General features: G+C 38.3%; 4 protein-coding genes and 1 pseudogene across 5 annotated transcripts; 4 read left to right on the top strand and 1 right to left on the bottom strand.

Moving 5' to 3' along the window:
• The first annotated feature begins 22,581 nt into the window (after window positions 1–22,581).
• Window positions 22,582–23,166, top strand: LOC309840314 (olfactory receptor 51Q1-like; annotated as a pseudogene). Its single transcript has one exon. The product of its transcript is annotated as an olfactory receptor 51Q1-like (transcript).
• A 9,777-nt stretch (window positions 23,167–32,943) lies between these two features.
• OR51B6 (olfactory receptor family 51 subfamily B member 6) lies at window positions 32,944–33,882 on the bottom strand (the record flags this gene model as incomplete). Its single annotated transcript, XM_082682271.1, has 1 exon — window positions 32,944–33,882. The coding sequence occupies one exon, from the start codon at window positions 33,880–33,882 to the stop codon at window positions 32,944–32,946; it is 939 nt and encodes a 312-aa protein (XP_082538397.1).
• A 14,152-nt stretch (window positions 33,883–48,034) lies between these two features.
• LOC309840192 (olfactory receptor 51B5-like) lies at window positions 48,035–48,973 on the top strand (the record flags this gene model as incomplete). The annotated part of the gene is made up of 1 exon (XM_082682265.1): window positions 48,035–48,973. The coding sequence occupies one exon, from the start codon at window positions 48,035–48,037 to the stop codon at window positions 48,971–48,973; it is 939 nt and encodes a 312-aa protein (XP_082538391.1).
• An 8,330-nt stretch (window positions 48,974–57,303) lies between these two features.
• LOC309840209 (olfactory receptor 51B2-like) lies at window positions 57,304–58,236 on the top strand (the record flags this gene model as incomplete). Its single annotated transcript, XM_082682282.1, has 1 exon — window positions 57,304–58,236. The coding sequence occupies one exon, from the start codon at window positions 57,304–57,306 to the stop codon at window positions 58,234–58,236; it is 933 nt and encodes a 310-aa protein (XP_082538408.1).
• A 10,058-nt stretch (window positions 58,237–68,294) lies between these two features.
• LOC309840199 (olfactory receptor 51B2) lies at window positions 68,295–69,273 on the top strand (the record flags this gene model as incomplete). The annotated part of the gene is made up of 1 exon (XM_082682272.1): window positions 68,295–69,273. One exon carries the CDS (start codon window positions 68,295–68,297, stop codon window positions 69,231–69,233), a length of 939 nt encoding a protein of 312 aa, XP_082538398.1. The 3' UTR covers window positions 69,234–69,273.
• Window positions 69,274–72,089: the final 2,816 nt, after the last annotated feature.

The following is a 72,089-nucleotide window of genomic DNA, read 5'->3' as shown; positions in this document are numbered from 1 at the left end:
AATGTAAAGAATAGCTCGGAGGACATTAGGAGAAGGAAGGGAAAAATGAAGGGGACGATATTGGAGGGGGAGGAGAACCATGAGAGACTATGGACTCCAAGAAGCAAACTGAGGGTTTTAGAGGGGCGGGGGTGGGGGATGGGTTAGCCCAGTGATGGGTATTAAAGAGGGCACAGATTGCTTGGAACATTGAGTGTTAATATGCAAGCAACGATTCATGGAACACTACATCAAAAACTAATGATGTATTGTATGGTGACTAACATAACATAATAAAAAAAGTTGAGATTAAGACTTTTATTTCTGGGGGCGCCTGGGTGGCTCAGTGGATTAAGCCACTGCCTTCGGCTCAGGTCATGATCTCAGTGTCCTGGGATTGAGCCCCGCATCGGGCTCTTTGCTCAGCGGGAGCCTGCTTCCTCCTCTCTCTCTGCCTGACTCTCCGCCTACTTGTGATCTTTCTCTCTGTCAAATAAATTAATAAAATCTTTAAAAAAAAAAAAGACTTTTATTTCTGTTTTTCTATTAAATTCATTAAAACAATTGAATATTCAAGTGAAAATAATTATAAAATATTTTAGAATTATTATATAAGCAGAAGTAAAATATATCTGAATTGCATTACAAAGAATACATTGGGTTATAAGTGAAAGGAAAGTATGGTAGACAAAAAGGAAACATATCAACACACTGGGTCAAGACATTTCTGATTCCAAGTCAGATTGACATTTGTGAGTAAACAGAATTACTGCCCTATAGTGTCCATCCATGAACACATTTTTGTTTGTTAAAAGTAAATATTTTTCCTAAAATAAAAATTATTTTAGGAAATAATGGTAAATTGCTCCAGTAACAATAAAAAAAGAATAAGACCTCAGCACCATTCATTTGGAGGTTTGGGGAAAACAATAACAAAATCTTAGCATTTTTTGATAGAATTTCATAGGTTGTATTACTTTTTTTTTTTACAGAAATGCAAAAGAACTAATGTAACTAACCACCTTGAAAATAAAGAACAGTCTTTTAGAGCTCATATACTATTTAATTTCAAAACTTACTATAAATCTTCAGTAAAATGATAGTGTTAAATAACCATAATGAGAGACAAACACATCCAACTAAAGAGAAAAGAGAGTCCAGGAAGAGATTTTCACATAGATAAATTATTGACATCAAAAAAAGTCACCAACTATTTTTGTAAGAAAGAATATCTTTTCAATAAATGGTGCTGGTACAACTGTGTGTGTGTGTGTGTGTGTGTGTGTGTGTGTGTGTGTGTATATATATATATATATATATATATATATATATATACATCTATCTATCTATCTATAAAATTAACTTTGATCCCATCTTTAGGGTTTAAAGTTAATTTAAACACAATTAAACACAAATTAAGCACAGCAAAGACCTATATATACATAATAAAAATATACCAAAACTGTAAAGCATCTAGAAGAAAACAGGAAAAAATCTTTGTGATCTTTTTTAAGAAAGAAAAGTTAATTGATAAATTCTACTTCATTAAAAGTAACAAAGTCGGGTTTTGAGTCAAGATGGTGGAGAAGTAGCAGGCAGAGACTACATCAAGTATCAGGAGATCAGTTAGATAGCTTATCAAACCAGTGCAAACACCTACAAATCTAAAGGAGATTGAAGAGAAGAAGAGCAGCAATTCTAGAAACAGAAAATTAAACACTTCATGAAAGGTAGGACCGTAGGAGAAGTGAATCCAAAGTGACAGGAGGATAGACTGCAGGGGGAGGGGCCGGCTTCCAGAATGAAGCACTAAATAAGGACTTTTAAAAGTCTGCTCCAGGGGCTCCTGGGTGGCTCAGTGGGTTAAGCTGCTGCCTTCGGCTCAGGTCATGATCTCAGGGTCCTGGGATCGAGTCCCGCATCGGGCTCTCTGCTCAGCAGGGAGCCTGCTTCCTTCTCTCTCTCTCTGCCTGCCTCTCAGTGTACTTGTAATTTCTCTCTGTCAAATAAATAAATAAAATCTTAAAAAAAAAAAAAAAAAGTCTGCTCCACTGAGGAACATCACTCCAGAGGCTAAACTGGGGTGAAGCCCACGTGGGGTCAGCGTGGCCCCAGGTCCCACAGGGTCATAGAAGGATCTGGGGTGTCTGAGTGTCACAGACCTCACAGGTATTAGAGTGGGGAAGCCAGCTATAGAGACAGAACCAAGGAGTGAGCTTTCAGCTCCAGGTTACCTTGAACCGGTTACAGCCTGGGTGAGCTTGGAGTGCAGCTGGAAGCCAGGGAGACTGGAGTGATTGAGCACTTTTCTCTGAGGGTGTACTGAGGAGTAAGGCTCTGAACTCTTGGCTCCTCTGGCTGGAGATTGGCCACCATTTTCATTTCTGTCCTCTGGAACTCTAAGGAAAGCATTCAGGGAACAAAATCTCCTGAAAGTGAACCCAAGCGGATTACTTAGCCTGGCCCCTGGTCAGGGTGGTGCAATTCCGCCTTGGGCAAAGACACTTGAGAATCACTACAACAGGACCCTCCACCAGAAGATCAACAAGAAATCCAGCTAAGACCAAGTCCACTTAATAAGGAGAACAGCAGAATTCCAGAGGAAAAAGCAAAGCATGGAACTCATGGATTTTTCCCCATGATTCTTTACTCTTGCAGTTAATTTAACTTTTTTTTTTAATTTTATTTTTTTCTTCTGCTGAATTTTTTTTAAAACTTTTCCCCTTTCTGTTTTTAACGTTTTTTAACTAGTTCACCTTAAAATAAAAAAAAATAATAATCTACTTTGAACCTTCATTATTATAGTCATATTTTATCCTTCATTGCATCTGACTTTATTTTTTGTATACACATAGGGTTTTTTATTCTAAAAAATTTGGGGTACAACTTCTTCTAATAGATCAAAATATACCCTAAATCTAGCTCTGGGCTTTTTCTAGTCTCCAGCCCAAGCAAATTCTCTCCACTTTCTTTTACTTTATTCTCCCAACCAACTTACTGTATCAACTCATTTTTTAGAAATTAAAAAAAAATTTTTTTCATCTTTATACACATATTCCATCCCTTCATTATGTTTACCCTTATATATGTTTTTCATTCTTAAAAATTTGGGGAGGTAGTTTCTAAGAGACCAAAATACTCCCCAAATTAAGTGGGTAGCCCTGTTCTAGTCACCAGTCTAATATATATATATATATATTTTTTTTTTCTTTTTATATTTTTTATTTATTTGTTTTCTTTTTCAATTTTTTTTTCTGAACTTCTTTTTATCCCCTCTCTCCCCAGCACGATTTGGGGTCTCTTCTGATGTGGTTAAAGCACATTTTCCTGGGGTCTTTGCTACCCTTTTAGTATTTTATTTGCTCCTTCATATATTCTAATCTGGACAGAATTAAAAGGTGGAAAAACTCACCACAAAACAAAACAAAAAAACACACAAGAGGCAGTACTGAAGGCTAGGGACCTAATCAATATGAACGTTGGTAATATATCAGATCTAGAGTTCAGAATGATGATTCTCAAGGTTCTAGCCTGACTCGAAAAAGGCATGGACGATATTAGAGAAATCCCCCCTGGAGATATAAAAGCCCTTTCTGGAGAAACAAAAGGACTAAAATCTAACCAAGTTGAAATAAAAAAAAGCTATTAATGAGGTGCAATAAAAAATTGAGGCTCTTACTGCTAGGATAAATGAGGCAGAAGAAAGAATTAGTGATATAGAAGACCAAATGACAAAGAATAAAGAAGTTGAGTAAAAGAGAGACAAACAGCTACTGGATCACGAGGGGAGAATTTGAGAGATAAGTGACACCATAAGATGAAACAGCATTAGAATAATTGAAACTCCAGAAGAAGAAGAAAGAGAGAGGGGAGCAGAAGGTATACTGGAGAGAATTATTGGAGAGAATTTCCCTAATATAAAAAAGGGAACAAGCATCAAAATCCAGGAGGTGCAGAAAACCCCCCTCAAAATCAATAAGAATAGGTCCACTCTGTCACCTAACAATGAAATTTACAAGTCTTAGCAACAAAGAAAAAAATCTGAAAGCAGCCTGGGACAAGAAGTCTGTAACAAACAGTGGTAAAAATATTAGATTGCAATTGACTTATCCACAGAGACCTGGCAGGCCAGAAAGAACTGGCATGATATATTCAGAGCACTAAATAGAAAAACATGCAGCCAAGAATACTATATCCAGCTAGGCTATCATTGAAAATAGAAGGAGAGATAAAAAGCTTCCAGGACAAACAAAAACTGAAAGAATTTGCAAACACCAAACCAGCTCTACAGGAAATATTGAAAGGGGTCCTCTAAGCAAAGAGAGACCTGAAAAGTAGTAGATCAGAAAAGAACAGAGATAATATACAGTAACAGTCACCTTACAGGCAATACAATGGCACTAAATTCATATCTCTCAATAGTTACCCTGAATGTTAACGGGCTAGATGCCCCAATCAAAAGACACAGGATATCAGAATGGATAAAAAAACAAAACCCATCAATATGCTGCCTACAGGAAACTCATTTTAGACCCAAAGACACCTCCAGATTTAACATGAGGGGTGGAAAACAATTTGCCATGTTAATGGACATCAGAAGCAAGCTGAGGTGGCAATCCTTAGATCAGCTAGATTTTAAGCCAAAGACTATAATAAGAGATGAGGAAGGACACTATATCATACTCAAAGGCTCTGTCAAACAAGAAGATCTAACAATTTTAAATATCTATGCTTCTAATGTGGGAGCAACCACCTACATAAACCAATTAATAACAAAATCAAAGAAACACATCAATAATAATACAATAATAGTAGGGGACTTTAGCACTCCCCTCACTGAAATGGACAGATCATCCAAGCAAAAGATCAACAAGGAAATAAAGGCCTTAAATGAAACAATGGACCAGATGGATATCACAGATATATTCAGAACATTTCATCCCAAAGCAACAGAATACACATTCTTCTCTAGTGCACATGGAACATTCTCCAGAATAGATCACATCCTGGGTCATAAATCAGTTCTCAACCATTATCTAAAGATTGGGAAAATTCCTTGCATATTTTCAGACCAAAATGCTCTGAAGCTAGAACTCAATCAGAAGATGAAATTTGGAAAGAGCCCAAATACATGGAGACTAAACAGCATCCTTCTAAAGAATGAATGGGTCAACCAGGAAATTAAAGAAGAATTAAAAAAAATCATGGAAACAAATGATAATGAAAATACAATGGTTCAAAATCTGTGGGACACAGCAAAGGCAGTCCTGAGAGGAAAATATATAGCAGTACAATCCTTTCTCAAGAAACAAGAAAGGTCTCAGCTATACAACCTAACCCTACACCTAAAGGAGCTAGAGAAAGAACAAGAAAGCCTAAACCCAGCAGGAGAAGAGAAATCATAAAGATCAGAGCAGAAATCAATGAAATAGAAACCAAAAAAACAATAGAACAAATCAATGAAACTAGGAGCTGGTTCTTTGAAAGAATTAATAAGATTGGGGCACCTGGGTGGCTCAGTGGGTTAAGCCTTTGCCTTTGGCTCAGGTCATGGTCCTTGGATCAAGCCTCACATCAGGCTCTCAGCTCAGTGGGGAGCCTGTTTCCACCCCACTCTCTGTCTGTCTCTCTGCCTGTTTGTGATCTCTTTCTTTCTCTCTCTCTCTCTGTGTCAAATAAATAAATAAAATCTTTAAAAAAAATAAATAAGTAAAAGATTTAATAAGATTGATAAACCCCTATCCAGACTTATCAAAAAGAAAAGAGAGAGGACCCAAATAAATTAAATCATGAATGAAAGAGGAGAGATCACGACCAACACCAAAGAAATACAAACAATTTTATGAACATACTATGAGCAACTCTACACCAACAATTTTGACAATCTGGAAGAAATGGATGCATTCCTAGAAACATATAAACTACCACAAGTGAGCCAGGAAGGAATAGAAAACTTGAACATACCCATAACCAGTAAGGAGATTGGTGCAGTCATCAAAAATCTCCAAACAAGCAAAAGTCCAGGGCCAGATGGCTTCCCTGAGGAATTCTACCAATCATTTAAAGAAGAATTAATTCCTATTCTCCTGAAACTGTTCCAAAAAATAGAAATGGAAGGAAAACTTCCAAACTCATTTTATGAAGCCAGCATCACCTAGATCCCAAAACCAGACAAGGATCCCATCAAAAAAGAGAATTACAGACCAGTATCCTTGATGAACACAGATGCGAAAATTCTCACCAAAATACTAGCCAGCAGTATCCAACATTACATTAAAAGGATTATTCACCACGACCAAGTGGGATTTATTCCAGGGCTGCAAGGTTGATTCAACATGGGCAAATCAATCTATGTGATTCAATACATTAATAAAAGAAAGAACAAGAACAATATGATACTCTCAATTGATTCTGAAAAAGCACTTGACAAAGTATCACATCCCTTCCTGATCAAAACTCTTCAAAGTGTAGGGATGGAGGGCACATACCTCAGTATTATCAAAGCCATCTATGAAAAACCCACCACAGATATCATTCTCAATAGAGAAAAACTAAAAGCTTTTCCACTAAGATCAGGAGCATGGCAAGGATGGTCACTGCTATTCAACATAGTACTAGAAGTCCTAGCCTCCACAATCAGACAGCAAAAAGAAATTAATGGCATCCAAATCGGCAAAGAAGAAGTCAAACTATTACTCTTAGTAGATGATATGATGCTATATGTGGAAAACCCAAAAGGTTCCACTCCAAAACTGCTAGAACTTGTACAAGAATTCAGTAAAGTGTCAGGATATAAAATCAATGCACAAAAATCAGTTGCATTTCTCTACACCAACAACAAGACAGAAGAAAGAGAAATTAAGGAGTCAATCCCATTTACAATTGCACCCAAAACCATAAGATACCTAGGAATAAACCTAACCAAAGAGGCAAAGAACCTATACTCAGGGGGCGCCTGGGTGGCTCAGTAGGTTAAGCCGCTGCCTTCGGCTCAGGTCATGATCTCGGGGTCCTGGGATCGAGTCCAGCATTGGGCTCTCTGCTCGGTGGGGAGCCTGCTTCCCTCTCTCTCTCTCTCTGCCTGCCTCTCCGACTACTTGTGATTTCTCTCTGTCAAGTAAATAAAAAAAATCTTTAAAAAAAAAGAATCTATACTCAGAAAACTGTAAAGTACTCATGAAAGAAATTGAGGAAGACACAAAGAAATAGAAAAATGTTTCATGCTCCTGGATTGGAAGCACAAATATTGTGAACATGTCTATGCTATCTAAAGCAATCTACACATTTAATGCAATCCCTAACAAAATCGCACCCATTTTTTTCAAAGAAATGGAACAAATAATCCTAAAATTTATATGGAACCAGAAAAGACCTCCAATAGCAAGAGGAATATTTAAAAAGAAAGCCAAAATTGGTGGCATCACAATTCTGGACTTCAAGCTCTATTAAAAAGCTGTCATCATTGAGACAGTATGTTACTACTGCAAGAACAGACACATAGATCAATGGAACAGAATAGAGAGCCCAGAAATAGACCCTCAACTCTATGGTCAACTAATCTTTGACAAAGCAGGAAAGAATGTCCAATGGAAAAAAGACAGCCTCTTCAATAAATGGTGTTGGGAAAATTGGACAGCCACATGCAGAAAAATGAAATTGGACCATTTCCTCACACCACACACGAAAATAGACTCAAAATGGATGAAGAACCTTAATGTGAGAAAGGAATCTATCAGAATCCTTGAGGAGAACACAGGCAGCAACCTCTTTGACCTCAGCCGCAGCAACATCTTCCTAGGAACATCGCCAAAGGCAAGGGTAGCAAGGGCAAAAATGAACTATTGGGATTTTATCAAGATCAAAAGCTTTGAACAGCAAAGGAAACAGTTAACAAAATCAAAAGACAACTGACAGAATGGGAGAAGATATTTGCAAACAACATATCAGATAAAAGGCTAGTGTCCAAAATCTATAAACAACTTAGCAAACTCAACACCCAAAGAACAAATAATCCAATCAAGAAATGGGCAGAGGACATGGACAGACATTTCTGCAAAGAAGACATGCAGATGGCCAACAGACACATGAAAAAGTGCTCCATATCACTCGGCATCAGGGAAATACAAATCAAAAGCACAATGAGATATCACCTCACACCAGTCAGAATGGCTAAAATCAACAAGTCAGGAAATGATAGATGCTGGAGAGGATGCGGAGAAAGGGGAACCCTCCTACACTGTTGGTGGGAATGTAAGCTGGTGCAACCACTCTGGAAAACAGCATGGAGGTTCCTCAAAATGTTGAAAATAGAACTACCCTATGACCCAGCAATTGCACTACTGGGTATTTACCCTAAAGATACAAACGTAGTGATTCGAAGGGGCACGTGCACCCGAATGTTTATAGCACCAATGTCCACAATAGCCAAACTATGGAAAGAACCTAGATGTCCATCAACAGATGAATGGATAAAGAAGAGGTGGTATATATACACAATGGAATACTATGCAGCCATCAAAAGAAATGAAATCTTGCCATTTGCGACAATGTGGATGGAACTAAAGCATATCATGTTTAGCAAAATAAGTCAAGCAGAGAAAGACAACTATCATATGATCTCCCTGATATGAGGAAGTGGTGATGCAACATGGGGGCTTAAGTGGGTAGGAGAAGAATCAATGAAACAAGATGGGATTGGGAGGGAGACAAACCATAAGTGACTCTTAATCTCACAAAACAAACTGAGGGTTGCTGGGGGGAGGGGGGTTGGGAGAAGGGGGGTGGGGTTATGGACATTGGGGAAGGTATGTGCTTTGGTGAGTGCTGTGAAGTGTGTAAACCTGGCGATTCACAGACCTGTACCCCTGGGGATAAAAATATATTATATGTTTATAAAAAATAAAAAATTAAAAATTAAAAAAAAAGAGGTATCACCTCTTTTGAGTCAGAATGGCTCAAATTAACAAGTCAGGAAATGACAGATGCTGGTGAGGATGCGGAGAATGGGAAACCCTCCTACACTGTTGGTGGGAATGCATGCTGGTGCAACCACGCTGGAAAAAAAGCAGTGAGGTTCCTCAAGAAGTTGAAAATAGAGCTACCCTATGTCCCAGCAATTACACTACTGGGTATTTACCCTAAAGTTACAAATGTAGTGATCTGAAGGGGCACATGCACCCAAATGTTTATAGCAGCAATGTCCACGATAGCCAAACTATGGAAAGAACCTAGATGTCTATCAAGAGATGAATGGATAAAGAAGAAGTGGTATATCTATACTATGGAATACTAGGTAGCCATCAAAAGAAATGAAATCTTGCCATTTGTGACAATGTGGATGGAACTAGATGGTATTATGCTTAGCAAAATAAGTCAATCAGAGAAAGACAACTATCATATGATCGCCCTGATATGAGGAAGTAGAGATGCAATGTGGTGGTTTGGGGAGTAGGGAAAGAATAAATGAAACAAGATGGGATCAGGAGAGAGACAAACCATAAGTGACTCTTAATCTCACAAAACAAACTGAAGTTTTTTGGGGGGAAGGGTGTTGGGAGAGGGGGGTGGGGTTTTGGACATTGGGGAAGGTATGTGCTATGGTGAGTGCTTTGAAGTGTGTAAACCTGGCGTTTCACAGACCTGTACCACTGGGGATAAAAATACATTACATGTGTATAAAAAAAAATTTAAAAAAAATTGGTTTTAAGCAATGTCCACAATAGCCAAACTATGGAAAGAGCCTAGATGTCTTATCAACATGAATGGATAAAGAAGATGTGATGTGTGTGTGTATATATATATGATATCTATATCTATATCTATATCTATATCTATATCTATCTATCTATATATATATAATGGAATACTATGCAGCCATCAAAAGAAATGAAATCTTGCCATTTGCAACAATGTGGATGGAACTAGAGGGTATTATGTTAATTGAAAAAAGTCAATCAGAGAAAGACAATTATCGTACGATTTCCCTGATTTGAGGAATTTGAGAGGCAACATGGGGGACTTGGTATGGAAGGCAAAAATGAAAGAAGATGGGATTGGGAGGGAGACAAACCATAAGAGACTCTTAATCTCACAAAACAAACTGAAGGTTACTGGAAGGAGGGGAGTATGGAGAAGGTGGTTGGGTTATGGATATTGGGGAGGGTATGTGATAAGGTGAGTGGTGTGAAGTGTGTAAGCCTGACGATTCATAGACCTGTACCCCTGGAGCAAATAATACATTATATGATAATAAAAATAATAAATTTTTTAAAAAAGTAACAAAGTCTGTTCTTCAAAAGACTCTGTTAAGGAAAGAAAGCCAATCCAGAGATTGAAAAAATATATATATATTTATATGTACATTTGAAAAACCACTTGTATGCAGAAAAAGAACTCTTACAACTCAATAATCAGAAGGCAATCTAATAAAAGAAGGCAAACTTAATCTAAATATTTTCACAGAAGATATATTAATGGCTAAGAAGCATATGAAAAGTTGATCAAATAATTAGTTATGAAGGAAATGCAAATTGAGGAGGAGGGAAAAAAAAGTAAAAAATAAAATAAAAAGGAAATGCAAATTTAAATAACCATGAAATGACTTAGAGACACCAGAATAACTACAGTTAAAACCACAGACAGTACCATATGCTGTTATGGTTGTAAAGTGCTTGGAACGCCCATATGTGGCTTGTGGAAGAGTAAAATTATCCAACAGTTGTGGGAAATACTTGAGAGTTGCAATATTGAAGCACAGTGTGTTTCACTAAATAGCTCAAGGTTGCATAGCTGGTAGAGATATTGTGGAAAATCTGAAGTGACCGAGGAAACTCAAGCAGCACATGGGAAATCAGGGAAAACTTAGCTTTATTATTGCAGGCGGTCCCAGCGGGATCACTCCCAAAATCTGAGCACTCAACAGGGTAGGAGTGAGGTGTTTTTTTATTGTTGTTGTTGTTTTTAAAAGATTTTACTTATTTATTTGACAGAGAGAGTGAGAGAGATCACAAGTAGGCAGAGAGACAGGCAGAGAGGGGGAAGCAGGCTCCCTGCTGAGCAGAAAGCCAGATGTGGGGCTTAATCCCAGGACCCTGAGATCATGACCTGAGCTGAAGGCAGAGACTTAACCCACTGAGCCATCCAGGTGTCCCTAGGAGTGAGTTTTTATGGTTACAGGTGATGGGGGATGGTAACAGGACATTTTCGCAGTCTCTCAAGGCCAAATGGCCCTTTCATGTGGAAGTATAATCTATGTGGAGGTGTCTTAGGAGAGTGCTATATCACGTGGGGTGGGGGGGGACACTTGTTTCTTCTTCTTTTCTTAATCAAACAGGATGGGCATTTGGTCTTATCTTCTGCCCCAGCAGGAGCAATGGGGAGCAGGGGACAGGAAGGGGCTGGAGCCCCAGTGTCTCTATCAGCCTCAGAGGACACAGTCATAATTTGAATTAAGAGGTCTAGAGTCAGAGCTCAATGCTTTACCAAAATGCAAGTCAATGGCATACTAATCAAAGTCTGTATTTTTCATTCTTTAATATTAGTTGCTGGGAGAGTATATACTTTGAAATAATACTATGGATTTGAAATATTACTAGATCTCCTCCTCCTCTGTTCCCTCTACCTAAATGTAGCTGAAAACATTTCCTTTGGGTTCCTCCTTAAGTCTTACTTATTTGCCTGCTCTTTCTAAGCAAAGATGTATCATTTTTGTTTATGCATTACCAAGATATAACACTGTCTCTGGCATTAAAAGGTTAAGTAATATAGGTTTGCTGAAATTTCTGAGAACAAACATGAGGGTCCCCAAACTATTTTTAAGTGTTAATGAGAACATTCTTAATAATTTAATTTTCTTATCAAAGATTCTGATACAATGCCTACAGATTAGGAAAAAATATTGAAAAATATTGAAAAAAATAAATAAAATAACTGTATCTTGGAAAGTTTGGATAATAATGATAATGAAAATAACAATAATAGAAAATAATAATAACAATGAGTATCATAACAGTATAGTTAGTACAATTAGCATTTAGAGCTAACAATTATTTAGACTTTGATATGTCTCAGAAAGTGTCTTCAACACTTTCCAAATACGATTTTTATCTTTGACATATTGAAAATAAAATTAAAGCAAAGAAGGTTTAAATCAACAACCCAAAGTCATGCAATTAGTGATTATTCAAATTAGATTTTGAATCCAAATTAGTTTAATTCACAGTCACTTAAGTTAGGAAAATGCAATATTTGTTCTTTGAAAAGAAAAAGAATTACTGAACATAAAAGGGAAAAGGATATAAAAATTTTGAAAACAATTCTGTTTTATAAATAAAAATACTAATTTTGTCCTAGTATAGAATAAGCTAAGAATTACCACATCCTTAAGTCCATCTTCTATCATTATACTTTCCTGACTCTTGTATTTATTTTTACTATTAGTGGTTAAACAAACAGACAAACACAGTGTGTAATAGAGAAGAGTGCTGGAAAGTCCCAGGTCCAGCATGTCATATAATGTCTTCATAAAAGGAATTTTCTCTTTGGAAATTGTTCTTCTGTCCAAAGAGTTCCAGAAATTCTCAGACAAAAACATCTCTCGAGAGGTATGCTTTGGTGGCTCAATCAGTTAAGTGTCAGGACTCTTGATCTTGGCTCAGGTCATGATCTCAGTGTTGTGAGTTCAAGCCTGGCTTTGGGCTCCTTGTTGGGTGTGGAGCCTACTTAAAGTAAAAACAAACAAGCAGGGGGGACAAGATGGCGGGGAAGTAGGAGGAGGCGCCTTTTCAACCTGTACCCCAAAGTGAGCTGATTACCTACCAAAGAACTCCGATCACCCATGAAATCAGCGTGAGATCAGAATTATACATGTCTGGATCTCTACAGGGGCAGAAGATGCCAGTGGGCATGTAAAGCGGAATGGGAACTGCGGAATGATATCAAGATAAACAAAAGGGGGAGGGAGCCACCAGAGGCGACCAGTTGGAAAGTAATATCCCAATACGAACGAGAGTGCCCTGGACCAGCATTAACTTGGAGACTGGTTGAAAGCACTCCAAAAGAGCAAAGGATCGTGGGGGGGGGGGGGTTGTGGGAATCGGGGCTGCTAGGGACAGGGGCTTAAGTCCCGGGTCCCAGGACAGCCTGCTCTGACGCTGAGGCAGAGAGAGTGCGGCAGAGAAACCAGGCCTTGGTCCCTAAGCCGCCCGAGAACGCTTGGGGTCCATTTCCTGTGAGGGGATGGGAGCCACTGCAGAACGCGGGAGCCCTGCTATAGAGCCTGAGATACTCCCCTGAGAGAGGTACAAAGGCCCAGCCGGCGCCCTTTGATACGAGCCATTGTTTCAGAGCAGGTGTCGTAGGACACCTGCACAAACTCTCCCCCAAGAAAGGTGCGCGGAAGCCCAGCCTGGTGCTTTCGGACCTGTGCTCTGTTCTCAGAGCCTGAGACCCCCGCGCAACCCACAGCCTTCACTGAAATTGGTGCGTGCAAGCCAGGCGCTGTTAGACCCAGAAAGACCAGGCACTCCCAACCCGGACCAGCGGAAAAATCTCAGTGTGCGATTGCTGCTTGGAAACTCTTCGGCGGTCTGAAGCTGCCCAGACAGCCACCACTGCCTTGGTTTTGGGTACAAGCAAAATATCCTACGTCCCCAGGGACCGCGACTTGGAACCTGCTCTGCCAGCGGCCAAGGGGGAACTTATTTAGGCTCTGCAGCCAGACTGAGGTTTCTCTCTCAGAGGGACATCAGGGTGCGGTTTGTTTTCCCCTAAAACTACAAAAACCATAAAAAGCGGTCAAAGTGAGAGAAAAAAAAGTGAACAAACATAAAAACCGCCAGAGAACAAAAGCCTGAAAAAAAAAAGTTTCCTCAGAGCTCACCCCCTTGAGGGGGGCGGGAGGACTTAACTCAGGGAACATCATTGACTGAAAACCCACGTGGCAGGTCCCTCCCCAAGAAAACAAACCAAGGAAGAAAAAAAAGTACTACAAGAGAACAACCACTACTTCATAGGAAAACTTCTTTTTTCACTCGTTCCCACTACTCTGGTTCATTTTTTTTTTTTATATAGGTAATTTTTTTAACCTATTTACCATCACAGCGAGCTGTCCAGTACATCAAATTCCATAATAACCTTTTAACCTGAACTTTTTGATACATACATCTATGTTTTTCTTTTGCATTTCTATTTTTTGAATTCCTTTTTTTAAAATTTTAGTTTAGTTTAGTCTAGTTTATTCCTTTTTATTTTTAGCTTCTAATATTCATATAGAGTTAAACTTCAAAGTAACCCCCTTTCCCCAATCAAAACTACCCCTATAGGTAAACCAATTTTTAATCCCCCTTTATCTTAGGAAAGTTGAGTCCTTTAACAAAGATATCAAGATACATCCAGGAAGAATCAAAACAACCTTCCTCGCCCACATTAAGAATTTATAACCACTCTCCCATCTTTTTCTTCCACCAGTGTTTCTGTGTTTTTGTGTTTGTCCTGATAGTATATAAATCTTACACTTGGGGTTCTTTTTGACGAGGTTCTTCCTTTATTTGCATATATATTTTTTTCTCTTGTCATATACTTTTATCAGTCTTTTTGTTTTTCTGTTTTTGTTTGTCTACTTCATAAATCTTACCTTGGGGCCCATTTGGGCTGAACCTTCTCTTTCATCTTCCCTTTCTTTCATGTCTCTCTCTCTTTCTCTCTCTTTTTTTCTTTTTCTTTTCTTTTGTCTCTCATTTGGGTGGGGAATCCTAATTGCTCAGAAGTGTTCCAGGGTGCACCTTGACTGCACCACGGTTGATACATCCAGCTACATCTGTTCAGTCATCTCCCACCAAAATGACTAGGAGGAGGAATGCCCAACAGAAGAAAAATACAGAGGATGGACCTTCTGCAACAGAGCTAATGGCTATCGACATAGACAATATGTCGGAAAGAGAATTCAGGCTAACAATTATCCAGGCAATAGCTAGGTTGGAGAAAGCCATGGATGACCAAACCAAATTGATTAGGGCCGAACTGAAAGCGATGAGAGATGATGTTCACAATGTTAGGGCAGAGCTTAAAGCTACCAGGGAGGAGGTTCACAATGCTCTCAATGAGTTGCAATCTAATCTAAACTCTCTCAAAGCTAGGGTAACTGAGACAGAAGATAGAATTAGTGATCTGGAAGACAAACAGATAGAAAGCATCAGGAGGAAGCCTGGAACAAACAGCTTAGAAACCACGAAAACAGAATCAGGGAAATAAATGATGCCATGAAATGTTCCAACGTCAGAATTATTGGAATCCCTGAAGTGGAGGAGAAAGAAAGAAGTCTAGAAGATATAGTGGAACAAGTCCTTCATGAAAATTTTCCCAATCTCATGAATGGAACCAGTGTTCATGTACTAGAGGCTGAAAGGTCTCCACCCAAGATTATACATTCCAAAAAAACATCACCACACCTGATAGTCAAATTGAGGAATTATAATTGTAGGTATAATCTCTTGAAAGCCACTAGGGCAAAGAGGCTCCTTACTTACAGAGGAAAGCCCATAAGAATAATGTCAGACCTGTTCACAGAGACCTGGCAAGCCAGAAAGGGCTGGCAAGACATATTCAGGGCATTAAATGAGAAGAAAATGCAGCCAAGAATACTTTATCCAGCAAGAATGACATTCAAAATGGATGGAGAGATAAAGAGTTTTCAAGACCGGCAAGGCTTAAAAGACTATGCAACCACCAAGCCGACACTGCAGGAAATATTAAGGGGGGTTCTATAAAAGAGGAAAAATCCTAAGAATAGAATTGAACAGAAATATAGAGACAATCTATAGAAAGAAAGACTTTATTGACTTGATGTCAATAAAAACGTATCTATCAATAATCACTCTCAATGTGAATGGCCTAAATGTGCCCATAAAACGGCACAGGTTTGCAGATTGGATAAAATGACAGGACCCATCCATATGTTGTCTACAAGAGACCCATTTTGAACCTAAAGATACATCCAGACTGAAAGTGAAGGAGAAGCATCTATCATGCCAATGGGCCTCATAAGAAGGCTGGGGTAACGATTCTTATATCAGATAAATTAGATTTTAAACTAAAGACTGTAGTCAGAGTTACAGAAGAACACTACATAATCCTTAAAGGAACTATCCACCAAGATGATCTAACAATTGTAAATATCTATGCCCCCAATATGGGAGCAGCCAATTACATAAGAAAACTGTTAATCAAGATAAAGAGTCATATTGATATGAATACACTAATTGTAGGAGATCTTAACACGCCTCTCTCAGAAACAGACAGATCATCAAAACAGAAAATCAATAAAGAAACAAGAGCACTGAATGACACATTGGACCAGATGGACCTCATAGATATATACAGAACACTCCACCCTAAAACAACAGAATACTCATTCTTCTCAACTGCACACAGAACCTTCTCCAGAATAGACCACATACTGGGTAACAAATCAGGACTCAACTGATACCAAAAGACTGAGATTATTCCCTGCATATTCTCAGATTACAATGTTTTGAAATTGGAGCTCATCACAAGGAAAATTTCAGAAGGAACTCAAACACATGGAAGCTAAAGGCCACCTTGCTTAAGAATGCTTGGATCAACCAGGAGATCAAAGAAGAACTGAAACAATTCATGGAAACCAATGAAAATGAAGACACTTCAGTCCAAAACCTATGGGATACAGCAAAGGCGGTCCTAAGAGGGAACTACATAGCCATCCAAGCCTCCCTCAAAAAAATTGAAAAATCCATGTTGCATCACCACCAGAACACAGCAGCTGTCTCTATATCTTAAAGAACTGGAGAATCAACAACAAATCAAAACAACTCCACACATAAGAAGGGAAATCATCAAGATTAGAGATGAGATCAATGAGGTAGAAACCGGAGATACAGTAGAACATATCAATGAAACTAGAAGCTGGTTTTTTGAAAGAATCAATAAGATCGATAAACCATTGGCCACACTAATCCGAAAGAAAAGAGAGAAAGCCCAAATTCGTAAAGTTATGAATGAAAAAGGAGAGAACACAATGAACACCAAGGAAGTAGAAACAATCATCAGAAGTTATTATCAACAGTTATATGCCAATAAGCTTGGCAATCTAGATGAAATGGATGCATTCCTGGAAAACTGTAAACTCCAAAAATTGAACCAGGACAAAATCGACAACCTGAATAGACCGATATCTAGTAACGAGATTGAAGCAGTGATCAAAAACCTCCCAAAAAACAAGAGCCCAGGACCTGACGGATTCCCTGGGGAATTCTACCAAACTTTCAAAGAAGAAATAACACCTACTCTCCTGAAGCTCTTTTAAAGAATTGAAGCAGAAGGAAAACTTCCAGACTCTTTCTATGAAACCAGCATTACCCTGATCCCCAAACCAGGCAAAGACCCTACCAAAAAGGAGAATTTCAGACCAATATCACTGATGAATATGTGTGCTAAGATTCTCAACAAGATCCTAGCAAACAGGATCCAACAGCACATTAAAAAGATTATCCATCATGACCAGGTGGGATTCATCCCTGGGCTACAAAGATGGTTCAACATTCGCAAATCAATCAATGTGATAGAACAAACTAATATGAGAAGAGAGAAGAACCACATGGTCCTCTCAATCAATGCAGAAAAAGCATTTGACAAAATCCAGCATCCATTCCTGATTAAAATGCTTCAAAGTATAGGGAGAGGGAACATTCCTGAACTTCATCAAATCTATGTATGAAAGACCCACAGCAAGTATCATCCTCAATGGGAAAAAGCTTGCAGCCTTCCCGTTGAGATCAGGAACAGGACAAGGATGCCCACTCTCAGCACTCTTGTTCAACATAGTATTAGAAGTCCTAGCAACAGCAATCAGACAACAAAGAGAAATAAAAGGTATCCAAATTGGCAATGAAGAAGTCAAACTCTCTCTCTTCACAGATGACATGATTCTTTATATGGAAAACCCAAAAGACTCTACCTCAAAACTACTAGAACTCATACAGCAATTCAGCAACGTGGCAGGATACAAAGTAAATGCGCAGAAATCAGTGGCTTTCTTATACACTAACAATGAAAATACAGAAAGGGAGATTAGAGAATCAATTCCATTTACTATAGCACCAAGAACCATAAGATACCTGGGAATAATCCTAACCAAAGAGGTAAAGGATCTGTACTCAAGGAACTACAGAACACTCATGAAAGAAATTGAAGAAGACAAAAAAGATGGAAGACCATTCAATGCTCTTGGATCTGAAGAATAAACATTGTTAAAATGTCTATACTTCCTAGAGCAATCTATACTTTTAATGCCATTCCGATCAAAATTCCCCTGGTATTCTTCAAAGAGCTGGAGCAAATAATCCACAAATTTGTATGGAATCAGAAGAGACCCCAAATCACTAAGGAAATGTTGAAAAACAAAAATAAAGCTGGAGGTATCACGTTACCTGATTTCAAGCTTTATTACAAAGCTGTGATCACCAAGACAGCATGGTACTGGCATAAAAACAGACACATAGACCAGTGGAACAGAGTAGACAGCCCAGGTATGGACCCTCAACTCTATGGTCAATTAATCTTCGACAAAACAGGAAAAAATATACAGTGGAAAAAAGACAGTCTCTTCAAGAAATGGTGCTGGGAAAACTGGACAGCTATATGTAGAAGAATGAAACTCGACCATTCTCTTACAGTGTACACAAAGATAAACTCAAAATGGGTAAAAGACCTCAACGTGAGACAGGACTCCATCAGAATCCTAGAGGAGAACACAGGCAGTAAGCTCTTCAACACCGGTCACAGCAACTTCTTTCAAGATACGTCTCCAAAGGCAAAGGAAACAAAAGCGAAAATGAACTTTTGGGACTTCATCAAAATCAAAAGCCTCTGCACAGCAAAGGAAACAGTCAAAAAAAAAAAAAAATAAAAAGAGGCAACCCACGGAATGGGAGAAGATATTTGCAAATGACAGTACAGACGAAAGGTTGATATCCAGGATTTATAATGAACTCCTCAAACTCAACACACACAAAGCAGGCAATCATATCAAAAAATGGGCAGAAGATATAAATAGACACTTCTCCAATGAAGACATACAAATGACTATCAGACACATGAAAAAATGTTCATCATCACTAGCCCTCAGGGAGATTCAAATTAAAACCACATTGAGATATCACCTTACGCCAGTTAGAATGGCCAAAATTAGCAATACAGGAAACACCATATGTTGGAGGGGATGTGGAGAAAGGGGAACCCTCTTACACTGTTGGTGGGAATGCAAGTTGGTGCAGCCACTTTCGAGAACAGTGTGGAGATTCCTCAAGAAATTAAAAATAGAACTTCCCTATGACCCTGCTATTGCACTCCTGGGTATTTACCCCAACATACAGATGGCGTGAAAAGAAGGGCCATCCGTACCCCAATGTTTTTAGCAGCAATGGCCACAGTCGCCAAACTATGGAAAGAACCAAGATGCCCTTCAATGGATGAATGGATAAGGAAGATGTGGTCCATATACACTATGGAGTATTATGCCTCCATCAGAAAGGATGAATACCCAACTTTTGTAGCAACATGGACGGGACTGGAAGAGATTATGCTGAGTGAAATAAGTCAAGCAGAGAGGTCAATTATCATATGGTTTCACTTATTTGTGAAGCATAACAAATAGCATGGAGGACATGGGGAGTTAGAAAGGTAAAGGGAGTTGGGGGAAATTGGTAGGGGAGGTAAATCATGAGAGACTATGGACTCTGAAAAACAATCTGAGGGGTTTGAAGTGGCAGGGGGTGGGAGGTCGGGGTACCAGGTGGTGGGTATTATAGAGGGCACGGATTGCATGGAGCACTGGGTGTGGTGAAAAAACAGTGAATACTGTTATGCTGAAAATAAATGAATTAATTTAAATTAAAAAAAATAAAATTAAGGAAAGGGAAAAAATAAGTCCAACTATATTGAATAAAATAAATGATATAATGGAAAACAAACAAACAAAAAAGTCTCTAGAGAAACTATTTACACAAAGCTTTTGCTTGGTTATTTTCATTTTAATGTTGGTCAGACTATGCTTGGAAAATCAGCCTGGAAGCTGTATGAACTTCTGTGTCCTTAACTAGATGTGGTCCAGGGCAGACTCTTCTACACAAATCTTTCTTGCTTCCATCCCTTGGGTTCCTGTAAGGCCCAAGGGCTACTGGCTTCCCTGAGAACCTGTAGGAGCCTATTCAAATCCTTCTGCTCAGCAGGGTGAGGAGTTCTACAGAAAAAGCAAGGCACTTGGCTAACAGATTCATGGACTACCAGAAATATGGGAGAGATAGGCTGAGCAGGAAGACTTACCTCTGTGAACGGGACATAGCGATATACATCACCACTGAGCTGGAGGAAGGACGGTGATGATCTGGGAGCTTGAGGGACAGGAGCTAAAACTACATTATGGTGCTGTGCCAAGGCACAGATTGCTGAAGGGAGCATTCTCTGGGTAACACTATTTTTGGAGAAAGGGCCCTAAAAAAGAGGGTCTTTCACTGATGGACAAACTGCTACAACCCTGATACTATTATAGAGGCTGGAGAACCATGAGTGAATAGGAAGAGATTCTGGCTTCCATAGCCCAGGATTTCCTCCCTTCCCATTCTCTTCCGCTTCCTTAATCTACTAGTCTTCATAGTGGGTAAGTGACCTATGGTCACTCTAAGTCACAAGAGGATTCCTAAGTAATGCTTTCAATTTTCTGGTGGAGGACAGAAATAGTAAGACATCTGGAGTTTATCAAGAGAGAGTTTATAGAAGGCAAAGGAAGTGTTACCGGATAGTAATGTTAAAAACAAACAGATGAAATAGTTTATCCAAACAACTATAAGAGAGGAAAAATAATTTTCCCTTTACCCTTCTAGGCTTTTGGCTGAGGCCTCTCTATAGTTAAAGATTATCAGGAGAAAAATAAGCAGAATTTAATAACATAAATATACCTCCTGTATACAGGGGGCTTAACTTGGAAAAGTGAGTAATGGCCCAAACTATCACATTAAATGCTTTCTTTGGATAAAGACAAAGGAAGATGTTGGGGGGGTGGATGGGTAGGAGGGAGGGCTTCTAATTGGAGGAAAAGCACAGTAAACAAAGGAATGGTTGTGCAGATTTACATCACTGCCTTCTTCTTTGATAAGAGTTTCCAAAGATTTACTGATTCTCCTCTTCCAGGTCTCCTTTATAAATATAAGTGTCTCAGTTCAATATAAGGATCCCAAAGTCAGGGCTTCTGTATGGCTCAGGTCATGATCTCAGGATCCCAGAATGCCATCAGTCTCCCTGCCTGGTGGGAAGCCTAGTTCTCCTCTCCCACTCCCCTGCTCCCCCATGTTGCCTCTCCCTCTGTCAAATAAATAAATAAAATCTTAAAAAAAAAAAAAAGGTAACATCCCCTCAGCTTTCAGAGATTGTTCTATGTCTGCTGTTTCTTAGAAATAATCAGTTCAGAGAGAATCTGTAAACCAAACAGGTGTATTTTGCCGGTGGCAGATTCTGCTCCCTTTCACATCTATTAGTATGAACTTAGACAGTTTTACAGAAAACCACTGGCTGATCCAATGAATCCAATTGCTTTATGTGCGAAGAGGATATTTTTCCTTAATCCAACTCTACGAGACTGTTCCCACAGAGATGCTCCTACCTATTGTTGCAGTCTTTCCAAGAACGTGCTTCCTAGGCTAGTTTTTATTTATGTTATGTTATTTTATTTTATTTTATAAAAGGATATACTTATTTATTTTATATGGCAATGGGGAGGGGCAGAAGAGAATCTATCTATAGCAGACTCCCAGCTGAGCACAGACCCCCATGTGGGGGCTTGATCTCAGGACCCTGAGACCATGACCTGAACCAAAATCAAGAGTTGGATGCTTAACCAATGAGCCACCCAGGCATCCCCTGGTTAGTCTTTTGATATATGTTCTTTTTACAGATATTGAGCACCAGAGTCTTACCCATTTAGCTCATGTAAAGTCCTTTCCAACAGATTCCCTGCACCCATCTGATTCTAAAAGTTCTTTCTTAGGGCTCCTAGGTGCTGAAGACAGGCATTAGCTTTTCCCAGTGCTTTATCTGAGTTTACTTCTCTATGGTTTGGTTGGCTCAAAACTCAAAGCAATTTGGTTGGAATTGCTTTGTATATTTACTGGTCTTAACTTTGTCTTTTTCTCCTAACCTTATGGCATCCAAGGATGTCCTACAGTAATTTTTTCTCCACAGCTCTTCTTTTCAACAGCTATAAAGTACCCCTACACCCTCCTGCTGCAAAGGTATAACTGCTTCTGCAAAGACAAAGAAGTTTTTGGATTAAAATTAAGGAGAACTTCATGCTCTCAACTCACTGGTTGACAAGAGATGATAAGTTAAGAGCTAAAACAAACAAAACTGGTAAGACATTTGTAAACTTATTTCCCAGCTAGCTCCCTTTCCCCAGGTCTCCTTGATAATCTATCAGGTGATTTCAAGTAGTCATAGAACATTTACTTGAATCCTTATGTTGTCCACTTTTCACAGATTTGGCAAAGAACTCTGGTCTTGAGGCTGCCTCTTCTAGTCATGTTTTTGGTTACTAACTCTACTCAAGTACCCTTCCTCTTCATCTTCATGGGCATCCCTGGCTTTGAGGTTTTCCATACCTGGATTTCCATCCCCTTCTGTTGTGTCTACACTCTCTCCATCATGGGCAATACCACTATCCTGGCTGTCATCAGGACAGAGATGGGCTACATGATGGGCTCTCTACATGAGCCCATGTACTTGTTCCTCTCTATGTTGGCTCTAACAGACCTGGGGCTTACCCTCACCACTTTGTTTACAGTTATGGTGTTCCTCTGGTTTGGTGCCTCAAAGATCAGCTTTGAGGCTTGTTTTGCCCAGTTCTTCTTCCTCTGTTGATTCTCCTTTATGGAATCTTCTGTGTTGTTGGCCATATCCTTTGATCCCTATGTGGCTGTCTGCCACCCCCTCCGTTATGTCTCCAACCTCCCCAATCAAGTAATCAGTAGAATAAGGGTAGCCATCATTTGCCGCTGTGTTCTGGCTGTTCTTCCCCCTTGGCCTGGTTTGGTCCTCGACTCCAGCCGTGCCGTGGCCTCCAACAAATTTTCAACTGTATTTGTCCTACAAAATAGACCACCTTGACCTGCATGTATGCAGGTAGGCTAAAAATGATTTTTTTGTGAAATTCATGCTGCATAAGTCACCTTGGGAGCCTGGTTAGTTGGCATCATTCAGCCTTCAGGTCAGAACTGGCCCTTCCGGTCTGGATGCCAAGAGCTGTAAGTAATTTTTTTTTAAAGATTTTATTTATTAATTTGATGGAGACAAAGTGAGAGAGGGAACACAAGCAGGGGGAGTGAGGAGAGGGAGAAACAGGTTTCCTGCTGAGCAGGGAGCCCCAGGCACGGCTCAATTCCAGGAACCTGGGATCATGACCTGAGCTGAAGGCAGATGGTTAACAGCTGAGCCACTCAAGTGCCTCCAAGAGCTGTAAATCTTGCCTTATATCACCTCAGCTCTAGGCTGGGCTGGCTCCCCAGAATGGAATCTAGGTGGAGAAGCAAGCACATATGGCCCAGTCTCCTTGAACATATAAAGACCTGATAACGTAGGAATACAGCTCACTCCAAATTGCATATAGGCACAATATTTAACTTCAAACCTTGTCATCTGCACTACAACTATGGCCCTCATGGGATGGTCAGTTGGAAGTTTCACCTGAGGGTAGGACCCTCTGCCCAGGCCTCTCAATCAAAACTCTAGCCTGTCTCTCTCCATGGAGCTTCCCCAGCTAATGAGGCTGGATGTTGCAAGTACCCCATCTGATGTAACTCTGTCTTATTCCCCTTTACTGCTTACTATTGCTTTTATCTCTGTGCAGATTTCCCTTTTCTTCTTTCTGTTTCTATTAGTTTTTATATCAATAAAGTGCTTTTTTCTCCTTTGAAACCTAGAGTATGGGTGCTATGAATCTTTCATTTAGAACATCAATTTTTTTCTTTTTGCTTACATTTATTCATAATTTTTTTATTAACATATAATGTATTATTTGTTTCAGGAATACAGGTCTGTTTTAACTCTTAATTCTATTTAGCCAGTGCTATTTTTATCTACCAGTTAACATGAGTTTATGGCTTCCCTGATTGTAACCATAGGCTCCTCAGTCAGACATATTTTTTCACTGTTTTTGGCTTTATCATTTTCTGCCTTGCTGGTTAAAAAGACTGTTTATAATTAAGTCCCATCTCTCTGGATCACATCATTTGGAAAGTGACAATATAACCAATTCTCCTTCTAGACTTTTGGTGAAGTGGAATGAGTCACTTATAATTTCTTCTGGCCTGATTGTTTTCATAAAAGGATTATATGATTGGTCTTGGTCCCTGATGGAAACAGTATAGCTAAGAACAAATTCTTGTCATTGAATGTGTTAGAAAAGTGAGTGGGATATGACTTGAAAGTCAAGAACTTTCTCAATATCTATAATTGTAATGCTTTGTTCACTATTCTGGACATTCAGATTGCATACAAATACAAATTCCTAACCTCCCTTCCAAGGGCAACAAGAGCTGTAAGTGGGTGGGAACTCCCTGAGGGGCAAAGGACCAAGTGAAGGTTAGGTTACTTGTGAAATATAATTGGAAGAGGGGCCTTGGTGAAGTAAAACTTTGAGGACTCTCTGACATTTTGCTAACTGCTGAGTAAAGACTGGGAAATGCTTGGTCTTTGTCAAGATGGCAGAAGACTTAATAAAAGAAGACATTAAAATGCATATATTGTGCTGTACCAGCACATCAGAAACATTTTTTTCCATTTAATTTTATTTTATTTTCAGTGTTCCAAAAGTCATTGTTTATGCACCACACCCAGTGCTCCATGCAATGCATGCCCTCCTTAATAACCACCACCAGGCTCACCCATCCCCTCACCTCCTCCCCTCCAAAACCCTCAGTTTGTTTCTCAGAGTCCACAGTCTTTCATGGTTCATCTCCCCTTCTGATTTCCCCCAACTCACTTCTCCTCTCCATCTCCCCATGTCCTCCATGTTATTCCTTATGCTCCACAAATAAGCAAAACCATATGATAATTGACTCTCTCTGCTTGACTTATTTCACTGAGCATAATCTCTTCCAGTCCTGTTCATGTTAATATAAAAGTTGGGTATTCATCCTTTCTGATGGAGGTGTAATACTCCATTGTATATATGGACCATATCTTCTTTACCCTTTTGTCTGTTGAAGGGCATCTTGGTTCTTTCCACAGATTGGCGACTGTGGCCATTGCTGCTATGAACACTGGGGTAGAGATGGCCCTTCTTTTCACTACCCACTTTTCACTTTTCATCTGTATCTTTGTGGTAAATACCCAATAGTGCAATCGCAGGGTCATAGGGTAGCTCTATTTTTAATTTCTTAAGGAATCTCCACACTGTTTTCCAAAGTGGCTGCACCAACTTGCATTCCCACCAACAGTGTAAGAGGGTTCCCTTTTAATTTTAACTTCCAAACCCTCCTTTGAGAATGGTTTTATTCTGGGTAACAGAGAAATAACAAAAACTCAGGGTTAAGTGATTTCTCAAGGTGTGTATGGTACATCTTCTCTTCCATCTGAACCATATCGAGACTTGAGGGACAGCCCTCTGCCCCATTCCTAGAGGCTTTCTCCTGGTTCATTCACTAAGGGGACAGGTAGTAGTTTTTGCAAAGCTGGGAGGAGAATGGTTGGAGAGCAGAAGGCTTATGCCTGTGAGATAAAGACTCCAAGAATGGGGAGTGACTAAGCATTTGGGCCTGTTGTCTCATGGATCAGCTAATACCCCCATCTTAGTTCTCTCAACCCTGCATGCATGGGAACTCCTGCTTGGGTACAGGTAGGGGTTAGTCACTGATGAAGAATGATTTCGCTGACCTTGGGTCCCAGGAGAACACCTGACTTCCTTGCCCTCTTTAAGAACAAACCCACAAAGAGAACTTCCCCCTGGGTTCCCTTTCTGACCCTCACTCCTGTCTCCCTGGCTCTCTCTCCTTTTTCTTCTACCTTTTGTTCACTCATTTTCTTTCCCGTCTATTCCATTGAACTTCTCTTCCACCTGAGACTTATTCTGTTCTCTTTACTTACTGTTTCTCATCTTGCCCACTTGTGCTCACCTCTGAGCTACTCAGTCCTCAGCACAAAGCTGAACAAGCCATGCATGTCCCTCAGGTACCCTTGTATCACAGCTGTTCTGCACATGGAAGCTGACTGCCTGGCTCCTCTGTAGATGCTCAGCTGATGCTAAGTCCTCCTCTCACTGGCACTTGGCAGTGTTTCAATATGTGTGGTTCCCAGTGCTGGTGGTGAAGCTGGGCCCCTTTCTTCTGCATACCTGCCTGGTCTTCTGGCTATAGTCAGACTCTCACATCCCCAGAGAAATAGGCAGAGGTCCTCCAAGTATGGTTAGGGACATGAACTTCATCTTGCCTTCAAGTCAGTAGATATTGAATATCAATGATATTATAGAGAACGTTGATTAAAGTGGAGGGTATGTCTGGACCGCAATCTTTGTCCTCGGGGTTTAAACCTACAGGTTTTTAAAAAACATTACCGCATAATTTAAGTGTATCAGGTTGCATTGAATACAATCCAGTGCATTTTATTGCAGTGTTAAGCCTCACCAGGGCCTTAATGCACCCAGAATGGTGTGAAGCCAGTAGTCAGGCTCACCTAGAGCCCTGTTAGGCCACAAGGTGACATGTATCTCACTAATGTTTTAATGTATGAATACGCTTCATGGAAGGACTTCTTTGAGAGTAGTAAAACCAATCCATGCCTGTGGATAAAGGAGAAGATGGTTGCTGCCTGGTAAGGCAGAATTCTGGATTGTAATTCTCTAAATACCTCTCCTTGGGTGCCTAGGTGACTCAATGGGTTGAGCCTCTGCCTTCCGCTCAGGTTACAATCTCAGGGTCCTGGGATCGAGCCCCACATCGGGCTCTCTTCTCAGCAGGCAGCCTGCTCCCCACCCTTTCTCTGCCTGCCTCTCTGCCTACTTGTGATCATTCTCTGTTAAATAAATAAATAATCTTTAAATGCCTCTCTTCTTGGTATTTTCTAGCATATGCTCGATTATATCCCTCCTCATCCCCAGAGGAGGGAAAATATAATGTTGGTAACTTATTGCTGGGTTGGAACAAGCCTGGCATTGTTTTGTCTTTGGCATGACTGTATGTTTTGATTCCATGGTTTCCATACTGGGCAGACACCAGTGGTACTCTGGTAACACTGCTTTCAAGGCACAGAACCTGTTGCTCAGTGACCAGACCCCTAGTTACCTAGATAACTCCATGGACTGTTAATATATAATAAAGATGTTATTTTCAGTTCTGGCCCAGTTCCTGCCCTACTGATATAAATGTCTACCAGAACTCCTTACCATACCCCAAATAAATGTTCTTTGGCAGATGCAATAAGCCACCACTGGGATTCAAGTTTCTTACAAATATCATTATTATCACAGTTGATTTTATTGAGGGCCTCTTATCTATTCCACATTGAATGGGCTGCTATGGCAAGGAGGTGAAGAACAAGTTATGGCTTGAGCACTCCTCCTTCTTATAAATGTATCTTCTTCTGTATCTTTTTTTCCCTTTCTCTTTCTTTTATAAACTCCTCATCTGTATCTTTTTTTCTTTCTCTTCTTTCTTTCCTTGGATATCCTGGAGCTCTTAGGAAAATGTGGAGACTGCAATGACTGAAAATTGTTCACTAAAAATGAACATTTCATATAAATGCATTAAAAAGAAAATTCACCAATGGAAACTTTGGGAAGTTGAGAAAGATGTCCTATGAGGTTAGCTCCAGTGTACTCAGAATATATGCCTAGGAAGGAACAGGCAGGCCCTGAACACAGAAGACTTCTATTATTTACTTTGGCAGCTGGGTGCTGCCAATGTGTGTGTGTGTGTCCAGAAGTTGGGGGTTGGAGGAACAGTTAGTTGGTAATTAGGACCCTGTACCCAATGACACAGTTTGGTGCTGTTGAATTAAACTTTCTAGGCCCAAGACGGGGCCACTCCTAGAGAGGGTGCCACATCAGCAAACTGAAACTTTGGTGTCCCTGTAAATACCCCACTTGACTAGAAACACAGTATAGCCATCAGCCAGATCCCAAACGCCAAGCCAACTCCAGGCCTTCTCACCAGACACAAGGTAGACTATGTGGCTTCAGACAAGAAGGCATTTTCTGTTTTTCTCTTCCTTGTTCATTGTTCTTTAGTTTTTAATCCTGTAAAAATCCTCTGCCTTATACCCCATATTGCCGTTCTCCAAGCAGAGACTATCCACTTCATGAGGTGTTAAGTAAATTTGTGTTGGGGCACTTGGCACACTCAGTCTGATAAGCATCTGACTTCAACTCAGGTCATGATCTCGGTGTCCTGAGATGGATCACTTTCAGGCTCTGTGCTCAGCAGGGAGTCTGTTTATCTCTTTCCCTCTCCCTCTGCACTTCCCCCTGCTCATGACCTCTCTCTCTTTCTCAAATAAATAAAATCTTTAAAACAACTTGTTGGTGTCCCTCAGTTTGGTTCCTGGAGTCCAGAGTCTCTCATGGGTGGGGGATAGGGTAACTGGGTGACTGGTATTAAGGAGGGCATATGGTGTGATGAACACTGGGTGTTATATGCAACTAATGAATGCTGGTTAATTGAACGTAACAATAAAAAAATAAAAATTGTTGATGTTATCTACATGGTCCTTGTAAATCATTTTTAATACTGCAAAGACTTATAATTCTGTAACTATTGCTTCGTGACCTTGGAAAATATATCCATCAACTCATGGGCATATTCATTCCTGGGGAACCCTTAAGATCTTGTATTGATGAAAAACTATTTTCCAAACTAATCTTTCCATCCCGGAAACATGGAGGCTTCAAGAAGATATTCTGAGTCTCTCTTCTCTTATATGTGTTCTCATGGAGGAGCACTACCGGGACATTCCAGTAACAAAATTTACAACTGTCTTTCTTTGGGATCCTTCCCCCTTTTGTTTCCAGCCTTCATTCCCTCCAATACCTGTCTGCCTTGTACACTTTCTTCTTATCTTCTACACTCTTGACAACATCTGTAGTATCTGACAAGATGATATATACCTAGCAACGCTTTTTCTGATACATGGTATCCCGTACATGTAATTTAAACACCAAATACTCAGCATAAGTCTCAGTACATATATTTATACTTTTCCAAAGCCATGGATTTCTTATTAACCTATACAGGCAATAAATTCCTGACTTTCTTACCAGGAATACTGGCTCTTTCTACCCAAAGCACCCAACTGTTTGGGTGGCATCCCTTGGGTGCCATCCTTGTTAGTGAAAATGGTGACTACTTTCCCTTACCCACAGCAGCCTGACAACAGATCCACTATTACTCCCTGTCTGGGTGGGGTTTGAGATCCTCAAAATCTACAGTACCAATACCTCAGTATAGAAGAGAATAAAGAAAGAAGCTCTGCTCTGCCTTTGGTTAATTTGCACACTTATTTTCTGATAGATAATGGGCTCACTTCTGGGAATACGAAGCCATTTAAAGCAGAGTAGCTAATGTCCGATTCCTCAGATTCTGCCACTGCCTTAATACAAAGCTGGACTATTTGGCAAGTTTTTCTTTCTGTTAGTCTATGCTCTTGGTCATTATAGTGCCTCCCCGCCTCAACCTGATTTAAACTCTGGGGGTGTAAAAACCTGGTGGCACAAACAGGGGTTAAGAGCTGAAGAGCACAGCTAAGGAAACAGATAATTCATCCTAGAGCTCTGAATCATTCTAGAGATACCTGCCTCTATTCCCACGGAGATTCTGGTGGTTTTTTTTTTTTTTTTTTTTCCTCCAAGCGAATATCTGTCTAGTAAGAAAGGGGAAGGCAGATTTTGGCTTTTCCCTATTTCAGCGATCTTCAAGAAAAGATCATTTGGAAGCCCAGTTTTTGGGGGAGTCTTTGGGATATATTCTTATGTCTCATCATCTCTTTACTGACATATTACTGCATTTCTCTGTAAGCTTGTTTAAACCAAGTCTCTACACCCTCCCCTGCTCTGCCATTACCTGTTACATATACTAATATAAGATACACTGGAACTTCTTACTGACCTGCTCATGAGTCTTTTGTTCCCTGGTGCCACAGATATGACCCCGACCCTGGCCAAGGTTTTGGTTCCAACACCACCTTTAGGTCATACGCAGAAGCCATGCTTCAGGGAACATTTGTTTCAAAATGTCCTCCCCAAGGCCCATTTCTGCCTCCTCTGTCCTTTATTCTCCCAGCCTTGGGAATTTGGAGCTTTGGAACAGTGATGCCCCAAGGTCTGGAGCTGTTTCCTGGTTTGTGCACCAGGAAGGTGATTAATTTCAAGCATCACATACTGGTAAAAGAGAAAAATTAAGGAGGGTGGAGTTTTTGCTCCATGTTTGGTTTGTTTGTTTCTGGAGAACTCCCAAGACTTTGCCTCTGTATTGAAGTATATGTGGATATACGGATCAGAGCAAGGCATTAAATTGCCCACCCTAACTCCCTTGATCCAGATGTTCAGCTGGGTCCATCATGATCCCAGAGCTCTGCTCTCTTTTTCATAGGATTCACCTTCATCTAAATGAAACTGACTCCTCAGTCCTTTGTTTCTTAAGAGCTCTTTCTCTCATCTCTCCATGCAATCTCTGAAAGGTATGGAAGGACAGAAAAAGGAAGAGAGAAACTTCTGGAGGTGTCAATCAGATGTACCCACTTGAAGACTTTCTAAAACACCTTGTTATCCTAACATGTTTTCTATTAGTCTGCTATGGCAGGTTCCGGATCACTGCGCCCAGAGATAAAGTCAAGGAGGATTTCCTTTAATGGAGTTTAGACCCCCTTGAATTGATTCTCAAGAGCACAAGGAAAGGATGCAGTCTAATATAGTTATGAACTTATATTTTTGAGGGTGTTACATGAAAGTACAACTTAGGATGGCCAAATATTTGAAGGCATTACAGGATATAATAAGACATTCAGAGGACATAGAGATTCAGAAACATAATCAGAAGAACCAATAGACACACAGAGTTTGGGTCACTTTAATCTTATTCATTGTGATCAAAAACACATTTTGTACAAGATTATCCATGCTGTACTTTCTGTAATACAGTAGGTAATAAGACCTATAATATCATTATCCTGCTGGAGCACACTGTCTAGAAACTATGAAAGGAGAAGGACAAATGTCATGCAGACAGATACACAGTTGCATTCAATAAAAATAAATAAATGAAAAATAAATAAATATATGAGTGAATAAACAAACAAAGAAACAGTCCATTAAGCTGATCTGGTAAAGATTATTTATGATCCTGGAAGCTGTTCTAAAGGTCTGGTTCCATGTTTGTTTTTTCCATACCAGTCACTAATCCCAGTAGTTCTGGAAAATTCTCACCTTTCTATGGACAAGATTAGGTGCAGGAGTCAGACACCACTTTGAATGCCAGCATGACAGAGCCCAGAGACAGGCTCCATCTGTATGAAGGGAAGTGACGAGTCACTGGGTGGCCCCTTGTGTAATCCTAGCATTTCATACTTGATCTTCTGTTCATAATAATATCTTTTCTGATTCACTTTGAACCTGTTAGCTGAGGGGTACCTGGGTGGCTCATTAGTTAAGCAGCTGCCTTCAGGTCATCTCATGGCCTGCCATCAGCTCAAGTCATGATCCCAGGGTCCTGGGATGGAGCCCCACGTTGAGCTCCCTGCTCGGCAGAGAGCCTGCTTCATCCTCTCCCTCTACCTGCCACTCAGCCTACTTGTGCTCTCTCTCTATTTCTCTGTCAAAAACAAAACAAAACCAGAAATGCCTATTAGCCAAATCATAAGTACCAATCTTCAGGTGGCCATAGGAAGGTGAACTCTTGCATGTCTAGACTATGTACAAAATCAACTTTGGCAGCTATTTGGAGCCAGAAAAGGTCATTTTTATCTTCTAGCCAGCAGAATTGCCTCCCTCCTCTCCCTTTCTCCACACTCACACATATGATCAACTGTTGGTTGGGGCTGATATTTTTCACATTCCAGGAACCCCCAACTAGTCTTAACTGTGGTGTACTGTCAAGCTGGAGCTTTAATACCACTTTACTATTTAAGAATACAGATCTCTGTTCCCCATACCTAGGACAACTCATCAAGACATTGGTCATCTGGATTAGGTATTATATCTCTGTTCTCATATTTTTTGCATATATTCACATATATGTTACTAAAATAATAATATTTAATCAGTGTGTTTATCAAACATTTAACTGAATGAATTTAGATACAGTTTCCCTAGGGTTCCCATATTGAGCTGATGATAGGGTCAGTCTCATTGTTTCACTCAGTGCAATTTTCTAGAAATAGCAACTATTTCTATATTAGCAAAAAGATATAGCTGAATGTCTGGGATTAAAAGTATCAGCTAATTATATCAGAGCCAAGACATATAGACTGTACGGAAAATCAATGGGCTTTGACTCAAATAGTAAGAGACCCATACTGTAGATCTAAGAATCATATATCAGGTGCTTAGTGTCATTGAATAGCATGGGTTACCTGAAAAAAGAGTAAATCAGTTGGACACTTGAGAGAAATGATTGGTGCTATATATATATATATATATATATATATATATATATAATATATATATGTAAGTATATATTATGTTTTATATAAAACATATGTTTTATATAAAACATAATATATACTTACATATATATTGTGCCATGCACAATCCAGCAATAAATGTACCATGTAAGATCATATTCTAAATACCAGAGAGAAGTAGGTTTCCACTGACATGTCTTTTCCTAGTTGATCCTACCAATGAAGCTGTCAGCTTTCTCAAGTTCCCTGAGTTAATCTTTGGAGAGCAGTGTGTCAAAGTTATGCTCTAGAATTAGGCAGAGAGAATAAGCGAATTATGCCACTCTGGATCTGCTTGGTTTTAATGCTATAGATAACAGGGTTCATAAAAGGGGGGAAAAGGAAGTAGACGTAGCTCATTGTGATGTGGACCACACGAGGAGCATGTTTTCCAAATCTGTGAATGAATGTCAGACCAACTACAGTGACATAGAAGACCAGGATGCAGCAGATGTGAGAGACACATGTGTTGAGGGCCTTGGCCCTTTCTTCTCCAGAAGCAATGCCCATGACAGTCTTGAGGATCAAAATGTAGGAGAAAAAGATGGTGATAAAGTCCAACAAGACCATTGCAAATACAACCACAACTGGATAGAGACGATTGAAGGTGATGTCAGCACAGGCTAACTTGATAACATCTTGGTGTAGACAGAAAGCATGAGAAAGTACATGGGATTGACAGTAATGAAACCAGTGAAGGCGAATAATAATTGGCATAATTGATAGACCAGCCCTTATCAATACACCTATCCCAATCTTCATTACCTTGGTGCTGGTAAGGATGGAAGTATATCTCAAGGGGTTGCAAATGGCAACAAAACGGTCATAGGCCATGGCAAGTAAAACACCAGATTCCACGATAGAAAGAGTATGGATAAAGTAGGCCTGAGAGAAGCAGGCTTGGTGGCCAATCTCTCTATGATTCAACCATAGGACACCCAGAACTGTGGGCATCGTGGTCAAAGTCACTCCAAGGTCAGTGGCTGCCAACATAGCTAAGAAATAGTACATGGGCTCATGAAGACTATGATCATCCCTGATAAGAAAGAGAAGGGTGCCATTACCAAGAAGTATGGAGACATAAACCACCAATAATGGGATGGAGATCCAGTGGTGTGCCTTCTCCATGCCTGGGAAGCCAGTAAGGAGAAAAGGGGAGGCCGTAGTGTTGGGCCACATTGCAGGCCTTGCAAAGAGGAAAATACTCCCTTTGGGTAATGCAGTAGAAACTCTATTTCTGTAGAAGTTGCCCCTGAGTGTGCTACCTGTTCATAAGATGTTTACCAGTCTTGACTTCCAGTGATAGCAGGAATAATAACTTAGTCATTCTTTCGAGATTCCTAGGAAATGGGAGAATAGAATGTATTAAGAACTCTATGTATCATTCAGGGTTATTGGACAACATACTGGTGATAAAGCAATGTAGACCAATGTAGATGGTTGATGTCCTTACAAATTATATAATCCTTACAAATTTGTCCTTATTTGTCCAATATTTGTCCTTACAAATTATATAAACAATAAAATAAAGACAAAATGAAAGAAGATAAGGGTATATTTGAATAGTGCTGTAATAGTGGTGGGACTTACAGCACGTTTTTCATGGTGCTCCTTATCTTGACTTGGGATCTTGTAGGTAGATGGAAATGTTCCCTAGAATCTAAGAAACCTAAAAAATTAGTAGAAAATTAGTACTGTGCAATGCTGGAAAAGCAAGTATGAACATCAGATGGGAAAACAAACACAAAGAAAGAAAAATCCGTCAATTAATCAATAAATAAAATAGACTTAGTTGATTTGAGGTAATGAATAATAATCCTTATGCCTGGATGAAAAACTGAACCTCTAAAGACTTTGGAGAAGCTACAAAAACGATATGAGTTAATTATATGTGTTTATCTCTAAAACACATAGACCTCAAAATCTATATGAGCCCCAGAGCCATAATACTTTAGTTATTGGTGTACTGTGTCTCAAAGAATTCAAAATTTCATTATTGATACAAAAAATGAACAATAAAAATGAGATTTTATGATTAGTACTTGAGAGCACTATTTGTTAACTGCACAAATCACCTATTTGGAAATACAAAGAGAGAAATTAGTTATTTTGGCAATTTCAAAGAGGATAATTTTTAAAATATATGGAGTCTGATGACAAAAGTGAGATAGGTCTCTGACCTTTAAATTTCAGGTATCACCTGGTGTAGGTAGCCAAATTCTGGGAGTAAAGAAAGCATGCATTGGTGGCATCATCCAAAGACAATGAGGGCCATCTTCTATTATGGCTGGTATGGACTGAATATCTCACATGCTTTGAAAAGAATACCTTTGTGTGAATTTAATATATGAATCTAAGGACATATTTTGCCCATGAAAAAAAGGTCTGCAAGATTATTGGGCTTTCACCTTCAGAAGAATTTTGTTGTGTTTCCTCTCTGTTGCTTTGTAACAATAATGATATTGGGAAAGTCAATTAATCTTGGGCATTGGTTTCATTATCTTTAAATGATACTAACAATTTCTGTCTTGTTAAGTGATGCTCTTGATAGAGGTTGTAAGAGTGGAATGGGATTGCCAATGAGGGAAGTGCTTTGCAAGGGGTAAATTATTCTTCACTTCCGAAGCTTTGTTAATGAGAAGAACCTCCTTGCTCTCATCTTGCTGAGCTTCCATTATGTGTCAGGACATTAGGACACTACATAGGTCTCATCTTTATTTTTCATTTTTGGTAAAACCTTACAATAGCTTATTTCCCCCTTTCCACAGAGTCATATTGGTTATATGTCCAAGGTGATACATAAAGCAAATGGCAGAAGCCTTTTTAGGCACTATGGATTAAAAGACTACAGAATGGTGAAATCTTTGCAGTATTTTGGAGTACAACCAAGCTCACTGCCTCTCTTTTCTGTTTTCATACAGAAAAGATCTGATTTACTCAGACCTACTTTTGTTGGACATGAGATTATCTGTAAATTCTTGTGTTTTAAAAATCCTAGACTTTTGCCTTATCCCTGCAGCCACCTGTCATGTCCCAGAGTCTGTTTTAGAGTGGAGTTGGGTTTTCATTAATGAGAAGCTAATTCCCAAAGTCTCAAACCCTGCTGTGTAAACTGTGGGCTCAGAGCAGACAACCCAGAGATCCTGCTCAGACTTTTATCTTTTATTGGTTCCCTCACCTTCCCTTAGATTCTTTTCCTGACACTTCCTCTAACCCACCTCCATTAAAAAAAATAAATAAATAAATCTCCTAACCTTTGTCTATTATCCTTCTTTTCTGGATAGTTCAAATTTATAATCCATTCTTCTGTTTGTTCTATTTGAAGGGCTTCCCATGGCTCCATTCTCAATACATAGTTTTTAGGAGAATGCCTTGCACATAATTTGTGTTCTTTTCTAGTTACTGAATGATTGGTTTGACTACACATACAAATTTATTTTCTCACTATCTTACATGCCTGATTTTGAGCAGGTTCTCAAATCATCAAAGCACATAGATTGATTGGTACTAAGTTGCCGACTGATTCTGAATACATAGTTGTATGTCCCCAGCACATAGAAACACCATGAGGGCTGTTTTAAGAGATATGGAGAGAAAAACTACTCTATCATCAGTTCAGGGAGTTGAATGCCTATTGCAGTCTGTGTGCTTTTCCAGGTGCTGAAGATACACAGCTATTCAAATAGCTATCCTAATCTAAAAGCACACACATGGGCCACGCTCCATCCAAGATTGATTTTGAGTTGGTCTATTAGTCCTGGATGACAGTGATTATTCTCCAGAAAGTGTTTGAACCTTTGATAATTACAGAGCTACCCCTTCTCAGTCTTTTGGGAGAGATTCTATCCTTGTCACTGATCTAGGCTTCTAGAGGAAAAGACCATGCAGGAAATCACAAGGTTAGAATGGAGGTCAGAGAGGCTGTAGGTGGAAACACGGAGAGAGCAAGAATTAGAGCTGTGCAATTCATTCCTGAGTCTACACCCATCATCTGGTTTGTTCCCGTAAGTCTTCTTTGCTTCACATGTTCCAGAATCTGTCCTGGGCCTTATTTTATACATCTGAGAAGGTAATACTTAAAGAAGCCAAGTTTTAGAGATTTTGGAAAGACTTAAAGACCCATGGTGATTCTCCATATCCTTGACAGAGAATGCTATCATGTTCTCTTGCCCAAAATCCAGCTCCCTATTTCCTGCCCTCTCTACCCGGATACCTGCAGTGAGCCATCAGAGAAAAGATTCAGTATTTACCCTCATTGACCTGAATTTTGTTTCTCTTTCATTCTTCATTCCACAGGCATGAATCTGGAGTCCTTAGCTTTATGAAGAACTCCGTTATGATGACATTTTTTTTCATAGTCTGCACAAAATCTTGGCAGGTAAGAACATTTATTTCAGAAACTCATTTCTGCGGTCCATTCTGGATTTGGGGCACTCATTGTCTCTTCCTCTCTGTACCCCTCAATTCCTTTATTTGTCCCTCCTTTCATCTTTTTTTTTTAAAACTTACTTGAATGCTTGACTTTGGAGATCTGGGACTTTGAACAGCAGTCCCCAAGGTCTCTGTCTCTGTAGGGGAAAAAAAAAAAGGTTTAAATAAAAGCTCCGTTGCTAGGAGAGTGATTAGTTGTTTATATGTATCAGCATATGGAAGGAAAAGTAGCCTAGCTAGGAATGTGGACTGAAACTGAGTTATTGAGAACTCCCTACTTATCTGTGGGTACTCCCAATCCTTATCCCTAAAATGAGGAATGTGTGCAAATTATCACTTTGCTAAAGAGTTCTCCCCAACCCATTATCTCTCCCCTAGTCTCAAAGTCTGGCTGAAGCCAATGGACACTGTCTCACAGAAGGGAGGTCCGCAGTCCAGTCCTTGATTTCCTCTTTTCCCCCTGTCTTGTCCTCCATTCCCATGTTCTTCTTAAGAAGACAGAGCAAGGATGGCAGTCACAGAATAATTTTCTTAGCCGAAATTCATGATATCACTGTATTCCCTACAGTCACTCTCTACCCAGAATCTTATACTTTCACCTGATAACAGTATTTCCTGTCACTGGGTGGGTTCTCCAGAAATAGATATGAAGATCAAGTTTGGGGTGAAAGTCATTTACTAGAGGTTAGACTTTTGAAAGAAAGGAGGGAACAGAGCTTGGCAAAGGAAGAACTCAAACTTAGATACAGGTGGACAAATCCTCAGCCAACACAGCAGAAAGCTGTGGAGCAGCTTTTTATTACCCAACAGTATTACCACTTGTTGGAGTTGAAAAGACTAGAATTTTAAGACCTCTCCTCACCTAAGAAGGAAGGTTATGCCCTTGAACTATATTATAGTACCCTGCAGCTGAGAGAGACCCTGCAGAAGCTGAGTTCCAGGCTGTCTTTTGACCACACTCCCAGAACTGGGCAGCAAGTCTTCCTGGAAGGGGAATCTGGCCTTCAGATCACGAGGTTTAGAATAATTTCCTTATACCCTATATTTGGAGGATATTTTGCAAAAATTTTCAGATTTACATCTCCTAATCTAATCACTGTCCCCATCACTCCCACCAACTGACCGATGGATAGTTGGAGAATATTATCCAGACATTCAAGGAATATCTCCTGTGTTTCACTAGTTCCCATCAGCACAGATGGTTTCCTAAATTCTACGGGAGCATACGCTTGAGTGTTTCAATACAAGTTCAATAAGCAAACAAACAAAACATACATTATATTTTAAGGGTCTTTGTTTACTTAATTTTTTATTTTAAAATAAATATAGATTCATAAATTGCAAAAATATATAAAAGAAGATCCTATGGATCTTTCATCCAGTTTTTTCCAGTGGTAACATCTAGCATAACTACAGTACGATATCAAACCCAGAAAATGGACATTGGTCAATGGTGACTTAAATATCACCAGTTTTACATGCACTCATTTGTACGTGGATAGCTTTATGCAGTTGCATCACGTGTAGGTTCTTATAAATACGACCATAGCCAAAGGACAAAACCAGTTCATCTCCATAAGGCTACCTAACGTTGCTCATTTATAAACCTTCTCACCTTCCTTCCTTTCCCTTTCCACTTGTTCTTAACCTTTAAGATCTACTTATCTAAGCTCCATATCTAAAATTTTGTTATTTCAAGAAAGTTACGATAATAACTGGCTGGATTCCTCCGTTCCTCTCTTCCTCTCTTCCTCCCTTCCTTCCTTCCTTCCTTCCTTCCTTCCTTCCTTCCTTCCTCTTCCTTTTTTCTTTCCTTAGCAAAAACTTCTTAAAAGTGTCGATTTGTTGCCTGTATCAATCCTTTGTCTTCTTTCTTTGCTGAGCAGCAATTCATTGTATGAATTTACCAGTTTGTTTAAGTATTTGATGATTGGAGAACATTTAGGTTGTTTGGCATTTTAGGCAATTATTTTAAAAAGCTGCTATAAATATTTGCATACAAGTTTTCGTATCAACATATATTTTCATTTTTTTCCTGGGATAAAACCCCAAAAGTACAATTGGTAGGCCATAAGACAAGTGCATGATTAGTTTTATAAGAAAATGCCAAGACTTTGCCAGAGTGGCTGCCTCTTTCTGTTCCCACCAGTAATGCAAGAATGATCTAGATCCTCTGCATCCTTGACAGCATTTGGTGCTATTTTTCATTCAGGTTATTCTCTAACGTTATAGCAATATCTGATTGTGGTTTTAATTTACATTTTCCTAATGATTAATAATGTTGACATCTTTTCATGAATTTATATGCCATTTGTGCATTCTCTTCACTGAGATGTTTGTTCATCCCTTTTGCTTATTGTCTAATTTTATTGTTTGATCTTTTTTAATATATTGTGCAGTTTTGAGAGTTCTTTACATTTACCATATACGAATCTGTTGTCAGATATGTTGTTGCAAATATTTTCTCCCAGTTTGTAGTTCATCTTTCCATTCTCTTAACAGTGTTATTCCATGTCAAGCATAACTCTTCACTTTGCCTTAGGCCCCAAAGATTTTCTCTTGTCTTGTACAAGTTTTAGAGTTTCATACTTTACATTTAAGCTAATGGTCCATATCCATTTTGAGTTAACTTTGTATAAACTGGAAGTATTTCTTTCTCCACCCCTCCCCCAGAGATGGCTAATTACTCCAACACTATTCATAGAAGGGGCTATCATTCCTTCATTGAATTACTTTTGTAAGTTTGTAAAAAAATAATTCTAAAGTGTCATTGGAATTTTGATAGGGATTCCATTGAATCTACAATGTCTTTGGGTTTTATGGACTTTTTTTTTTTTTTAAAGATTTTATTTATTTAGTTGACAGAGACACAGCGAGAGAGGGAACGCAAACAGGAGTGTGGGAGAAGCAGACTCTCCAATAAGCAGGGAACCCGATGCAGGGCTCGATCCCAGGACCCTAGGATCAGGACCTGAGCCAAAGGCAGACGCTTAATGACTGAGCCACCCAGGTGCCCCTTTATGGACATTTTAACAAAATTAATTATTTCTATCCATGAACATGAAATATCTTTTCATTTATCTGTGTCTTCTTTAATTTATTTCATCAGTGTCTTATAATTTTCAGTGTATGGATCTTCTACCTCCTTGGTTAAATTTATTCCCAAGTATTTAATGGTTCTGTATGCGATTGTGAGTGTAATATAAATTGTTTTTTCTCTCTTTCTCTCATTTTTTTCGGATAGTTCATTGTATAGTACAGAAATGAACATTTTTTTTTAAGATTTTTATTGATTTGACAGACAGATCACAAGTAGGCAGAGAGGCAGGCAGAGAGAGAGAGGAGGAGGAGGCAGGCTCCCTGCTGAGCAGAGAGCCTGATGTGAGGCTCCATCCCAGGACCCTGGGACCATGACCTGAGCCGAAGGCAGAGGCCTTAACCACTGAGCCACCCAGGCACCCCCAGAAATGAACATTTTTATATGCTGATTTTGTAATCTGAAACTTAGTTGAATTTGCTTACTATTATTTTTTTTTAATTTTAGCTATCTATTTGATAAAGTGAGCGAGAGACAGCAGAAGCCAAGGGGAGGGGTACCTGGGTGGCTAAGTCATTAAGCATCTGTCTTTGGCTCAGGTCATGATCTCAGGGTCCTGGGGTGCAGCCCTGCATCAGGTTCCCTGGTCTTCAGGAACCCTGCTTCTCCCTCTCCTACTCCCCCTGCTTGTGTTCCCTCTCTCACTGTGTATCCTCTCTGTCAAATAAATTAAAAACAAACAAACAAACAAATAAACAACAACAAAAAAAAAACCCACCAAAAACAAAGGGTGATGCAGAGGGAGAAGCAGACTCCGTGATGAGCAGGAAGCCAGGTGTGAGGCTCAATCCCAGGACCATGACCTGAGCTGAAGGCAGATGCTCAATTGACTCAGTCACCCAGGCACCCCAAATTTGTTTATTATTTCTAATGGTTTTTCTGTGGATATTTAGGATTATTGCTATATAAGATCAAATCATCTGCAAATAGAGATAATTTTATCTTTTCCTTTCCAAAATGGGTGTTATTTATTTATTGCCTAATTCCTCATGTGGAGCCACTAAAATTTCCAGATAGCCAAAGCAATCCCAAGAAAGAAGAATAAAACTTGAAGTATCACACTTAACTGATTTCAAACTTTATTACAAAACGAGGACAATCAAAAGAGTATGGTACTGACATAAAAACAGAAAAACAGACCAATAGAACAGAATTAAAAACCAAGAAATAAACTCACACATATATGGTAAAATAATATTTGACAAGGGAGTCAAGAATATTCAATGGGGAAATTCTTCTCAATAAATGGTATTGGGAATAATGGATATTCACATGCAAAATAATGAAATTAAACCTCCATCTTACACTACCCATGCAAAGTAACTCAAAATGAATTGAAGACTTAAATGTAAGACCTGAAAGCCTAAAACTGCTGAATAAAAACATAGGAGAAAAACTCCTTGACAATTAATGAGAAGTTTTGGTTATGATACCAGAAAAGCAAGTAACAAAAGCAAAATTAAACTGGTGGTACTATATCAAACAAAATGCTTCTGCCTAGCAAAAGAAACAATCAACAAAATGAGATATCTTACACCTGTTAGAATGTTTATCATTAAAGAGACAAGAGATAATAGAGGTAAGTGAGGATCTGGAGAAAAGGGAACCCTTGTGCGCTGTTGGTAGAAATGTAAATTGGTATAGCCACTATGGAAAACACTATGGAGGTTCCTCAAAAAATTAAAAAAAAAATGGAACTACCATATTCTTCAGCAGTTAGTTTCTGGGTACATAGCTGAAGGAAGTAAAATCACTATCTCAAAGAAATAGCCATATTTCCAAGTACATTGTAACATGATATACAGTAACTAAGACATGGAAACAACCTACATATGTAACAACAGATGAATAGATAAGGAAAATGTGAATATCAGGGTTTATTTATCTATATCTGTATAGACATATAATGGGGTATTATTTAGTCATGAGAAAAGAAGGAAATCGTGTCTTTTGTGCTAAGATGGATGAATTTGAAGGCACTCTGTTATGTGAAATTATGCTAAGGTCAAATAAAGAAAGAAAAATATTGTATGATCTCACTTATACGTGGAATCTAAAAAACAAAACAAAATAAAAACCCAACTCACAAATAGAGTAGAATAGTGGCTGACAAGGGCTGGAAGTTGGGGGAAATGGGCAAATGTCGATCAGAGGGTACACAGTATAGTAACTACAGGTAACAGTAAGGGGTTATGTTCTTGAAAATTGCTAATAGAGCAAATCTTAAATGTTCCATTACACACACACACACACACAAGTGATAATTATGTGAGGTGATGGAGGTGTTTATTAACCTTATTGTGTTAATCATTTTACAATATATATGTGAACAAAGTCCTCACTTTATATACCTTAAAACTTATGCCACATATTATGTCAGTTATAGCTCCATAAAGTTGGGGGAGTTTTTAAAAAAGTAAAAGTGAAAAGAAAATTTTAAAAATCAATTAGGCATATCTATGTCAGTCTGTTTTATTTCTGGGTTTCCTATAATGTTCCATTTTTCTATATGTCTGTCCCTCCATCAATACCACACAGCCTTGATTATTACTATAGTTGTACAATAACTCTTAACATTGAATAGAGTTATTCTTCCCATCTTATTAGTTTTCAAAATTGTTTCAGTTGTTTAGCTCTTTTGTCTTCCACATACATTTTATAATAAGCCTATCTATGTCTATAAGAAACTAAGCTGGGATTGACAGGAATTGTATTAAACCTATGGATTGACTTGAGGAAAATTGACCTGTTTACTGTATTGAATCTTCTGATCCATGAATACAGTATGTCTCTCTTTTTACATAGGTCTTCATAGATATTGTTCATCAGAATTTTATATCTTTTATCATCCAGTCCTGTATAAATTTTATTAAGTTTATACCTAAATACACATTCATTATTAAAGAGGTTATATAACTTTCTCATGTCTACATGGCAAGTGTACTGGTTTTCTAGAGCTGCCATAACCAAGTACCACCAACTGCATGGCTTAACAAGCAGAAATTTACTGTCTCATAGTTGTGGAAGCTAGGTGTCCTGGTTCAAGGCGCTAGCATTGTTGATTTCTTCTGAGGCCTCTCTCTTGGCTTGTAATTGGCCATCTTCTCCCGATGTCTTCACATGGCTTTTCTCCTGTGCACACTGATATCTCTCTATGTGCCCAAATTTCCTTTTCCTCTAAGGACACTAGTTAGATTAAGGCCCATTGTGATAGCCTCATTTTAACTTAATCACCTCCTTAATAAGCCGTATCTCCTAATGCAGTCACATTCTGAGGTACTGAGAATTGGGAAAGACTTCAACATATGAATATTTTGAGGTTGACAAAATTCACCCTATAATTAGTAACAGTTGATGATTCTAAGAGTAATCATTTGCATCTCTGATTTGCATTAAACATTAATTCTAACAAAGTATAGTAGAAACCCAAACAGATCTTCAGGGATAGGAAATTTTTTCATGGGTACTATATGTTTATTTTCCTTTAAAACCAGTAACAGGAAACATGCCATGGTCAAAGGAGAAACTGCAGATATTATCATCTGTGGGACTGAAGTGATGAGATGTGCTTGGTTGAACCACTGTTTCATAAATATGTTCATGTCATTTTCAGGAAGACAAAAATTCTGGTGAGGTGAAGTCAATAAAGGAATGATGAAGACTGCAGAGAATAGATTCATGTTGATTACTAGGGAAGGCTGACTGGCTTTCACCATGTTGACTCCAGTCCATCTAACTTTCCATTCTCAAGCTAGCTTTGAGATAAATCAAGCAGAAAATATAATTAGCATCCAGAAGATTTAGAGGCACCTGAGTGGCTTAGTCAGTTTAGCATCTGACTCTTGATTTTTGGCTCAGGTCATAATTTCAGAGTTGCAGGGATTTAGCCCTGTGTTGGGCTCTATGCTCAGCATAGTCTGCTTAAGATTCTGTTTCTTCCCCATCCCCTGCTCCTCCTCCTGCTCTCACACTCACTCCCTCTCTCTCAAATCAATACATAAATCTTAAAAAAAAAAAAGAGAGAGAGAGAGAGAGAGAGCATTCAAAAGTCTTAGTTAAAAAGATGCATTTAGTTTCCTCTTGGGAAAGAGTTGAACCTTGAAGTAGATGTGGAAGATAAATGGTCTCCCATAGGAGTTAACAAGTTCTACCGGGGACATAAAGATAAGCCCTCTGATTTCTTGCACATGAAACTGCCACCTGAGGCTCTATTAATTCCTTACCTTATTTGGAGAAGATGTTTTAAAACCTTGGGGAGATTAGTTAAATGTTCCCTCTCCTTCATAGGAGGAATTAAGAAAGAGAAAATGTTTCTTAAGATCTGCAGTTGGCTGGAAAAGAAAAAACTCTGGGGAGGTGCTTTCTTTGCTGACTGCATCTCTTAGCTGACTTTAAGAAGGAGCCATTTGATCTGAGTCCTCAGGCAGAACTCAAGAACCCTGCTCCTTATCCCTAACATCCAAGAAATGGTGCATGTGAGTATGGGGAAACACATAGTATATACAGGAAAAGGGTACTAGGACACTCCTCAAAGTTGTCTAAAGAGAAGACAGGGGAAAGAAGGGAAGGATCTGTATAGCTCTTGGTTCTCTATGAGTGCACAAATCTCAGTCTGAACTTGGTAGCACTTGGAAAGAGATTCAGGCATGAGTACATCAGACTTGCCATGCTCAGTGGTATGAATATGGTTGACCCTCTCACATGTCTCCTGTCCTTTCTAGGGGATGAACATAGAGGCATCTCTTATTCTACAAGATATTTAAATGAAGCAGGGAATTGTTATAGCTTTAAAAGGTAGAAGATTACCTGAATTTCAACAAACTCAACTATACATTTTTTCTTAGATCTATTCTAAATCTTCAAAACCTCTTTCCTTCCCTATGGTCTTTCCTCAGCCTTTGAATCTTTTCTTAATGTCTTTCTTAGAAACTATAAGAAGCTCTTAGCTGAAGGCATGTGAATTTCTGACAGCATGGAGTATAAGGTAGATCTGAATGGAATTCTTAGAAATAGAGAAGACGATACTGAGATGAATTTATTGGCAAAGTAGAATGGATCCCCTCCACTTTGAATAGATTTCTCTATCATGATTTATTACTGTGTTACATATTCTTTTATAAGGTGAATTCTTCACAAAATTGCTGTTTAAAAGTCAGAGAAGTAGGGAGAATGAAGCTGTATTTATTTTATTTATTATTAGTATTTTTTATTATGTTATGTTAGTCACCATGCAGTATGTCATTATGAAGCTATATTTAGAACACATAAGAAGAGAATAGCTATGTGGGGTTAATAAACAATAGTCACCATATTTTCAATAAACACTAAATTTATATATCTTAATCCTGAAGACAGAATATGGACAATGAGAAATGATTCTACTAATTCTCTATCACTTAGTGTCGGCCCAAAAGGGCTGAATCACTGCCTCATGCCCAGTTGTCTGGCACCTTTCCACTGTTAGAAACTTGGAGTTTAATCTCATCTACACAGGTACATGGTTTTCTTTGAGAGCATCTTAGGTGTGGTGGCTTCCATGGGCAAAATTACTTCAAAGAAGAATAACTAAATGAGAATACCTTTTTTTTTTTTTTTTCTTAATTTAGGAGATAAAAACAGCTCGAATACACTGATATGGTATGTAACAAGAAAAATATAGGATATCTATTTGCTTCAAGTCATCCGTATTTACTGATAACTCTTGATTTCCTCGTGATTACAAATATATCTTTCAAACTTCCCCTTTTGAGTAAATGACCTCACCATTGTCCCATTTGCTCAAGCCAGAAATCACACACACAAAGAAATAATCTAATCTCATTTTGTTTTTCCCTCATTCCCATTTCCAATATATCAGCAAATCTTGGTACTAGCTAAAAAATACATCTTTATCAGTTTACATTTTCTTTATTTTCACTGCCCTCGTAGTCAAAATCAGCATTCTCAGCTGTATTATTTTGATGGCTCTAACTACTTATCCTTTCTTTGATCTTGCTTGATTATCTATTCTTCACAAAGCAATCCAAGTGATAAATTAAAAATGCAAATTTCATTTATGTATGTCACTAGGCCCTCCTCCATTGTGATTTTTAAATTCTCCAATGTGTTTTCATCACATTTGTAGTAAAACAAAGTTCCAGTGTTATCTATAAGGCCCTGTGAGACCAGACCACTTCCTGGGTCCCTGATGGTACCTATTGTCTCTCTCTCTCTTGTTTGCTCACCAAGCTCCAGACATGCTAATTTCCCCCTCTAAATGGAACAGTCTTCCTCCAGATCTTCATGTGGCTAGCTCTCTTTGTTATTCAGGTCTCAGCTCAAATGTCACTTCTTCAGAGATGCAGTTCCAGATCATCCAAATTACTAAAATGTATGTAATATCATCCCCAACAATCTCTATTAAATAGTGCTATTTTTATTTTCAAATTCTACTTCTATCTATCGAAATGTTTCTTATTTATTTTCTAACTTAATTTATGGCTTATAGGATCAGTGACTGTTTTATTAGCATTTAATTCCAGTATTTAAAATGTCATGCTTATCACACAGTGGATGCTTAAAAAATATAGGGTGAAGTAATATATATGTATATATATAATTGTATAAATGCATATGTGTGTATGTACATATAGCTGTATGTACATGTATGCATGTACATGTATTTACATATGATTGATGTATATATATAATGGGTTTATGTATATACATAACATCTTAGGTACTTTACTAGGTGCTGAGCAAGGCAAATAAAACACAGTTTCTATATTCACGTAGTCCATAATCTAGTGGCAGAAGAGATGTTGAGACCTTCATAAAGGACATAACTCTTTTCTCTACTAACGGAACTCTGTAAGCAGCAATAGGGCTCTCATTTATTATTGCTTAAGACAGGTTCAGAAGTGCAAACCTGGATATAAAAAGAAGGAGATCAAGAGGTTGTATGTTTAAATACAAATGGAGAACTTGAAAAGGGAGAAATCAGGTTCAAGGGAGTTATGATAATGGGTCTACAGAAAAGTAATAAGAAAGAGAAAGAAATTACATGGAAATAAGTTAAATTTTATCAAATTGAAGGATAAAGCCAATCATGAGCCATCTCCTTGGCTGGTCTAAGCATTTATTCCAGCTCAAGGGTCTATAATTATCTAACTTCCAATTAGTCCAGGCTATTGTAATGAATTGTGAGTAGCTCTGTAAGGACTGGGAGGAGGCTATTAAGCACATAATGTTTGTCTTCCCAAAACTAATCGATGAAGTAGGGAGGCAAAGTACCTCTGCCTCCTATCTGTCTGTTCCTTAGCAATGGTCATTAGTGGTACAGCTTTTCTTTCCATATCCTTTTTCTCTTAGACTCCTGGGACTCTTGTTGACAATTCAGAGAAGCCCTGCATATGCAGGATATGTGAATTAGAAATCACTGTGAAGGCAAGTATAGTTAGGTCGGGGTTGAGTTCCTTGAAATTCTTCAAGTATGGATTCTTCTGCATCGTTGATGGAAATGGTTTCTAAGTGTAATGTGTATCAGAAAATTCTTGGGGAGCTTATCAGCATGAAGATGACCATACAACATCAAGGATTTAATTAACAAGGTAGAGGATGGTCCCTGGAATATGCAATTAAGAACACAGAAGATATAAGTTGTCTTAAGAATATGTTTTGAGAAGCAATGGCTTATACTAATGTCATTATTACCTTTAAGAGAGAATTCTGAGATGATACAATTGGAGTGATATCTTGAAAGTGGAGTTTCATTTCTGTGATTATAATTGAGAAAAAAGGACACCTTTTCTGGATGGACCCAACATGTGGCCCAACAGTAGTTCCAGTTCCTTTCTGTTGACTGGTTTTCCAGGCTTGGAGGCAGTTCACCACTGGATTTCCACACCCTTCTTTTTCATCTACATCTTTATTCTTCTAGGCAACAGCACCCTCCTTCTTCTTATTAAGGAGGACCACAACCTTCATGAGCCTATGTACTATTTCCTGGCCATGCTGGCAGCCACAGACCTAGGGTTGACATTGACCACAATGCCCACGGTGCTGAGAGTCCTCTGGTTGGATCACAGGGAGATTGGAAAAGTGGCCTGTTTTTCTCAAGCCTACTTTATACACTCACTTGCCTTTGTAGAGTCTGGTGTTTTGCTTGCTATGGCCTATGATCGTTTTATAGCCATTTGCAACCCTCTTCGATATACTTCTATACTCACTAATAATCAAGTGCTGAAAATTGGGCTGGGAGTTCTGATGAGGGGGTTTGTATCTGTTATCCCTCCAATTTTACCCCTATACTTTTTCCCCTATTGCCATTCCCATGTCCTCTCCCATGCATTCTGCCTTCACCAGGATGTCATCAAACTGGCCTGTGCTGATACCACCTTCAATCGCCTGTATCCAGTTGTGCTTGTAGTCCTTATATTTGTGCTGGATTCTCTGATTATCCTCGTCTCCTATGTGTTGATACTCAAGAGTGTCCTGAGGATTGCCTCCAAAGTGGAGAGGGCCAAGACCCTTAATACCTGTGTCTCCCATATCTGCTGTGTCTTGGTTTTCTATGTCACAGTGATTGGATTGTCTCTGATTCATCGGTTTGGGAAGCAGGTCCCACATATTGTCCACCTCACTATGAGCTACATATATTTTCTTTTCCCTCCACTAATGAATCCTATCATCTATAGTGTCAAAACCAAGCAGATTCAGAGTGGCATTCTTCACCTTTTTACTACACATAGAGTTGAAGCGTGATCTCTGACCATCATAGTTCCTCACACAGAATGTGAGAACTCTGGGTTTGGCAGAGGAGCAAAAAAGTCTCATATCAAACACCCATGATCAGATATCTTGTTAAAATAATTGTGAAAGTAGAACTACAATTGGCCCTACATTATCTCTGTAAACTCAAGTCTTTGGTCTAAACTAATTTGTGCAATTTTTTAGGAGAAAATTTGTGTGTACTGTTTGCCACTCAATTTCTGTGATAACAAAGGTGTGTCCTTTTAAAGGTATGTCTATAATGTATCTAAAATATATTTTGGGGGGTTAAGAAGATGGTGGACAGGAACAGAGTTGTAAGGATATAAAATAATAGTTAGTTTGCATAGAATAAAGTTGGTCTATTTATGGCTAATCCAATCTAACTCCCATGAATTGCCCCACAGATGTTTACACAATTGTGGCAACCTGTATGTTTGGCAACTGATGGTCTGGAATTTTCCTGTAAAGAAGTATGAATTCTTCCTCACTGAGTGTTATAATCACTTATCAGCCCAAACATATCATTGATGTCTCCCCTCTCCATCAAATGATGATGAATTTGTCTCAAGAACTATAAGCTTATATTTATTTCCCAAGACAGCACCTACTTAAGAAAACTCATTTGTGATAAGAGGAACCAAGTATAAAAGAGAGGAAACAGACATCCCCATACTCCTTTGCTTTTTTCCTTCATTCTTATTCTACTACTCCAACTTTAGCTGTGGTGTTGGTACCGTCTCCAGAACATATACCAGTAGTTAAGTGGAAGAGATGGTTTCCTTTCCCTCCTTTTACTATGAAAAGGCTTGAGGGACAGAAGGAATAGATTTCTACATTTTGATTGAAATTTTCTGATGAGTTGGGAAGGGATTGAAGGGACTGCAACTCAAGTCAAAAATAGCCTCCAAGAGTGGAGGCTGTGTTTTCATTAGGGCAAATAAGGAAGAAAGTGAGCCAGGAGAAGGAATATATAGAAGAGGCTATGACGTGATTAGTGCTTTCTCCAGATCACTTTACAGAACTGTGCACCCTCTCCTTGTTCCTGAGAGTGTTAGCTGCTCATCACTCACATTTGCTGCTTTCTTCAGGCTATTATTCTCAAGTCAATCAGAACTGCTTCACCAAGATTATAACCCTGGCTTTCCTGGAGGCAGCCCACAGGTGAATAACAGCTCTTTCCCTTCTAAAGCTAAACTCCACCTGGGACTATATCCTTGCCCATCTCCTTCCCCTATTTACCCTGTTGTTTCTTACTCCCTGTCTCTAGACAGTGTCATTAATAAATTGCATACATCTGAATCCTTGTCTCAGGTTTTGCTTACAGGGAGCCCAGCCCAAGAAAACCTATAACTCTGATCTCTTTCCATTTTCATCAAGAGATTTAACTGTGATATGATTGAACTTATAAAAAGAGAGAAGCTATATGTTTTATTCACTTTTTTCATCCTTATCACTTGATGATATCTAAGTAACACAACTTGAATACTAAACTCTGTGTGTGTGTGTGTGTATGTGTGCACACAAGCAACACACATTTGATGGTAAGTTACATTCTGTTTCCCATTGTTCATTTCCCCAAAATACAGGAAATGAAGCTAAAAAAATGCAGGCAAGCAAATCTGGTTGACCATTTGGTCAATGATTAATGAAATGATTGCCCCTGTTTAAAAAAGTTATTTCTTATTTGCAAGTAATTGAAGAAACAAATTCATTTAAAAGAGGCCAAAAGGGGAAAACAGAAATGGGGAAACCAGGGAGGAGACTAAAGGAATACTTCAATTTATCTATATAAAGGAACTACAAATGACTGCAATCCACCCAGACATTTATTTTACTTTAAAATCTATTTTATGAATCAATATAAGCATATCATTTCCTTGGGTGTATGTTACTGTCATCACAACATTTAGTTTCCTATAGATCTCACACAGGTGTATCTGTTATAAAATACGGGGTACTAAAAACAACCTATTTGCAACAGTATATCCCAGGAAACACTGCAAATATGTTTTGCATTCATAAGCAAGGTGGACTTCAGAGTGGTCTGTTGGACCAATGCACCAACCCATCAATGAATCTCCATCAGTGAATCTCTATCAGGACAGCTTGGTGAAGTCTGAAATTTAGCTTATCATCACTGAATACTTTAAAAAAAAGAACTTGTATGGGGTTATGATGGGAAAACTTCATGATAAATAAATTCACTAGTGCCTATTGAGATGAATAATCAGCACATAGTTATAGGAGATCTAAGGTTTATAAGAACATATATTAGGAAAAAACCTTTGCTAGTATCATTTTCTTTCTTCCAAAGAGTGTTATAAGTACATAGCATAAACTATAATTTAAAAGATAATCTACCATAAGGATACTGAATTTGAGTTAGGAATTCATTCTTCTGGATGAAACACAAAATCCAGTGATAAAAATGATTAAAAGATGATAAAAATGAAAAAAAAAGATAAATAAAAATGAAAAAATGATTAAAAAATGATAAAAAAAGAGAGTCCAAAATATTAGAGATACATTGAAAAGACTAATCTGATCTAAAAAGTCAGCAGATTATTCCTCTTGCAAATATAAAATGAACTAATGACAAGTGAGAGGTATATGAATTCATTCTGTTAATCAATAAATAATTGCTGGATTTTTTCTGAGACGATGCAGATGTTTACAGGGTAAATGAAAGGAGAGTATTTATAGTAGGTTTTAGATTAAATTAGATATTCAGAGCTATTAGAGATGTTCAAAGGACCTAGGGGGCCTCTATATCCAATTATGTCAATTTTTGCTTTGTAGCCTAAATCCTCAGAAAGTATCATTGTTATGAATAAGCTCATAAACAAAATGTATTCTTATGGGAAACTTAGAAGTCTATGCCCCTATAGTTCTATGGCTTGTCACCAAGCTGACAGATGGTAAGAATAGTAAAAAAGCACCATAAAGTTGGGTCAGATGAGATAGAGCCTTGAGAGGAAAAAATTAAAAGATGGGATCAGCATGGACTAGAGTGGGATGCTGAAGGCTAACAGATATATGTCATAGAAAAATGTTTCTATTTTTCATAGAAAAAAAATTTTCTATTTTTCAAAGAAAAAGAAGGTTTTTAACATCAACACAAGCTTGCTCAACAAATAGCAAAAACAAAAACAAAATCCTAGGAAAAAGAATTCTCTGAATCCTTAGTGAAGGTATTTAGATGCCTGAATTTTACCTTCATATATGTTATAAGTAACATATATGTTATAAATATATGTTATAAATATAAATATGGTAGAAATAGGACTTAAACTGCATGACACAGGAACTCTGATCCATTGCTGAGGAATGGTAGGTAAGGCCAGAGGAAAATATTTTAACTCAAAAGGTAAGATATTTTTACTGATGAGGCTGTATGAATATCTTCAAAACATATATTCTCATGAAGATTGAGCTGTGTAACCCAGAAGGAGACAGGAACTGACTGTATCACCCTTGCCAGGAAGTACTGCATCAAAGAAAGGCTTTTCATTACATGAGATGGAGGTTCTTCCAAAGCCAATAGATGATGCTACTGTGGTCCTATACTTATGAGGCAGTGTTGTAGGAATATGAAAGGAATGAATAAGGTTTGGAAAACACATACATGACAGAGATATAATGGCCACTTAAGAAAATGATGCCCCACTCACCTCCTCCCAGTGCTCCCAAACCTGGCTGCTTAGAGTGTTGGTTGATATGGGCTAACAGCTGCTCCCGTTCTCCAGGGATTTGTCCTATGCCTTACATGGAAAGTTATCCTGACTGGAGTATCTTGCAGCAGATGGAAATTTAGAAGTGATTATCTTACTAAAATGAAATGAGATAGCAAGTCATGAAAAGACAGAGCGGACTAAATCTAATCACACGAGCCCTTAAAAGAAAAGATTTTTTACTAATGGCAAAAAAAAAAAAAAATTTAAACTAGTGGTAGAAAGATAACCCAAAATGATTCAATGTTTGAGAATACCTTCATTAAGATTCTAGAGGAAGTGGTGCTTCCAGGAATGGAGTTATACACAGGTAAGGAGCTCTGTGGACGAGAGGGTAAATCCTCCTACTGACGAAACATGGGGAAAGCTTGAAATCATGTTTCAAGGTACTCACTATGTTAATTCATTTTCAGTTCACAATATGGCTCTCCCAAATCAAGTCATCCTAAGTATGCATTTAGTACAGCTTTCAGGGAAAGGAAATTCAGACTCAAGTCATTCTCAGAGACTGACTCCTAATCATGACTTCCCAAATTCTACTGACTTTCAGAAAGACTTATGGACTGAGGAAGGTTCAGGAGGAACTTAAGTGAATCTGAAATGTCAGAAACCAGAATGTTACCTACGTGGTTTAACACATTGCACCCATCCTCATTTTAAAGTCTCACAGTTGGTCGAAGCTCTAGGACAAATTTAGGAGACAAAGCTAAGACAAGACAAGGCAGTTCATCAGATCCATATCCACCCCAGAATATGAATACAGTCCTTTCAAGTCAAGAACGAATTATCAGAGGATAATTCTCCATGTCCACTACTTCACTTCATCATTACTTAAAGTAAAAGAAGATTTTTTTTACTTGATATTTATGGTTCCAAACACAAGAAGTGTGATCTCTGGATAAGACTTACTAAGAGGAAGATATAAAGCTTACTGTTTGAAAGAATTTACCAGTAAGTGGGACTCATTTGTGAGATAATATCACTTTAAAAAGGCATATATGAAAAAGTATAATAATAGTAAGTGATCTCATTTGAAACCAAAGGAAGGTAATTGTGAGAGAATTATCAAACTTCATCTAAGTTTAGTGAGATTACTTGCTCCCAGATTCAGGAATGGCAAAGCCAAATGCAATTTTGATGTTATCTTCTCTATTCAGGAGGGGATCAGAAAGGACAAAGGTGATTTGACAGCATGATTTCCATCTGCTAGATAAAACTACAATTCGGCTTCCTGTCTGTAGTGACAATGTGGAGTTACGGGGCACAGCTCTGGGGGCCCTCATCCTTCCGTAGAAGGCCAGGAGAAGATATCCCAGAAGCTTAATTATCCAGCAGCCAAAGGGACCCTGGGGAAGCATTTTTCTATACAAATAACTTCACCAATTAATCCTATTAGAGGTCATCAAAGATAACATTTGCATCAGGTTCTATATCAAGACCAGAGTTACCTCTCCCCTTAGCTCCTGGTGCACCAGGTAAGACTCTGGTGACCATGAAAGAAAGGATGAGATGGAGATAATAGAGAAGAAATTGAAGATAACTGCTCTACTTGGACTCCTTCCTTCATGCAGATATTGCAAGATGGTGAATACAGGAGAGGGGAAAGCTGTTATGCATGGACTGGGTTGTGTCTAGTGTAAAAGATTGCCCCATAAAAGTTCAACTCCCTAGGACATACTGACTCCCCAAGATACCCAGTGCATTTTTGTTTTGTCTTCTTTTGTTATTGTTTGAAATTATGGGTGCATATGTGAATAATCAAGAGATCCAGGTTGCTACCTAGACTTTCTTGTTAGCCCAAAGCTATCAAGAGTATTTTTCCTACAGTAGGAATATTCTTTGGAAGAGACAAGCAGAGGAAGAGGGACTGATTTTGAGAGCAGTTTCAAAGCAGGGTCACATAACATACAGGTTTCAGTATCACATCTTTCCCTCCTCTTGGTGCTATTCTCAATGTTCAGTTTTCTTTCTCACACATCTCCTTATGTAACCTTTCTGTCCTTTCTTTCATCTTCTTTGTGCTTTATACCTTTGGTAATTTGACTAATTCTCAGTTATAGGACAAAACTGTATGTGTTTGTGTTCTTACCTTAATGCTTATCCTTATGAGTTGTTGTTCCTTTTTTTTTTTTTTTTTTAAAGATTTTATTTATTTGACAGACAGAGATCACAAGTAGGCAGAGAGGCAGGCAGATAGAGAGTGAGAGAAGGAAGCAGGCTCCCTGCTGAGCAGAGAGCCCGATGTGGGACTCGATCCCAGGACCCTGAGATCATGACCTGAGCTGAAGGCAGAGGCTTAACCCACTGAGCCACCCAGGCGCCCGAGTTGTTGTTCCTTTAAGTCTTAGAAATGATCATAGTGTAAGAACTCCACTGGGGGTAAGATACAATCAAGACTGGTCAGGAATGTCCACCATTGAGAAAATAGTGGAGTCTGGAGGGCTTGCTGATGGCCATATATGCAGGGTGTTGGTGAGTTGCTGGTGACTCTTAACTGGACATTTGTTTGGGGAAAAAACAAAAAAAAACTGCTTCAATCAGCAGCTTACACATTTGTCAATTAGTGTATCAGTAAGTCAATTTCAATTTGAAATTGAAATTGAATTTGAAATTGAAATTGAAATTCAATTTCCAATTGAAATTCCAGTTTCAATTGGAAGTCAATTTCAATACATAAATTAGCTTAATTATTAGCTCACCAGGCAGTTAGCATGTCACCATGTTAAAAATAAGACCATTGATATTTCATTAATGACCTGATCATCTATGTCAAAATCTGTCATTGTTTCCAGGAAGACTGATCTGGTCCTATAACACTCAATAAAGAAAGCAACGTTAGCATTGGATGGAAAATGACATCCATGTTTTAATTGGAATGAATTAATTAGAGCCCTTAGTTCTGAAAGACTGGTAATAAAGTGTAAAAGACAAAACAATTTACATTAAGGTTTAGGCTAGAGCATGGGTGATAGGGAAGAAACATATGGAACTTAGCTACAGGGAAGGGGCAAAGTGAAGGATGAGATTTAAACCCAATAAAAATATAATGGACATAAGAAGAAGGAAATAGGAAAATGAAAGGATGGAGATAACATCTAGCTGAATCCTAGGTGCATGTGCAAGAAAGGCAGACATCACTAGACGTGCCTAGCCAAAGCCAACCAGAATTAGCTGAACCATGTATATGAGTCAAAAGTAATTGAGACTATGGGCTCTGAAAAACAACCTGAGGGTTTTGAAGGGGCGGGGGATGGGAGGTTGGGGGAACAAGGTGGTGGGTGTTAGGGAGGGCACGTATTGCATGGAGCACTGGGTGTGGTGCAAAAACAATGAATGCTGTTAGGCTGAAAAGAAATTTAAAAAATATGTAATTGTGTAATGTAAGCCACTGACATTGCACAGTGCTTTTTCATGTGGTATTTTTTTTTCGTTAGCTAATTGACACAATAAGTAACTTGCATTAACTCTTCAAATATTAGTTCAATATTTAATGCTAGTACATTCATTTTCTATTGCTGTGTAATAAATGACCACGAACTGCACTGCTCACATTTGTTTATAATATAACCGTTCTGTAGCTCAGAGTGTGGTAGGCGTCAATGGTTCTCCACTTAGGCTTTCATGGCCACCATCAAGGTGATGGCTGGGCTAGGAAAAAATGCACTTCCAAAGGCATTCACATTGTTGGCAGAATGTATTTCCTTGGCACTAAGAATGATGTCCTTGCTTTTTGGAGGTGGTCAGTCCCACTCCTAGGGACTGCCTGAATTCTATCTCATGTGGACCCCTAAATCTTCAAACTAGTAACTATGCTTCTCAGGCTTTGAATCATTTTGGGTTACCATTCCACCACTAGTTTAAATTTTTTGCTAGTGAAAAATCTTTTCTTTTAAGGGCTCATGTGATTAGATTTGGTCTACCCTGTCTTTTCATGGCTTGCTATCTCATTTTATTTAGTGAGATAATCACTTCTAAATTTCCATCCACTGTCTTCGGCACCAAATGCAATGCTTCCTCGAAGCAGAAAGTTGTAAATTCCATAAAGTTTAGTAATGTAACAGTCCCAGAGGGTTAGGAGGCACCTGGAAAGATTTCAGGCACCCCTCTCTGGGGTTTCCTGAGTGTGTTGGTTCTGTGGGGTTGCATAATATACTTACACATACAAAGTATTATAATGTGAACTACAACTCAGGTAAATATGGTATCATCCCAAGAAAGTCTATTTTTCTGAAAAGACCACGAGGTTTGTGTCCTTGATGCCAAGTCAACTTCCTAATTTATGTAGGTATCATCAATTCCTGTTTGTTGAATCAATGAACAGAATATAAATGGTGGATCCAAAATGGAAGGACAAACTTCTTTCCTACAATTGAAAATATGTTCACGATAGTGAGAAGAAACCAGATGGCAGAACTAGAGATGGACTGTATTTTAAGAGATAGGGAATTAAAATTGCTTTTAACTTTTTTCTTTTTTACTCTTTTAATGTGGCTACTAGAAAATTTAAAATCAAGTACATGGCTCAAATTATATTTCTACTGAATGTTTTGGTCTAGAGAGAACTTTTTTGTTTCTTCACAGGGATCTGCCATGTGGTCAAACATCAGTGCTGTCCCTTTTCTACTGACTGGCTTCCCAGGTCTGGAGATATTTCATCCTTGGATTTCCATCTCCTTCTTTGTCATTTATGTCTCCATACTCCTCAGCAATGGCACCCTTCTCTTCCTTATCAGAGAAGACCATACCCTCCATGAGCCAATGTACTACTTTTTGGCTATATTGGCAGCCACGGACCTTGGAGTGACTTTAACAACGATGCCCACTGTGCTTGGTGTTCTGTGGTTTGACCACAGAGCAATCAGCCATGGAGCTTGCTACTTTCAGGCCTATCTAATCCATTCACTCTCTATTGTGGAGTCTGGAGTCTTGCTTGTTATGGCCTATGATCGTTTTATTGCCATCCGCAATCCGCTGAGATACACCTCCATTCTCACCAATGCTAAGGTGGTGAAGATAGGGGCGGGGGTTCTAATGAGGGGATTTATACTTATTGTTCCCATAATCACCACCCTTTCTGGATTCTCATACTGTAAATCCCATGTCCTCTCCCATGCTTTCTGTCTGCATCAGGATGTGATCAAACTGGCCTGTGCCGACATCACCTTCAATAGACTTTATCCTATAATCCTGGTCTCATTAACTGGTTTCTTGGACTCTGTGCTTATCCTTATCTCTTATATTCTAATCCTTAATACTGTGATGGGAATTGCCTCAGGTAAAGAGCAGGCTAAGGCTCTAAACACTTGTGTCTCCCATATTAGCTGTGTTCTGGTTTTTTATGTCACTGTTACTGGGCTGACCCTCATTCATCGATTTGGGAAATATGTGCCACATATAGTTCATATTATCATGAGCTATATCTACTTCCTCTTTCCCCCATTTATGAATCCAATAATCTATAGTATTAAGACCAAGCAGATAAGAAATGGTATCAATCACCTTTTCTTTCTTCACAGAATTTGATTCTGATCTCTTTACCTTGGGGTCTCTCCCCACTACAGAATGGGTTTCTTGGGAGAATGGAGTATGGACTATGTGAGGCCGATGTGGCTTGCAATCAAAAGGACTGGCATTCCTGTCATTTAAAAGACACAGCCTCATTGCTCTAATTCTTAGCCCCTTACCACCATCATGCGATGAAGGACATTGGCTTTAGTCCTGCTGCTCTGTTTGGTAGACTGATATGCTATATACTGTCATTTTTCACATCTGGTAAAATTGTCTTCATGTTTATCTGAAGCCAACGATACTTGAAATTTTTGCAGTCTATTCATTGAGAGGGGAATGAGATAGCTTGCAAGAGTTCCTTGGCATTTTTGTGGAAAATAGTTAAACATTTATTGTATGCCTGAGAGCACATCAGAGATGATGGGGGGGGGCGGTCTTAGAAAACCCTACTAATTTTACATGGTGCTAGAGTGGATGAGAAATAAATGAGAATGAGCACTGGGTGTTATATGCAACTGATGAATTACTGAACACTACATCTGAAAATAATGATGTGCTATATGTTGGTTAATTGAATTTAAATTAAAAAAAAAAAAAAGAAAGAAGTGAGAATAAGATATTCAGGCTAAGAGAGGGCTTACTGTCAAAATCACTCAAGGCCAAAAAAGAACTTGGATTCCAGCAGATGCCAGTATAACTAGATGCCCACTCTAGGTAGATTAATGAGAAGCCTCTGAGTTGCTGATATCTGATGTCTTCAAATTTAGGGGATGAGGACATCAAACCACTACAATAAAATGAAGTTCCATTTCTGGCATACCTGAGTTTTTGTTTTGTGTTCTGCAGTTCATAACCTTCACATACACTTAATGAAAAAGGATACTTGTCAAAGAAACATTCTAATATGTGCACAGAGCAACATTTTGTCTTTTTCTGGATTGAGGGGATGCTGGTGAAATACTTTCAGGAAATATTGTAATCGTATGGACTTGAAACACATAAAACATTTAAGGAAAGTTCTCTTAGGGCCTCCCATACACTTTATTACATGCAGGGAATGAGATGAGAATCTATACATCAGCAATATAGGAAGAAAAGTTTTATTTTTTTAGTTCATAAAATAGTAAAAAGGGCTAGAGAGAATGATGTACATTCCACAAAATAATTGATAATACGTTGGAAAATAGAATGTCAATGTAGTCAATCAATAATTAGTCCATGCCATTGCGGAGGGTATGTGCTATGGCGAGTGCTGTGAAGTGTGTAAACCTGGTGATTCACAGACCTGTAACCTGGGGCTAATAATACATTATATGTTTATAAAAATATAAAAAATATAAAAAAAATAATTAGTCCATGTCTTTTTCTTTTTTCTCTTCTAACTGGAGAAGGAATTGCATATCCTTATGTCTTTTTTTTTAATTTTTTTTTTATTTTTTATAAACATATATTTTTATCCCCAGGGGTACAGGTCTGTGAATCACCAGGTTTACACACTTCACAGCACTCACCAAAGCACATACCCTCCCCAATGTCCATAATCCCACCCCCTTCTCCCAAACCCCCTCCCCGCAGCAACCCTCAATTTGTTTTGTGAGATCAACAGTCACTTATGGTTTGTCTCCCTCCCAATCCCATCTTGTTTCATTGATCCTTCTCCTACCCACTTAAGCCCCCATGTTGCATCACCACTTCCTCATATCAGGGAGATCATATGGCATATCTTTATGTCTTACTGGATCACTGGAATGATTTCCTATAACCAACAGATTCTCTTGTAAAGGGATTTATTTCTCCATTAGAAATGGTTATTTATAAAATAATCTATGAAAACCATTGATTTAGATCTTCCATTACTGTTTGCTTCCATTCTTAATTCAGCTGGTTTTTTTTTCTCATTTTAATTAGACTTTCCCCATTGATTTTATGAGAGAGAAGGGAATAATAGATTAATTGGCCTGTACAGTTCAGGCAGTTTAAAAATTAAAAATTAAAAATAAAAGAATATATAACAACTTAAAAGAAAGGGAAAAGATACATTTAAAAAAATCAAAACAATGGTGATATAAGTAAATCTAACATAACAAGTGTTTCTAATAGAGTGATACCTAGAAATGAATTCAAAGAAAAATAATGAAATATATGAGGTAATCCTATAGTTATAAACTATTTAAAAAAATGGGCATGTCTCCCTCCCAATCCCATCTTGTTTCATTTATTCTTCTTCTACCCACTTAAACCTCCATGTTGCATCACCACTTCCTCATATCAGGGAGATCATATGATAGTTGTCTTTCTCTGCTTGACTTATTTCGCTAAGCATGATACGCTCTAGTTCCATCCATGTTGTTGCAAAAGGCAAGATTTCATTTCTTTTGATGGCTGCATAGTATTCCATTGTGTATATATACCACATCTTCTTGATCCATTCATCTGTTGATGGACATCTAGGTTCTTTCCATAGTTTGGCTATTGTGGACATTGCTGCTATAAACAAACCATAAGTGACTCTTAATCTCACAAAACAAACTGAGGGTTGCTGGGGGGAGGGGGTTTGGGAGAAGGGGGTGGGATTATGGACATTGGGGAGGGTATGTGCTTTGGTGAGTGCTGTGAAGTGTGTAAACCTGGTGATTCACAGACCTGTACCCCTGGGGATAAAAATATATGTTTATAAAAAATAAAAAATTAAAAAAAAATGGGCATGATCTTTATTTTTTATCATCTATTTATATATGTGCAATAACATCTTAAAAGTTTAAGATTTCATAGAAATATAGTTACTAATCAATTTACCATGCCATCTTATTATCTATAAGATTATATTCTATCTTTTGTAGTATATACTCTGTTCTCAAACTTCCCCAAATAAAATGGGTAGAGTTTATCTAGACATATGGAACATACTATTACATTAAAAAAAGCTAAAACTGTAAACATGTTATACCTTTGACTATAGTAATTTTACTTGCATCAATTTATTCGTAGGAAAATGGAAAATTTGTTTAAAAAAAAAAGCCAAGTATGGTAGAAAGAATGTAGTCTTGGAAGAAAAAAGCACATCTACTTTTTCCTTCTTCACTTTCAACCTTTGTGATCTTGAACAATCAGTAAATCTCTGAGCCTCAATTAAGAATAATAAAATGCATGCTATTGGCATTCATATGTCCTGTTAATTATATTAACATCATTGTATTGGCAAAGCTAGACATCTGAAGATTTCAACCTGTCAGCACTAAAATAGAAGGGAAGAACATTCGGCCAGTAGGAAATCATTTAATATATGATGATTCTTTCCCATGATGAAATATATTGTTAATATAAATGAAAATTATAAGTTTTAAATAGCCTTTGGAAATGATGGTGCTCCTTCAGGCTTTTCCCTCCATCACTCTCAATATAGTTTTCTCTTATGAGGACACAAAGACATCCAGTCCGTTGACTTGTATTTCTGATTCCTTCTTGTCTTATTTACCTTGACAACCTAGATGGTTTTATTTTCACTTCTTTGGAAACTCTTTAGCCAGTATCCTATGTGTTTTGTGTGTTTGATTTTTTGTTTTGGCTTATTTTAAATTTATCCTAAACATTTCATTCTTTTATGTTCTTCTGAGAAAATGAAACAAAACAAAGCAAGATGACCCTTGATGTAGATCTTAACATTTTCCTGGCCTTGTGCCAACACATAACACAAGTTATTTTTACCATCATTCTTAGGAGTATTTACTTAATCTTTGTGACAATTATTTCAATGACATCCATCATCTCCTTTTTACAGATGAGGAAGCTCCAGTGCTATGTATGTAAAGACACAGAACCTGTAAGTAAGACTGGGATCATTCTCATACTCCAGGGCCCCTGCCCTTACCCATGAATTACAGTAATTTGAAACAAAGTTTCCAATCTAATCTAATTTGATATGACTATTGATCATTCTTAAGTCCCTCCTCCTGTTCTCATATTTGTTTTCTGAACTCAATACACACATATATAACTGCCCAGGAGACATTTCTACCTGACTGCTTACAGACATGTAAGACCCTAACCTGAATAACTCTCTTCATTCTTTTTTTCCAAATCCAGCATGAAAAACAATGCTTAGTGCACGAGTCAAACAACAGTTCCTGATGACCTAATAGTTTCTCTCTTCCTTGATCCCTATCTTAATAAATGGAGCTGCTCTTCACTCAGATAAAATCAGAGAGGCAGATGTCATCTTCCAGTTTTCTCTCTCCTTAATCTACCACCTTCAGTCAATTTCTCCTCTTTCTAAGTCATAGACTCCTTCTCTGGTCCACGGCTATGCCACCCTACTGACAAGACCTCATCCCATCCACATCAACACTGTTTCTCACCTGGATTATTGTAATTTAGTTCTGCACACTCTTCACTCACTCTTCTACCTTTTCAACAAGTCCTCCAAGCTTTCACCAGAGTAAACTTGTCAGAGGGATTATCTGATCATGGTCCCTGCCCTTTACCTCACACTCACTACTCTTAGGTTGAAGTCAAAACTCCTCACGTGATTTGTAAAACCCAACATGATTAGAACCTGCTGCCACAGATTCATTTTGTATCACATTTTGCCACATTTTTTTTTTTTTAGCTATACTAAAATTCTTTTTGTTTGAATTCATCATATTTCTTTCTTGCCTTTGGCCTGTGCACATTTTTCCTCTCTGTTTGGAACTGAACTCTATCCTACTCACAATGACCATTTTCCTTACCTTCCTCCTTGTTCAATTCTCTGCTGAAATCACATTTCCTTTGGGAAATCACTGATCCCAGAGATAGTCCCTGTGTGCTTCCATTAGCATGTTATCATCGATGCAGTAATGACAGTGGTATAAAAATGTATGGTTAAAGAAAAAAAAAGGAAAAGGAAATAAAAGAAAATTTATGATAAATATTTCTTTTCTGATACCCATCGTACTAGTCTCTGTTTATTGTGAAGCTGATGCAAAAAGATTAATGATCTAAAAATAAGGTAATTTTTAAGACAAAAAGTTAATTGTCCCCATAGCTATTAAGAAATTCACTTGTGGGACGCCTGGGTGGCTCAGTTGTTGAGTGTCTGCCTTTGGCTCAGCTCATGATCCGAGGGTCCTGGGATCGAGCCCCACATCGGGCTCCCTGCTCAGCAGGGACCCTGCTTCTACCTCTTCTACTCCTCCTGCTTGTGTTCCCTCTCTCGCAGTACCTCTCTCTGTCAAATAAATAAATAAAATCTTAAAAAAAAAAGAAAGAAATTCATTTGTGTTCTTTTAATCAGAACTTATTTCCCCAAAGGAATAGAAAAGACAAAAATGCAATTGGAATTCGTAAGCTCTAGGACCCACAATGGTACATGTGACCCTTGAGAGAAATAGGTATACTTGTGTCATTTAAGGTAGACAATAGGAAGGATATGCATGTATTTCTTAAACCCTGATGCTGAGGATTTGGTTGGGGGGGGGGTCATATAAGCAAATTCTGATATTCCACCTCTGCTGGTATCTGAGTTTCTAGTTTTCCTCCCACATCCTTTGGGGAATGCATGAATGACCTGAGGACATTGTTTAAGTGGCCCAACTATTCCCAGAAAGAGGAAAGAGATCAGGGGGTCTCCTGAGTGGCTGTAAATCTCTGAGGAAGTGATTCCTACATATATAAGCTTTCTAATGGGGCCTATGGCTATGTGAGGGAAACTAATGGCTATGTGAGGGAAACATCTAAACCTGGTCTTCAAATAGGGCAGGAACAAATCCCTGTTACAGCAACAAGACTGAAGTGGGAGTGTGCCAGGAACAGAAATATGGAATGACTCTTCTCCCTTCTGATATTATATGTAGTCAGGAGAAGCATTTAAGAAGGCTTTCCAGAGACCTGCATAGAAGGAAGATCTGAGCTGAGGTGAGAGACATCTACAGCACAGACATCTTCCTTTTTTTTTTTCAGTAAGTGTATAAAAGAAACTATGCCAGATTTGGCTTTCTAATCTGTGATCCTTGTTGGGTTGGCATCACCATAACAATGAGTGCCATAATTAAGTGTGACATTGTGTGCTTTTATCCGTTTTTCTAGGTAGTTTATAGTTTTTATTAGATCTTAATAGCATGCATGCTTTCTTGTGTGTGTGTTCACACTTTAGGACTACTGTCTTAGAAAGGGCATGTGAGACTCCCTAGGAAAAATAGAAAACCCGAGACTCTGTTTCTGGCCCATTACTCTTGTACCACAGGGCCTATTCCTCATTCCATTAATGAGAATGGGAGTAGATGACAGATGAGGGGGAGTAGGGCTCAGGGTATCCTCTCTGGTCACCTGTGCATTTCAACTTCGTGAAGGATTCTTTATTCACTATTTCCTTTTGAAGCCCACATATCCTTCCTTTCCCTTCTTTCTTCACACACCCAAGCCCTCTTTGCTTCTTTCCTTCCCCCATATCCACCGAGAGTCAAGTTGTGCTCTCAGACTGAGTAGTTTGGTCTATTTCTATGGATGTCTGTGTGTGTGTGTGTGTGTGTGTGTGTGTGTGTGTGTGTGTGGTGTTGTTGGTGTTATAAATCTAGAAATCGTATTTACCTAGAAAAACATCATAACATGAAAATCAGGTTGGTAAATTATCTAGATGTTTTCAGCATTAGGGACCCCGTTGGGACATTCATTGGCAACACTTTGCATAAAAATGCACAATGACCAAGAAAAATATAAACTCTACTGGTGTGTATTGTGTGATTCTTAAGGACAGAGACTGTGCTTATGGAATGATTTTCTCAGCAATCAATGTAGTGGGGGCCATGTAGTGTATGCTTCTAATTCCCTGCACATTCCAAATAATAATCTTTCCACTTGTCCCAGATGATACTGAGGGGTGGTACTCCGAATGGCTGTCTATAATTTCAGGTGTAGAGCATCCTTTGAGGACAGTTCCTCAGATATTGATAAGACAGTTTCTCCAGAACTTTAGGAAGTCACTGAAGAAAATACATGTTCTGAATTGGGAGCTGCCTATCAATTTCAAGACCATAGCTTTCCCCTCTCCACCTAGACAAATTAATTCTTCTGCACCTGATGTAATTTTCTCAACATCTGTCAATAAACAAAGCCATATAGCCAAGCCATGTTTATGGAATTTTGCTACATAATGTGGACTTGGGAGTATGCATGGAGGGTGGTCCAGCACTGAAGAAACTGTCTATGGTGGCCTCAGTTTGATGACAGTATCTTGTACTCCTGGTAGCCCCACACACCTGTTCCTGGACAAGTATCAAGGTTCTCTTTTAATCTTGGACCGGTTCTCCCTTTATTCCAAAGGTTCATAAATATGTCCTGGTTTTACATTCTTAGAGATATTATAGACTACTTTGTATCTTATTATTTTTCTGATGAAAACCTAGCTACAGAGGAAAATATAGCCTCCTTGTTTCAAACATTTTGTGTGTGTGTGTGTCCTCATAAAAACAGTGAAAGCTTATGTCCTTGTTGATCTTGGACATTTTATTACCAGTCTCTGAAGAAACCTAATTAGCTTTTAAGGAGAAGCTTACAGTCTGGAAATATGGTTTATTCATTCTGAATTCTTTTTCTTTAATAAATTAAATAAATTCAGGACCTTGTTTTTTGTTTTTTGTTTTTGTTTTTGTTTGGCTTGTTTCTGCTATTTTCCCCTTCAGAATACATATCTCTAATTTACTACCTCTCCCAACTACCTTTCTCTTCCTCTGACATGTTGTTTTCTCATCCCTGTTTTTTAAAACTCAGGCAATTTTGATTTTATTTTTACTATCCAACATTTGTACAGTAATACTAATTTAAACTTCTATATTATTTGATATGCTTTAATTTTAGGGGACTCCTAGTGTTGGTGATTTCTATCTCAATTACTGCCATGCCATATAGATACAACTTCAAAGCATTTTCTATTATTTTTATTATGTTCAATGAGCCAACATACAATACATCATCAGTTTTTGATATAGTGTTCAACAATTCTCCAGTTGCTTATAACACCCAGTACCCGTCGCCACACGTGCCCTCCTTAATACCCATCACCCAGTCACCCCATCCTCCCACCTCCTCTCTTCCATAACCCTCAGTTTGTTTCTTGGAGTCCAGAGTTTTTCATGTTTTGTGTCCCTCTCTGATTGCTTCCCATTCAGTTTTTCTTCTCTTCTCCTCTAGTCCTCCGCTCAATTCTTTGTGTTCCACATATGGGTGAGATCTTTTGATAATTTTCTTTTTCTGCTTGACTTATTTCACTTAGCCTAATCCCCTCCAGTTCCATCCATGTCAATGCAAATGCTAAGTATTCATCATTTCTGATGGATGAGTAATATTCCATTGCATATATGAAGTACATCTTCTTTATCCATTCATCTGTTGAAGGGCATCTCACCTCCTTCCACAGTCTGGTATTATGGACATTGCTGCAGTGAATATTGGGGTGCATGTACCCTTCTTTTCATTGCATCTGTATCTTTGGGGTAAATACCTAGGAGTGCAATTGCTGGGTCATATGGTAGCTCTATTTTTAACATTTTGAGGAATCCCCATCCTGTTTTCCAAAGCACTATATGTATTATATGCAGGCTAATGGGACATAATAATAGTAACAAAAAAGAAGTGAAGTGTTGAAGGAGAAGGAGCTAAGAGGTAAGAGGAGACACTGCTCAATAGGGAGCCTGCTTCTCCCTCTCCCTGCTTGTCACCCTCTCTCTAATGGGACATAATAATAGTAACAAAAAAGAAGTGAAGTGTTGAAGGAGAAGGAGCTAAGAGGTAAGAGGAGACACTGCTCAATAGGGAGCCTGCTTCTCCCTATCCCTGCTTGTCACCCTCTTTTTGTCAAATAAATCTTAAAAAAAAAAAAAAAATTAGGTAAGAGGAGACAGAAAGAATCTGAACATTCAGTTAAGTCAAATGATTTTCTGAGAAGAAGCAGAAAGAGAACCAATGAATAAAGCAGCTATGAAAAAAAAAAAATACATGAGGGCATTTGGCAGAACAAAGAAACACCCATGTAGAAGAATCCAAAAGCTTGAATCTCCAAAGATGGAGTAGATATGAAATGTTTACAGCAACGATTCTTTGGGAAAAGTTTTCAATTAGCAATAATTGCGCCTAGGATAAACCTCATTGGCTACGATAGTGCCACTGCGCAAAGCAACAATTTATTAGATATTACTGTATACCTGGCCCAGGACGGGTTTTAAGGAGGGCACATATTGCACGGAGCACTGGGTATTATACACAAATAATGAATCTTGGAACACTGCATCAAAAACTAATGAAGTACTGTATGGTGACTGACATAATAAAAATAATAATTAAAAAAAAAGATACTACTGTAAACCTGAATCACTTGGGGATCATGATCAAGGGAAAATTTTAGTTCAGTGGGTTGAAGGTAGAGTCTAAGGCCACATGTCTAACAAATCCCTGTGCTTGTTAGCTGTGGCTGGTCTCTGGCCCACACTTCTGGTAGCCAACCTCTAAAAAGGGGTAACCAGCTGTTGGAGCAACAAAGCAATCAAAGTGATGGTGGTGGCCTGTGTTCCATAAAGCACCAACATTCAATTTCAGGAACAAAGGCAACTTTTCCTGACTGAAAACTATGTATTTATCATGAGTGCGAATAGCAAGAAAGCAGCTAAGTAAGATCATTAACTACTTGTACTTATTTACTTATTTGTTATTATTTGTACTTATTTGTTATTGTTATATACTGTTATTGGAAAATTTTTAAGCATAAACACAATAATAGGACCTGATGTTATAAGAAATATTAATGAAAATGTTTCATTTAATTTGAGAAAATTTTAACCATTAACCTAATATTTTTTTCTACTTAGGGGGAGACTAACCTTCCTTATCTCAAGTATAACCTGCAAATTCTCTATTCTTCTGTAGGGAAATACTTGTGAATTAATTATCTCCAAGTATGAAGATTACAATTAAGGCTTCTTAAGGTATACTATATCTTATACCTTCTTAAGGTATATACATCTTATATTAATGTATAATATCACCAAAGAATCCGAATTCCTGGATTAAAGGTTTTTATAAAGCTGCTCTTCACCTGTGGACACACAATGTGGCCCAATACTACCACTGCCCCCTTTTTGCTGACTGGCTTCCCTGGTCTGGAGGCTGCTCATCACTGGATCTCCATCCCCTTCTTTGCAGTCTACGTCTCTGTGCTTCTTGGCAATGGTACTCTCCTCTGCCTCATCAAGGATGACCACAGCCTCCATGAACCCATGTACTATTTCCTTGCCATGCTGGCAGGCACAGATCTGATGGTGACATTGACCACGATGCCTACCGTAATGGGTGTCTTATGGATGAACCACCGGGAGATAAGCCACGGAGCCTGCTTCCTGCAGGCCTACTTCATTCATTCCCTTTCCATTGTGGAATCAGGTGTCTTGCTTGCCATGGCCTATGACCGTTTTATTGCCATCCACAATCCCTTGAGATACACTTCCATTCTTACCAATATTCGGGTGGTAATGTTAGGAATGGGAGCTTTTATGAGGGGGTTTATGTCCATCATCCCTGTAATCTTGCGTCTCTTTTCATTTCCATATTGCCACTCTCATATTCTCTTCCATGCTTTCTGTCTTCATCAAGAAGTCATGAAACTGGCCTGTGCTGACATAACTTTCAATAGACTTTACCCGGTAATTTTGGTTTGTTTAACAATCTTCTTAGATTCTCTTATCATTCTTTTCTCCTATATCCTAATTCTTAAGACTGTCATGAGCATAGCCTCTGGTGAAGAAAGGACCAAGGCCCTCAATACTTGTATCTCCCACATCGGCTGTGTCCTCATCTTTTATGTCACTGTGATTGGTCTGTCATTCATCCACAGGTTTGGGAAGAATGTGCCACCAGTGGTCCACATTATAATGAGCTATGTCTACTTCCTCTTCCCTCCTTTAATGAATCCAATCATCTATAGCATCAAGACCAAGCAAATTCAATATGGCATTCTCCGCCTTCTATCCAAAGATCGATTTGGAAGTTAAATGCAGATGGTAGGGATCTGAGGTTTCTCTGAACAGAGAACCATGGAATGCCAATTCCACCAAGTCTTAAAACCTATGGTGGCAATCTCCATTTCTTCAAATGATACAATGCCATTTATGAAGCTTATGAGTTATAATTTATGAGTTGATTTGTTTCCTTGTTTTCCTGTGTTCTTCTCTTCAAATTCTAAATAAAGGATAGAAATGTTTTTATTTTCTTGGAAAAGTACAGCTCTGATGTTGTGTTTTTTGTATATTCAAGTTAATTTTTATGCTAAAACACATTGACAATTTGTTGTAGCCATTTGCATGGCTTACTTTGGACCTTTCTGATCATGTCTCTTGTCATTTTCCTATCAGGGAGTTCATCATTTCCTAATTTCTTTGTGGGAACTCATTATAAATGAATCCTCATGAGCCATTTATTTTGCAAATATATCCCAGTTTCCATTTGTCTTTTTATAGATAGAATTTAAAATTTTATATATAAGTAACTTCATTTTTATTTTCTTTATTGATATTTGGGGGTCACATGATAAAGACTTCCTTGATTCCAGGTTTATTTTTCATATTTTCTTGTTTTTTGCATAACTTCTGTTTGGACATTCTATTTTATAAAAGGTTAATATTTGGAGAAAATTAAGAAATTTAAACGAGTACTCATTGATTCTATTTTCAAAATAGTAACAGTAATCAGCTATTTGGTTGATATTTTAAGGCATGAGACAGGAATGATGCTAAACAAAAATGTTTAAGGGCAAAGAAATCAATACAAAATATTGTCTTAATTAAACCCAACCCACTGAGGGGGGTGTCAAAAATCAAAGAAACCTACATTTAAAATTATCTCTGTGATTAGCTACAACATGTGAACGACAAACTGTGTTGAGGATGTGGGTTCCAAGACGGATCACCTCAACACTGAGCTAAGGGGAAGATTCTCTGAAGAGCGTGTCTTTAGCTGAGACCAGAGGGCAGATGAGTAGTTAATTGTTGAGATAGAGGTAAAAATGTTTTAAGCAGAAAGTAGTATGTGAGAAGGCTATAGTTTGAATGGTTCATGGAAACTTCTGGGAATGTGGCTCACGTGAAGAGAGTTAAATCAATAGCATCCTGTTGGCCAAAGCAAGTGTTTTGAGTGTCTACCCAGAGTGTCACAAGAAGCTACTGAATTAGTTCCAACCAAGAGAGTGATACAATTTCTGTGATACTTACAATTTATATGTTGAGGTATGATGTGGATTTTAGTATAGCAAAAGGGGCATAAGAAAATCAGAAAGATAACTGTGCCAGTTTCAGAGACAGATATTAGTAACTAACATTATTAAAATGAAGATAAATATTGGATATATATAAGATATATATAAGATCTAAAATTGATAGATTTTAGAAAAACTTACAAAAGAAAAGTTTGGGAAGAAACAAATAAAAAAATAATCTGGATTATTTTAAGAACATGAACGTCATTAACCCCAAAATGATCACTGATTATGCATAAAATCCATGTTTGAAAAACACTCTGTTAATTTGAAGATGAGTAAATGTCTCAGTAATGAAGTTTGACCCCTTAAAATTACTAAAGGAAATATTTTATGCTGTAGCACTAAGCTTTTAAGAGAAGAAAGTAATATATTCATTAGTTAGTCATTTAAAAAATAATTTTAATATGTGTATCTTTTTTCCTGATTATTAATGATCACAGTAAAAGCTAGTCCTGTATGAGCATATGACGAAAGGGTAGGGGTACAAGACAATACAAAAAACCTGAAGCATTTGACACTAATAGAAGCAGCTCATAGAATACATGGGTCTTTGCATTCTTACCCAGGGAGAAAAAGGGATAGATTAAAGTTTCCACCCAGTGATTTTTCACTGGAGTGTGTCCACTTCTATCAAACCCTACTGATAACACCCTATCACATCCACACCAACACAGTTTATCATCTGGATTGCTGTGTATTGATTCTTCTTGTTCTATCTTTCTTCTAGTGTGCTCCTCATACTGTAGCAAGTGACCTTTAAACAAGGATTACCTGATTGTAAGCACGGCCTATCATTTATTTCATACTCTTGTCATTTGAGTAAAGTCAAAATTCATTACATGAATTGCAACACCCTATGTGATCAAAATCTGCTACCAAAGATTCATTTTATGTTAAGCTTTCTTTCATAAGTTGTTCTAGAGATGCTATAATTTTTAGTATAAATTTATAATAAAAAAATTTTGGCTTAAATTCATCATTTTGTTTTCTTGTCCCATGACTAGTGCACATGTTTTTCTTTGATTGGTTTGTTTTTTTTGTTTATTTCTCTGCATGGAATTAGTGCCCTATCTTAGAAAAAAATATTATATTCCTGTGCTTCTATTATTCAGTTCTCAGCTTAAACAGCACTTCTAGGAACCTTGCTCAGATCCCAGAAATGTATTCTATGTGCTCTCCTAGCACACTGACATTCATATACTAGTAACAGAGTTTTATAAATTCATGGCAAATATACTTTCTGGTTCCCACTAGATTTTTGAGTTTCATTAATGAAATGAACATGTCTGTCACCCTGATCCTGTCACAAAATAGACAATGATAAATGAAGTAATTTTAAGATACAATATAAGACAACTTTCATTCACCTGGCTGTTCACAGATCCATTGAGGTTCCTGTGAATCAGAACTGATTGCTCCATAGTGACAAAAAAGACAAAAATGTGATTGGAATTCACAAATTCTAGGAGTAACCTTTGAGATAGATTATAGTAGTGCTGATGTTGAGGATCTTGGGGTCACCTAATTATGTCCTGACATGCCCATTAGGGTGGTATTTGACTTTCCAGATTTCCTAACTCACCCTTAGGGAAAC

Source organism: Mustela nivalis (assembly GCF_964662115.1).
Source record: "Mustela nivalis genome assembly, chromosome: 9".
In the NCBI taxonomy this organism is placed as follows: Eukaryota; Metazoa; Chordata; class Mammalia; order Carnivora; family Mustelidae; genus Mustela; species Mustela nivalis.
Note: the sequence above shows the minus strand (reverse complement) of the source record. Positions and strands in the feature narration are given on the sequence as shown.